Source organism: Pipra filicauda, unplaced genomic scaffold (genome assembly GCF_003945595.2).
Source record: "Pipra filicauda isolate LSUMZ 115617 unplaced genomic scaffold, ASM394559v2 scaffold80_size11013439_pilon, whole genome shotgun sequence".
Lineage (NCBI taxonomy): Eukaryota > Metazoa > Chordata > Aves > Passeriformes > Pipridae > Pipra > Pipra filicauda.
Genome location: NW_024104987.1, coordinates 1,602,364 through 1,666,030, shown reverse-complemented (window position 1 = coordinate 1,666,030; position 63,667 = coordinate 1,602,364). Strand labels below are relative to the sequence as shown.

Sequence of the window (63,667 nt, the reverse complement as noted above, 5' to 3'; positions counted from 1 at the left end):
AAAAGAAAAGAAAAGAAAAGAAAAGAAGAAAAGAAAAGAAAAGAAAAGAAAAGAAAAGAAAAGAAAAGAAAAGAAAAGAAAAGAAAAGAAAAGAAAAGAAAAGAAAAGAAAAGAAAAGAAAAGAAAAGAAAAGAGAAAAAAGGAAAAAGGGGGAAAACTTATCAGGGTCACTCTGCCAGGCAAATCTCTCCGCCCAGAGCAAGCCAAGATTAATTCCTGGCCCAAATTCGTGCCCCAGCACTAAGCAGGGGCTGATGAAGTGATTTTTCCTGACCTCATGGTGCAAGTCACTGTCAGAGGCAGGGCTGCAGCAGGGCTGGGAAGGCTCCAGCTCTGCCAGAGCCAACCCACCGCACACCCGGCAGGGCCGGTACCTGCCCTCGGCTCCCCGCTGGAAAAACATGCAATTTTCCAAAGGTAGGGGAGGCTTGGGTTACTAGGAACACAAATCATTACGAGTAAAACTGCGTTCCCGTTTTATTGTATTTGTTTTATTTATAATTTTATTACTTATTCCACATTTTCCGTATTTTCCATGTGTTTCACGTCATCCTCGTCCGTCCGGGCCCTTACATGGAAACTTGGGCTCCTCTCCACGGCCCAAGGTGTTGAAGGCTTTACAAACAGCCTTGTTTCGGTGTTTGCTTGGCATGTTCCACCCCGAGAGTGTTTGCCTGGTGAAGTCTGAGTGTTCTCTCACCTGGGAGCAGGACGGGGCGAGGAGGGAAGAAAAGCAACCCTCGAAGTGATAAGTTGTTGAAAATAAAAGCCATCAAATTGTTCAGCTGGAGTTTTTAACAAAGAACAGTTTGAGGCTCCTCCGGTCTGGGTTGTGGTTTTGATCCTGTCAGGGGTTTAAGTTGTCAAAGATGGGGATTTTTCCAGGCACTGCAGTCAACGTGTTGCACGTGCACAGCCAGATTTCCCACCGACCCCAGACCAGAGTTTACTGAGTGCAGAGAAAATGCTCCCAGTGCTGCCAGGTTCCTTCCCTGCTCCACACTTGTGCAAGGTAATACCCTGCATCTGAATGCACAGTGAATTCAGCATTTCCCCCCCTCCTGCACGCACAGACATCTCACACACAGGCGTTTTCCTTCTCGCTCACATCTGACCCCAATCTGTGAGCGAGTCGGGCTCAGCTTTTAGGGTTTGTGTCAGCAGGAACATTGGGTCAGCTTGCAAACAGCCTGGGAAAATCTGGTGCAGCATCTCTAATGCTCTTGACAGGGCCTGCCTGGGCTGAGCCTCGCCGGGGTAACAGTTGTCACTCAGCTCCTGAGCACACTGACACCAGCTCGGCTCCTCCCCGGCAGTCTTGCACCCTCCGTGACACCTTCCTTGCTTCATTCTCATTCAGTGCAATCCCACCACCATGAACCTGAACAATCTCTCAGAAAGGATGCTCAATTCCTGCAAAAAAAAAAAAAACAACCAAAAAAAAAAAAAACAAACCACCACAAAACCTCAAGAAGTTCACTCTTGGTTAAAAAAATTAAAAAGCGACTTTTTAATCCCGGGAGCTCAGACAATGCAGCGTTTGCTGGCAGGGGAGGGGCGAGGAGATTGGATTAAAACATCTGGCAGGGTAATTAGATTGGCTAAAAAGTTTACACTCCCAGCTGCCCCCAGGTAATTGATGGGCCCATGGTGATGTGTCACCCCCAGTCACTGGGCCCTGCAGCCGCCCTCGCCTCGCTGTGCCCTGGGCTCACCCTCAGGCCTGACCTGCCACAGCCCCCCATTAAACCTGCAATTATGGGGTGACTCTTAATAGCGAGGTCTTGCCTGAGAGTGGGGAAAAAATGTTTCTGCGGCTCACATGCGACAATTAAAGATAATTTAAAATGTAAGTAATTGCACAGGGTTTCTGGAAACTACTGTAGGGGTCTTGTCCCAGGCAGCTGGCAGGGGTGGAGGGGGGTATTTTGACAAGTTTTGTGCAGGTTTCCATTAAATGCCAACGAGCAGCTCTATTTTCTTTGGAGTCGTTGGTCAGGAAGTGGAGATTGTGAAAGGTCAGGCCGGGAAGATTCGGGCAGGGATGGAGGTGTTATTCCAGTTCTGATCCATGGGGATCCAGTTCCAATATAAATCCTTCAGTTAGCTGATTGATTCTGGCTTTCTGCAGTCTCTGAGCAGGGGAAAGGTAAGGGCTGATCCACAGGGAAGAGCTTCTGTTGAGTTCCTTTCACTGCTGCAGAGATGCCAGGCAAGGTGAGACTCAAAATCTTAGAATCTCAAAATATCCTGAGCTGGAAGGGACCCACAAGAGTCATTGAGCCCAACTGTCCATCTGCTCTCTGGAATCGTCGAGGAACCTGGGGAGTCTGAGTTGAGAGACCTGGAAACCCCCAAAACTGCACAACACACAGAAATATCACTTTTATTTCCTTTTCCATCGCTGGATTTCTAAATGACATTCAAAAGTTAGAGCTTGTACTTCTGTGTTATAGCTGCATTCAGCTTGTGCTGCTGCATCATAAAATTAAATGTACTTATAAGCAGCTGCAGGATCAGGAGATCTGAGAGATTTACCCTCTGTGTAACTTTAGAGAGGGCAAAATGCATACAGGAAATAAAAGCTGGGGCAGACTTGCCCTCTTTGTTGCTTTCAAGTGGCTGCCTTCCTGCCTGCAGTGGTTCAGATGCATTGGTAACACCACGGCAGCTCACCACAAAAACAACATTGTGGGGCTGCATAAAAACCAAAAATGAAATTAAATATCAAAAAAAAAAAAAAAATTGAAAAAGAAAAGAAGTTAAACATGTCTCTGAAGTAAATTCAGTGAAACACAAACCTAAAGTGCACGACCACAAGAAGAATTGTATCAAAGCTTTAAATCATTTTCCTTCCTTTCTAAGATGAAATGATCCCAAATAAGAATATGCTTGAGACTTTGGTCATTATATTTATCCCAAAGTGGTGCTTTTAATGAGGGATTCCAAGAGAAAATACCCTTCAGCTGTAAAGATTGCTGCAGATTTTGTTCTGGCATGACTCCGCAGCCGGACGCTCACGGATGAGCCGGAATGACAGGAACTCCTTTGGGGGGTTGGTTTTCGGAACCCAGAATCGTTTGGTTTGGGTTTTTTGGGGTTTTTTTCCCTGTATGAAAAGCCAGGGATGTGCTCAGACACAAGAGGACACATGTTGTGGTGACCCAGCCCGCGGGCCCAGGGGCCGAGTGGCACCGAGCGGAGCCGGGAGCGGCGGGAAACACTCCGGAGATTTCCTGGTGCCTCTCCAAGCTGCCAGAGGAGGTTTATATTAACATCACATGGCTGTCTCCAGCTGCATTTGTCAGCACAGCCCATTTGGAGACCCTGCCATGTTGGGCTGCACGAGGAGCAGCAGGGGGGGCAATAAAAAGAGCCACAAAAAAAAACCAAAAAAAAACCACCAGACAATAAATATCCAGGTTTTATCACGGGAATCTTCATCGACGACGCTCTCAAAGCCAGGCTTCTCCACCCCTGCCCGTGCAAAACCTTTGTAGAACCCGTGTGGGGCAGCTTTTTAAATGTTTTTTAACACATAGGAAAATAACACACCATAGAAAGCTGGCAGTGAGTTTGGCTCGAGGAGCCAAGTTGGGCATGGAAAAAAAAAAAAAAAAGACAATAAAAGGTCATTTCTAGCCAAGTTTTAAGTGAGTATACAATATATACCTTTTTTTTTCCCTGCTCCTTCCCTTAGTTCTTGGCCAACTTGGCTAGGAGCTTATGGAAAACACTGAAGTGGATTTATTATAATTGGGGGGGTTTTTCTCTTTTTTTGACGAAGCAGAAGTTCTTATAAACAATAATTGTGGCAAAAGAGTAACACAGACACGGTTTCTAAGGATGCACCATCAAAGAGAAAACCCTCTTTTCCACACCATTCCCTAAACAAGGTGAGTTCATGAGCACCAGTGATCTAATACTGCTGCTATTTATGATTCCTCCAATTCTTTATTATAAAGTCTGTCACACAGTGGAAAACTCCTGGTGCCAATCACATTTCCAAGCAGGTTAATTCAGCACCGTAAGTCAATTAGGATAACAAACCTGCTGGGGTGAGGGGGGTGAGGGAAGATTTCTTGGCATGAACATTTTCATCCTGCTCCTGGTGGGAAGGGATCAAACAGGAGACGTTTGGGTGGCTCCAAAGGCGCTCTCCCGACTCCCTGGTTGGGTGGCAGCTCCTCTCCGGGATGGCTCCGCTCTGTTTGTCCCAACACGTTCCCGGAGCCTCCTTCCTTGCCCCCAGGGATTCCAGGTGGATGCCTGACTGGGAGCCAGCTCCTTGCTGACGTGGGTTGCCTGTTTAACACCCTGCTCTGTCTCACACCGACCTGCACCTCGGGTTTGATTTGACTTTTTTTGGGAAGGCGGAGTTTCCAAATTCAATTAAAAGGAAATATGGGGGGTTTTTTTCACCTCTGAGACCTTAACTGGAGGCGTCTTCCTCACCTTCTAAATGCTGTGAGTGTTTTGTCTGTAGGATCAGAGACCTTCCATGACATTTGACCTGGAATCATGGGTAATTCCAGCTTGCAGCAGCCCCTGTGTGACCTGGACCAGATACTGCAGAGAAGGTGCCTGAACAGCAGCCTCCAAAATATCCAAGTGATCCTGGGATATTTTGGTGCAACAACACAGATTCTGGATGCAAGAGGACACAAGTTTTGAAAAGCTGACCACTTACCTGAGACAGAAAAGGAGTTGGGCATGACAAAAAAAGGGGAAAAAAAAATAACCCAAATAGATTTGAAATGAAAAGTGAAAAGGAGCAGGAACCACAAGCCTGAGATTAACAATAAGTTTATGAGCTGCAGGTTTGGGCTGTGTTTAAATAAGAGCAACAGTTTCCCCTCTGCATCTTGTCAATTAGAGGCAATTCCTTTTCAAATGGAGCAGATAATCCATTTTCCCATATTCTCTTGGAAACATCCTGCAAAGTTGAATGATTCTTTTTTTTTTTTAAAGCGAAGATTTTGCCAGATGCATTCAACTCTCTGCAGTTTTCTTTTGTCACTTCACAAAGTAAAAGTCTAAAGTTTCAAGAAAAAAAATAAATCCATTTCTATTTATGCTGCTGAAGGTGCAGCAATGGAAAAAAAGCAAAAGTCAGATGGAAAATAAACACGGTGAGTAACGCTGGAGTCACGCTGGATGAGGCTTGTGGGGACTTGATTTGTGACACACGCAGTGGAGAAGGGGCTGATGCCACCAGCTGCCCTGAGGGATTGTCTCTGGGGATGCACTGATGACGAGTTCACATGGAGAAATATCTACAGGTGAGGCCATGGGAACACAGTCTGAAAATCCAGTTATCCTGGGGCTTTGTCACCCTCATGTCCTAAAAAAACAATCCCAGAGAGTTGTTATGGTGCCCTCAGCATTTCACAGGGCACCACTAAACAGGCTGCCAAAGCTGGCCACGAAACTGCCCCAAAAACCAGAATACTGGGGTCTTGCTCATGCTCTTACCTGGTTGTTGTATGGTATGTTCAGGTTTTAATTGATGTGCATTAGAGGGGTTAAAGGTGAGGTTGCTAAAAATATTTAATGGCTGGGAAAAAAACATTTGACAGCTGGAATTGATGATCTCAAAGGTCTTTTCCAACCTTAACAATTCCACGATTCCATAAGACCACCTTCCACAGTGGATGGACCTTCTTGAAGAGACTCCACCCACCCACTCATCCCTTGGGCTGATGGGACTCAAAGTCTCACCCAAGTGTGAGACCCTCAAAGCATCAGTGGGACATCCCACCTGGCCAAAGAATTTGGAGGTTTCCAGCTTTTATGAGTCATTGTCAGCACAAAAGTAGCATTAGAAGGTTTTAGAGCACTGACATTCCTTCTTGAAGGCACTTGTTGGCAGTGCAGTGACTGTGCCATTTTTATGAACTCAGGCTGGGTTAGATCTGAATGCAAGATCACCAACTTTAGCACTTGTAAATCAGCCAACTGAGCTGAAAACATGAAGATCTGACCAACACCAGGAACTGGCAGCTGCTTGAAACTGCTGCACATCTTTGTGCCCAGTCTCGGCCAGTGACAAGCACAAAAGGATGGACCAAGCTTAGCTGAGGACAAAACATAATGAAACATCTCCATACCAAAGTAGTTACAGAGAGGTGGGTGACTAAATCCCATCCCTGATCTGGAGCTAAACCCGTGAGCAGGCCACAATGGATTGCAAATAGACACACACACCTTTGCCAGCGAGTTACACAACCTTGCTCTCCTCCAGCTCCCCAGAACGGGCACATTGCCAGGGCTGGCTGGTGCTCACGTGCTCTGATGGCATCAGCAGGAAGGTGCTCGTTTGTTCCAGACAGTGAAAGTAGCAGAGGCTGGAAGTTTCCCACGCAGGAATGAGACCGATCCATGTGACATCCCAAAATCCTCCTCCGCGCGCGTCATTGCAAGACGTGCCACTAAATTTAGCCCTTAAAAATGAGCTTGCAAGCAGAGAGCACAGCTTTGACCAAAAATTGGGGGTTCACCGGGAGGGGTGTTCATCGCTGGGACACTTTCCCCCAGCCTTTCCTCCTTGGGGTGAAGTTTCCACCTTCTGCACCCCAGAGATGAGCTTGGATTGGGTGTGAGGAAAGCAAGATGAAGTGAGAAGGGAGGTTTCCTTTCCCTTCCCCTCGATGAATCCCATCATCAGTGACTTACAAGCTTCGTGTCAAGCATTAGATGCCAACATGACCTTCTGCAACAGCTTGTTTGCCCTGGATGCTGAAGTCCTCTGGGATATGTGAAAATGGAGGGTCTGTGGTGCCGAGTGACCGGCACTGGGTCAGCTTTGCACAGGGACAACCACTGTAATCACTTGATGACCCCACATTCCAGCATCCCAGGCACATGGTGGTAAGGTCCATGGAGAGCCTGAAGTCTGGATGGAGGAAAGAGGCAAAGGGACAGACAGACAGACAGACATTGTTACCCTAATGAAAGTCTGCTGGTGAAAGGCAGGGATGGTGGCCTTTTTAGGATCAAGGCATCAAAAGCCAGGACACTTCAGAAGCCATGAGAACATCCCCAGTGCAGGCAGAGGGGAGGTGACAGCACAGGGCTCCCTCCAAGGGTGTTCCCATTCCCTGCCCTGTGACAGCCCCACCATTCCAGGCTCCTGACTCACTGGGACAGCTCAGGATGAGCAACCTCAGCACCCTCTCAGCAGAACCCTATTCCTGCCTCCCAAACATTTTGCCTGGGGAGGCAAAATGGAAACTGCTGCTTGACTTCAATAAAGGGAGCAAAGGCAAGGAGGTGATGGTCCACCCTCTCTCACCAATTTATCCCAAACCTGTTGATTAAATAGTGCTCCAACCAGAGGATAACTCGCTCAGAAAGGCTGGCTGAGATCCCTGTGCAGCTGAAAGCAACTTGAGACCAACCAGCCCAAGCAGAGCATTTTGTTGTTGTTTTCTAAAATAATAAGACCAGGAGATGGGCAAAGTTCCCCTCTTCACCTCAGGCCAACTTGCTCCTCTGCAATTCCTAATACTGGAAAGGAGGTGGGGGAATAAGAAACCTCAGAAAATAAAACTTATTTGGCACTGCTGATTAAAACCAGTTTGTGCTTCCTTGTGAAAATCTGGGTTTGCTCAAGGTTTGGGCAGTTCTGGTCTCTTCCATCCACATAAGGTTTGTTTTAATGACCATGGAGTTATATGAATCTATTAATTTTGTTCCTGAAGGTTTCATAATAACAATGCCTGTTTTTTTCATGCAGCACTTTCCAGCCACGTGTCTGGAAATGCATTGCAAATGGGCAATTAGTGTCAGCCCCGTGCTGGAGATGGAGAGACTCGGGCGGGATCCAGGCAAGATAATTCCTAAATAGTAATGCCAAAATCAGGCAGTTCAGTTTGATCTTCAAACAACTGGAGCTGGAGCCTGAAAAAACTCTCAAAGACAACTCAGCCAGGACAAACACAAAGCATTTCATTGAGTGGAAGGGGAAGGGCTGGCATGGGAATGACCAACACTGGACTCGATCACGGGGTGAGCCTGGCACGGCTCGTCCTGGGGTCACGGAGTCACTGCTCATCTGCCCTCACAGGGATGCCTGGATGGGGCTCCTGAGCCACTGCTGATGGATGGAGCACCCAAAAGGAGCACCCAGGAGCCCCGGAGAAGCCCTGGAGGTGCTGCCAGGCACGTGGGCTGGGTGATGGGAGCCAGGCGGGAGGAGCCGCCGGCAGGTCCGGGACGAGGGAGTGGGGGAAGACCCGAGCCAGCCCCAGAGCCAAGGGGGGATTTCAGGATTTCACTGCTCTGCTGAGCCCCAGAAACCTGCCCAGAGATCATCCTGCAGGAGCAACACGTGGCTCCAATTCTCTGATGCCAGGCCTCGCTGCGCCGGCACCCCCATAAATCCCGGAGCCCTGACACTGAGCTTTTCATCAGAGCTGGAGCGGGGAGGGGAGAGGGAGAGGAGGGAGGCTGGGCTGGGAGGAGATGGGTCTCAGCAGCAGGCACAGCTCCTCTTTCCTGCCCAATAATCCTCCCTGTGTTTCATCCACCAGCTGATAACATGTGGGTCCCATTTCCCCCCACCCTCCCCTCCTCTGAGCGAGATGGCAGATACAGCCACGCTGCCATCTGAGCCGTGTGTGCAACTGCTCCTGATTAAAGAAGAGAAAACCCTCCTGATGGGAGGCTTGAAAGGCTCGGGAGGGCTCCCCACACCAGCCCAGAGTGCCCTGGTGATGCTGGAGTGGGGCTCTGGTGACCATCCCTGAGCTGATCCCCTCCTGCCTTTGAGGTCCCAGAACGGGTTCTCTCCTGGGGTTCACTGGCACAGGGAAATTCCTGCCTTTTTACTGTTCTCCCAGTTCACTTTATCCACTGAAATAAATATTAAATGTATTAAGTCATTTCAGTGGTGTTAGGAACAAATTCATGCATTTTGAGATTTTTGGAGTGGGAGAGAGCATTTCATCCAAAATATCTTCCTGTGTGAAAACCCAGGAGTTTTGTTGGGTTTTTTTGTTTGTTTGTTTGTTTAAAAGAACAGAAACTGAAGCCAGAAAATCTGCAATTTGAAAATCAGAAGGGAGGGATTAATGAAGCAAAAATTCTCCCTCTTCCTTTCGGGGTGGGAATTAATAGGTGTTATTTGGGGCCTGATCAAGTGAAGTAACAGAGAAAGTATCAACTGAACTGGGGGTATTTCCAGCATCAGATATTTCTGCCTGATATTTTTGATACAAAAATGTAAAAAGCCCAAAACAGACCCGTCAGAAGATTTGTATTTCCTGAGAATTTCCATCCTACCTGTGCCAGGGGTGCTGCAGGCAGTGCCATCCCCCAGGCTCACACCAGGGGAAGTGTTGAAATCACATCACTGGAAATCAGCTGGAATTTCGAGGAGTGAGGGCAAAAGCAGGAGAGGCTCTTGGTCCTTGTGAGACTTTGAAGTTTCTCCTTCCTAAACAAAGAGAAAGACAATTAATTCAGGGCAGAGCTCAGGACCAGTTTTGTCCTGAAATCCCCTCCCAGCACCACCAATACCCTTTTCCTTCACACACTCATTTACTTCCAATTCACTGGAGAGGATGACAGGCTCAACTTCCAGCCTTTCTCTCCCGTGCCACCCATCAGGTCCTCCAGAGGTTTTCCCGTGGTTCAAGCTGCTTTTCTGCCCTTCCAGCTGTGGGATCAGCCTAAGGGGAGAGTGTTGCCTCCCATCCTCGTGCCAGGGCTCTGGGGCTCATCCTGGCACCCTACGGTTTGGGATGGTCCTGCACCAAATCTCAGTCAATTCAGTGAGAGAGCAGCTCCTCTGAAGCTGCCACAGACCAAAGCTTATGAGAAGTGAAGAGCAAAGAAAAGTTTAGAAGAGAAATACAAAGCAGAAAAGATATTGAGAAAGAGATGGTGAATGGCAAGAAGGGAGTTAATAAGAGCCAGAAACGCTAGTTGGAGAAATGTTGATTTTATTTAGCACTAATTGCAGGAAAGAGCCTATAAAGTGTGGTAAGAAATTATTAAGTACCACTATGCAATGCCAGCTTTGTGCCAGCCATCCCCACGAAACAGGTGTATTATTCCTAGTTCCCAAGGCATAAATAAATAATGGCTTTTCCACATCTTTTTTTATGATGGCATTTCATTATTTTTTACTGCCACATTGTTACAGCCCCAGTTCCTCCAGAGCAGGTTTGGGGATGGGGATCAGGGGGTGAGGGAACACGTGTGGCTGCGTGGGGATGTGTTTGGGGGCTGGCACGAGGGAGCCAGGGTTGAGGTGTCTCACCTGAAACCAGCTGGTGATCCAAGTCATCTTTCCTGAGGGAGGGATTACCCTGGGGCAGGAGGTTTTGGGGGATATCACCCCAGTCCAAGCACTGGTATCATCTCAGCCCAGTCAGGGACGCAGAGCTGGGGTTTCTATGACTCCTGTTTGCATGTCTTGAGATCAGAAAAGCAAAATAAAACCTGTATTCAGCCCACTTTTTGTTTTCTCCTCATGATCTGCCCATGTGCCCTTCCCAGCATTGTTACATCTGACATTGTCCAAGTTAAGAACGAGGACAGATCCCATTTTTCCCGAGCAATGTTGATACCAGCATTTTTGGGCTTGTTTTTCTCGAGTCTCTCACTACTCAGGAGGAGGCTCAGAGGGGAGATAAGCACTGGACTCATTTTCCAAGCAACCTCTTGCTTCAGCTGAGGCCACCAAAGATGCCGGGGGAAGCAATGATTCCCTGGTAATGCCTCAGTCCAAGCTGTGACCTGGAACCGTGGGCTCTGCAAATATGCATAAATCTTCAGCTCCCATCCAAATCACTGCAAGGTTCAGTGAAAACAGCAGAGCTGCCAGTGAATCCAAGCTAAGCTTTAATCCAGCTCTGGGGTGATTTATGAGCTCAGGTGGAAACCAGGAAACCCGATGGCTTCGGCCCCAAACTGTGCTTGTTGGCTGCCCCAGCCCAGGGGTGGCTGCTGTGGTGCTGAAAAACTGGGACAACCAGGGCACAGATGGAATCAAACAGCACAAAACCACCCCAACAACCACATCTGCAAACCTGGGTCACCTATCGAAATATTAGCACAGACAGTAGGAAACACAAAGGAAAGAGGAAAGAGAACACTTCAGTCCCACAACCCAGTTTTCCAGGGAACAATGGGTGTCATCTCAGCAGGGAAAGATGCTCCTGTTGTTGGCAAAGCTCCCCCCAGCCAGAAGCAGGGAACATTATCTCTACAGAGCATTAACAAGGCCATTCCCTCCCCTTTCTCTGCCCCTCATTATCCATCTATACTTTAGCTTGGAAAAAAATTAACCGCGATAACAATTAGCATAAGATCCCAGGTGACGTGACCAAGGAGACTTTTGACCAGCCTGGGTACCACCTCTGCATGTCCCCAGGAACCTCCAAATAGCCATTCTCATTCCAGCTGGGAATTCTGAGTCTCTTTAATGAGTTTAGCTGAGAAATTGGTGGGCGAGGGAGGGGATTTCTGCACCACGACCCGACCGTGCAGCCACACGGAGCTGCTCAGCTCCGAGCCTGTTCCCAGCCCAGGGCTCACAGCTGCAACATCTGTATCTCATCCCCATGCCAAGTTCCTCCTTTTTCCAACACTCCCGCTCCACGTGCATGTAAATCTCCAAAGGGAAACTCTGCCTCACGGGTTTGCCCACGGAGGTGATGCTGGGCAGTGGTTACAGCAACGCCCATGACTCGGCCAGCCCAGACCCTCCAGGGCACTGGGAACCCACCAGCCCCGGCCCCCAGACTGCCCTGAGCTAATAAACCCCACCACAGACAGTTTACAACACCCCCCAGGTGTTTGGGTGACGAGGCAGTGAGCAATGGGTCCCTTGGTCGGTGATTTTGGGGGACTGGAGAGGGCGATGCCATGTGTGCCCAGGCTGGTTCAGCACAGCCAGGGCTGGAGCAAAGGGCATGTGCTGAGTCAGGACAGAGAGACCCAGAGAAATGGGGGTGCCAGGGGTGGGACAAACTGAATTTCTCCTTCCTGGCTGAACAGCACCAGAGTCACAAACTCTCCTCGCTACTTCCAAGTGTTCCAGTTACAGTTTTCTCCCATTTCTTTGTGCTGAGGGTGCACGACCACTGTCCCAACAGCAAAGCTGGAAAACCAAACCATTTCAGCTGGAAAAACCTTTAAGATCGAGTCCAACCATCGACCCAGCACTGCCAGGGCCACCACTAAACCATATCCCCAAGTGCCACATCTACACATCTCTTAAATCCCTCCAGGGATGTTGATTCCACCACTGCCCTGGGCAGCCTGTCCCAATCCTTGAATCTTGTACCTGGCACGGGGCTACCAAAGCCAATATTGCAGGATTTGACACAGATTTTGAGTGTGTCACCACGTAAGGATCTAGGCAGATATCACCTAGAGCTGAAGGCAGGCTTTTCCTAACTCTCCCATCCCTGCTGGGCACTGTGCCTGCCTTCAGGTGGGTGAGCTGGAGATGCTCAGGAAAACATCTCCAGTGCTGAATGGGTTTAATTCACCACAAAAGTAAAAAACTAACCACTTTAAATGTACCACATCAATTCTGCAGGCAGACAGGACCAAAGGCAGTCTCCTGATTTTTTTATGGCTATTTCTCATCCCTGAAAGGACAAGTGTGACCTGGACAAAGGAGTCACAGAAAAGCCTCCTGACCCCAGATCTCTCTGTTAAAGCCTAACATGTCTGTCCCAGTCCAATCAAGCTTCTTCTTGAGATGAATATTATCAAAAAAATAATCCAGAGGGTTCATTCTTCCCTCTCTATCAGAGCAAACGCTGAGAGATTCCCAGCTCTCCTCACAGGAAAAAGCAAACCTGCACTGAAAGGGTTTCTGCAGGACTTGCCTTGTAAAAGAAACGAGATTAGTAACAAGCTTTTGCCTCTTTTTTTTTTTTTAATTTCAAGTGAAAGAAAGAGTGTGACAAGGAACTAGGAGTCTGTCTGCCATGGAATATTCCTGCACTACTCGGGGCTGTGGTTTATTTTACTAGTGGTGACTAGTTCAAGCCACATTTAGTCAATAAATATGAGATATGAGGTCACCCCGCCATCGAGCTGTTACCCTGTCTACATATTTCACAGCTGGGCAGTAACCTTTTAACTGGCGTCTACCTCGGTGGGGAGTCTCCATAAAAAAAGAGCCAGGATCCATTGGTCGTGGTGGGGGATCAGGGCCATTCCTGAGCAGCCTGAGTGGGAGAAAGGGAGAGCTCAGAGCTTTGCTTTTCCCTTCCTTTCCCTGGTTTCCGGTGGCACAGCATCCAGCCAGAGCTGGAGGCTCCGAGCTGCCCCACAGATAACAGGCAATGAGGCAGCACATCCCACATCCCAAGGTTTTACAGTAAGTTTCCCCATCTTTCCTATAGAATTGGTTCAAAAGACAAATTTCCTCCAGTTTTCAAACCCATCAAGTCAAACATTTATTTCCTAGGGGTAAATTTCTCCTTTTTTACATAAACTTCTTTAAAAGTTTTTTTCCAAGTCTGTATCTTCTCCTTACTGCCTTTGCTTTGCTTTGGGATGAGGAGGACACTTCCCTGGTTTCTGAGCTGGTAACTAAGTCTGGTTAAGGTGGAGCATCCCTGAGTCCAACATCAAACCTTTCACCCCAGCAAACTTCCTGTGATGGTCCCAAGTGTAACTGGGAATAGATGGTGCAGCCCCAGCCCTGCCCCTGCCCTGATTTGAAATCTCCAAGGGTTCAAAGCAAGGAGATCTCAGGGTGTTTTTCCTGCAGCCCGACCTTACAGTCCCTCCAAGGCCTCCAAGATGGGGGCAGCCACCCATGAGCAAGTGCTGAACACAAGAAGGGACCTGGGTCAAATCACCTGGCCTGGCTCCAGAAAGGTGTTCAGGTCCCAAAACAGCACTGGGATGAATGGGTGGATTTGGTGGGAACTGTCAGGGAAGACAAAGCAAACCCAGGAGTGAGAGGCCACGGCAGGGAACCAGCTGTGGGCCAGATTGTGCCCTGTTGCTTTCTGTCAGCTTTGCACCAGCTCTGCCCACCCTGCGGGTGTGCCAGGAGCTCAGCTGGCCTCGGCCTTCCCTGCCAGCCCCTGGACCTGCAGCCCCGGCAGCACAGCCAGGGCAGGGGAGATGGAGGGGAGATGGAGGGGAGATGGAGGGGAGATGATGGAGGGGAGATGATGGAGGGGAGATGACGGAGGGGAGGTGACGGAGGGGAGATGGAGGGTAAGTGAAGGGGAGATGGAGGGGAGGTGAAGGGGAGGTGAAGGGCAGATGGAGGGGAGATGGAGGGGAGATGATGGAGGGGAGATGATGGAGGGGAGATGATGGAGGGGAGGTGATGGAGGGGAGGTGATGGAGGGGAGGTGACGGAGGGGAGATGATGGAGGGGAGATGATGGAGGGGAGGTGATGGAGGGGAGGTGACGGAGGGGAGATGATGGAGGGGAGATGGAGGGGAGATGATGGAGGGGAGATGACGGAGGGGAGATGACGGAGGGGAGATGGAGGGGAGATGAAGCGGAGATGTGCCCTCCCTGCAGAGCGAGGTGCTCACAGTCCCTTCCCCGCCCTGCCCCGTGTCCAAGGGGAGAGCCAGGGAAGCAGCAGCCCAGAGCTGCTGGCAGGGCTGTGGCAGTGGCCGTGGTGAGGGTCTGGCTCCTGCCCTCTGGCACACTGGGAATATCCAGCCTGGCTCTCCCATCCCAACGTCACGGCTCAGCACCGGCAGACGCGGCTCCGGCGCCGGGAAACGGGGCTGACTCCTCCCAGCTCAGCTGGAGCCTCCAAAATCAGAACCTCTGCTGTCAGCTGCCTTTTATAGGGCTATAAAACCCCGAGTTCATGCACGAGCCTGTCAGACCTTGGCCGGCATCGGCCCCTGCCACCTCCATCCCACCTCCCTGGCTCCCACACACGTGTGGTCCCTGCTCCCTCCGTCTCCAGAACCAGCACCTGAGGGCCAGGACCCCTCAGATGGACATGGAAAGATGGAATTGCAGCAATGCCAGCTCAGATGGACAAGCCTGAGCAAAACAGGTACGAGCAAGGGAACGAAACGCCCCTCATTTGGAGCCCCCCATCCCAGTGATGCTCCGTGGCAAAAAAACCACCCCTGCACCATCAGCACGGGGCTGCAGCTGGACACCCACCCACCAAAGCCTCCCCATCACCCACCTCCACCCCCCCCAGCCCCTCGTGGCAGGATGGGAGCAGGGGGTTGTGTCACACGCCACTATCAGACACCACTAATAACGGGGACACTCGTAATGCTGGGCCTGGCGACAAGAACAACATGAACCAACCCTGCACCAACCCTGCACCCACCCACTGAGAGCACGGCGTGTGTCACACTCCTCTGTGTCATGGCTGCAAAAATATCCCTGCTGACGGCCTCCTTTTTTTTTCCCCCCTTTTCTTTTCGTATTTATTTATATTTTCGAAGGCCCGGCCCGGCCAGGTGGGAAAAGTTTGCATCAGAGCCGGAGCTGAGGCCGGTGACGGGTGTCTGCTTGTTTTACGTTAAACGGGAGGAAAAGGGAAAGAAAAAAAAAAAAGGAAAAAAGCAAGTTTGCAATTACATGTTCTCTGCTGAGAGGTGTGGCACTGGCACAGTCTGGGCTCGGCCCAAACCACACAGAGAGATGCTCAGGGAGGAGGGAAAAGCACAAACAGGGGCAGCTGCAGCCGAGATTTTATGGGAGAGAAGGGATTAGAAGCTCATTGACAGGCGCTAAAGAAGAATTTCGTCCTCCTGAGGGCTTCCCCTCCGTGTCAGTCACTGTGCCCAAAGCTGTGGGAGAAGTTGGCAGCCCTGGGTGACAGAGTTTGGTCCCTGTCTGGATCCAGGGGCACCTGCTCTGGGAGCTCAGGGGCTGGCACTGGGGACCACCCTCACCAGCAGGTCCCCATCAGAGCCTAAAACTGCATCAGCCTCATCTGGCCCAAACCAGCACCACATTGAGGTCCATCCCCTGCACAAACACTTCTCCTGCCCCTGCACTGCCTGCAATTCTTTTTTCTTTCAAGAAATAGCAGCGTTGAGGTTATATTTAAATCACCAATACAGAGTTAGCTTCTGAGCTAAGGCATCCCCAAACAGGGCAGCTGGGAGAGAGGCTTATTTGCACAACAGCCAAGAGCAAACAAGTCAAATAATGGGTCAAATCACAGGCATAAGGGGAATTTTGCCACTGGAGAATCAGGGCTGAAGGAATCAGCAGGCTGGGAAAAAATGGAAGTGCGGTGGGGAGAAAAAAACTTCTTGGTAAAATAAAGGATTAATCCCTCTATGTTTGCCATGTTTTACCTTCCAAAAATCACTTCAAATTTACAATTTAAAAGGCCAATTGCATTTGAACAGGACCCTCTTCACTCTGGAGATGAGTTGGAGCACAGCAATGGAGGTGTGTGCAGCTGGGGAGGCTTCATCCCTATTCCCTAAAAATTCCTTGCCCTTCTGGGGAAAATTGTTCCTTCCTAAACCAGCACAGAGTGGCTTTGTGTTTCTAGAATATTGTATATAATTGTCTTTCATAAACCTTCCCAGAATTAGTCACCCATTTTTTCGTCTTTTCCTTCTGCACAAGTTTCTAGATTCCCAGAAAATTTGGACTTCCTCCCTTCCTTCATCTCATTCCTCAGCCATTTGGGCTTCACACCATCACACCATCATTCCCACAAACACGGATGGCCCAGGTACAAGAATGTCCTTTCCTCTGCTGATGTAGAAAACACACTTGAAATTAATGGCTGAAACAGTCCCAGCTCAAATTATCATATTTTGCTGCGTTGGGTTTTGAGGTTTGCTCGGGTTTCTTTAATCAGACAAAGGCAGAGCCACACAACAACCACCCAAAAGCACTTCAGGGATGTTGGAGCACTCGTGTCACCGCGTGGGATGTGCCAAGCCACAGGAGGTGTGATATGGCCACAGCTCCACTCCCTGTGGAAACCCATCCCTGAACCCTCTGGAGCTGTGGCTGGAGCCCAGCCCCACCAGAACACTTCAGTTCTCAAAGTCAACATGACTTTGTCTTGCCCAACGAGGCGTAAAACATCACGAGCTGGACAGTTTTGTCCCTGCCATCACTTCAGTCTAATTTAGTCCTGCAGAAAAGTAGGTTTGGAGCTATTTTTGATTCTTTTTCCAGGATGGGAAAAGGATAATAACAATCCAATGGGAGGCCCTGAGCTTAAAACCTCTCCCTTAATTTTTTCCCCTCCTTGCTTTCCTCCACAACATCAGGCTGAGACACCAAATCCAGTTGCTGGCCCAACGCTCTGCTGCTGCAGGGCAGGAAAAAGCCAATGTGGTGCCTCCAGTTGCCGTGTTGTGGCTTTTGGGAGGCTCAGCAGCAGAGCTAATTTGGTGCTGTTTCCTGTTTTTCTGTAGAGATAGAAGGAGAGAGGGAGATGCAGCTGATCTGAGCTGCCTGAGCCCCTGGAAGGCTCCGTGGAACATGCCCAGAGCCCCAGCTCAAGCTCAGGGTTAATACCAAGCCCAAAGCAGTTTGTCTACTGTTAACAGCTGCACTGGGTGATCTTAGAGGTCTTTTCCAACCCTTAATGATCCTGGGATTCTACTCTGAGGCAACAGATGCACAAACCACCAACTGGAAGCCAAGGGATGGGGTTTGATGTAATTCCTTGGCAGCAATTTGGTTCTGCAGCACCAACCACATGTGATGGGCCAGCTCGGAGCTTCAGGAGCTTCTTCACTGCTCAGGGGTCATCACTGATGTCCCTCAGCTCAGAAATCACTGACCCTGAAAGGCTTGAGCCTGACCCATGAGCATTAACTTCATCATTATCCTCCAAGTACAATGTTGCCACACCTACCTAAATTCCTCAAAGCCAAACACACACAAACTCAGGTGTGTGCATAAATATAAATATGTGTGTACATACACACACTACACACTTACATTCACGTTAAAAATATAGAGAGCATACACATATGCTGAATGCACTGAAAGAAGAGTGATTTCCAGGGCACTGCCATATTTTAAGGAGACAACTAATTGCCAGCACCACTCGCCTGGCCCTGTGCTGAGCCACAGAGCCGTGCCCAGCTCCTCAGGCTGGCACCACAAGACTCATACCAGAGTCAGCCCCCAAGACCCCTGAATCAAGGAAAAGCCACTTATAAACAAGCACCTTTGGGGGATTTTGCCTAAAGGGGCCTCTCTGAAACACCCACCCCCCTCCCCTCACCCAGCGCATCTGTGCAAACAAACCCGAGCCCCTTCTAGCACAGGGGCTGGGCCTGAGCCCGGGCAGGGCAGGCTGGGCACACCCCAGCCCTGCTGAGAACATCTGCTGTCCCCCTCAGGAACAGCCCAGCCCAGCACGTGCCGGTTCCTGACGGGAATGGCGATGGATGGATCCTAAAGACACATTTCATCGTCTGCGCCGGGGAAGGGTTTCACCACCCATCACCAGCACAACATCCACCCTCTCAGATGATGTGATGCTGCAGCCAGGGACTTCAAAAAGGACAGGATTACGGTCTAATTGGATTTCTGGTCTCAATTAGGGCAGAAGGGAAACCAACTGCGAGGCTGACAGGGAAAGCTCCAACCATCTGGAACAACAAGTGGGTCATTTATAATGCACCCACCCAGGAGCGAGCCAGGATAAAAACCTTCCTCTCGAGGGGAGCAGGACTCACCTGCTCCTAACTGAGCCCAGGGACAGCTCAGATCAATAAGGCTGGAATATATCCCAATGTCACCTCGCTTTCCCACAGCATCATGGGATGGGGACGGGGACAATACCTGGAGGAGGGGGTTCAGCAGGTGAGCTCTGTCTCCTTCCTCCTCCTGAGCACGGGCTGGGCTGAGGGACACAGGCAGCGTGGAAGGGGCAGCACCCCTGCAGTCACTGGAGAAACCTTGGGAAACTGGAATGGGTTTCACCTTGAAATCAAACAGAGATTAGGGCCCAACAAGCAGCTAAAGCAGAGTAATGGCCTGGGCCACATGTTGCAGATCAGATGCCATGTGAGGCTAATTAGTGCAGCCCAAAGGTTAGAATGGCTGCTCAAGCTTTTCCACATGGGCTCCAGGAGCTGGCCCTGGAAGCACCAAAAAATAAAGGATTGAGACAGTGCAGAGGCACCAGCAGCTGCTGGGACCTTGTTGTTGGCCAGTGCTGCTGCTGGGCTGTACAGCCTGGGCAGGGGTGAGCCAGGCACCACACTGGTGTGGCCCTGCCATCCCACACCTCCCCAGCACCATCCACCAAAGGATCCCAGAGACACTCAGACCAAAGCCAGGCTCATTCCTTTGTGCTAAGCAAGGCAGTGCTGGCAGCAACCCCAGCTGCTGCATGCTCAGGGCACCAGTCCCCATCCCTCCTCCCTCCCCTCCTGGTGCAGGAGACAGGATGAGATGAGGCTGGGACACGTCCCAGACCACCCAGTTAACTGGCACTGGGCTGTGCCGACCCAAACACTGGTGAGGCATCACCGGCTCTGCACCAAACAGCAACAGGCTCCCCTAGAGCTGCTAAAAAAAACCCAACAGCAACCTACAGCTATCCAAACCCCTGCTCCAGGGGAATAAACCCCAGGAATGGCCACACTGCATGTGCTGAGTGTCCCTGCACTGGCTGCTGGCCCATGGCCAGTGCCCACCCCTGGCTCCCGGGACCCCCACGACGGCCAGGCTGGGGTATCAGCCCCACTCAGACTCTCCAGAATGAGCTCTCCAAACACAAAAGCATCCTCTGCACCCCCTCAGCAACCTTTGGCAGCTCTTTCTTCCCAGCTCTCCCAAGTGTGTTGTGCCTGGAGCCAGGGGACCAGCCCCTTTGTGCTTCCCACAGGAGGACGCTCTGGGAGCCTGGTGCTCCCTGTGCCAGCACTGCCTTCCCCTCTGCCAGGGCAGGAGGTTTGCACAACATTTTCCTTCAGGGTTCCATGTTACATGGTTTAAGTGGATCCTGCCAGCTGATATAAAGTTTGGCACGTTCACACACCCACAGGGCAACCTCCTGCTTTGTGAAGAGGCCACAAACACAGCAACCCCCACAGCTCCACATGATCCCACTCCTACCTTGGCACCACAAAAGGGTCCCAAGGGAGGGAGTAGAAATCCCATTAACCTTTTGGGGTGACAGACTTCTCCAACACCCCACACACTGCATCAATGCAACGGAAAAATGCACGATGCACCTTTTTTCCCCCTAAAAAGAAAGCCTGTTTCTGGCTGAGCCACCCCTCAGCATCCTCAGAGCCCCCGGGCCATGGCCGAGGGGCCACGAGCACACAGGGGTGCCCGGGCCCTGCGTGGCAGCAGCAGGAGCAGCCCGGTCGTGGCACATTGAGCAACCAGCTCTTATTTATGCCACAGGTTGTGAGCAGCGGCCGCAGCCACCGAGGAACTCCCGGCAATTCCCACCCCTGGCAGACACAGGTTTTCAGCACCGGCTATTTTTGCTGCCCACAAGTATTTTCATTCCTCTGGGTCAAGCTCAGGGCTGTAAATGCAGCAGCTGGAGGCTGAGTGGGTGCGAGCAGCTCCTGCTGCATCCCAGTCCAAGGGCCGCTCTCGCTGCCGTGGGATTATTGCCTGGCCCCTTTCCACAGGGGCTTCCAAGCTGGTTTCTCCTTTCTGCTGAGCAATCTGGAATTTGACTTTCCTCTGCTGTGTGTTCCCCTCGGCCACGGACGTGGGGATGAGGGTCCAGCATGTTCTCAGTGCTGCTGCTCGAGAAGGGCTGGAAGGAAGCCTTGGGATTTGGAGTGCACCAGGAGCAGGATTGGGAAATGAACCCTCAGTGGTCACCAGCACTCTCTCCTATGCTGAGGCAAAAAAATTAAAGGAAATCTCAACAGAGATGGCACAAATAGCAAACAGAGTGGAAAGAACAAATGCTTAGGGGAAAAAATAGACCAAACCACAAGAGCTGCAAAGCAAAGCGGTTACAGAAAATGGATGCAGCTTGAGCGTGTGATTCAGAGTCACGTCTGAGTGTCAGAGGTTCAACACTATTGCCTCCAATTTAAATCATTTTTAAAAGAAGTGCAAAAGCGAGGTGATGAAAGGGCCCCAACGCTGTTCCCTGGTCGGAAAAACACAGCCCACTTGTGCACTGTGGTGGAGTTTTGCATTTTGGCGAGACAGCGCGCGCGGGGCCGCGCTGGAGCCACGCTGGTCACAGCCACTGGTGAGCTGAGGAGGGGGAAAAGGCTTCTGCCTTTGAGGAGGATGCTGTGGGAACATCACCCGGAGGAAGGGAGCACAGCTGCTCCTGGGGGAGGCTGAGGGGACCATCACACCCAGGAGTGCCCGCTCTGACAGCGCGCGGGGGAAACCAGACCTGTGTTGGTCACCTCCTCCCGCCATGGGATGGTTGGGGTTGGAAGGAACCATCAAAAAATCATCTAATCCAGCCCACCCTGGGCAGGGACACCTTCCACTAGACCAGGTTGTTCCAAGCCCTGCCCAGCCTGGCCTTGGACACTTCCAGGATGGGGTAGCCACAGCTTCTCTGGGCAACCTGTGCCAGTGTCCGTCACCCTCCTGATAAAACATCTCTTCCCATCCAAATCAAATCATAACCACCCTCCTCTCCCCACTCCCACTTTGGAGAGGTGCTCAAGGACATTGGAAGTGCTCACAAGTGGACAGGTACAGGCAGGGAGTTCCCATTCCAGCATTGAGAGCTGCAGCTGAGGGGCCCAGAGCACACCCAGGCACAGCACCCACACACAATTCCAGGGGCTGGGAACAGCCCCTGCACTGCTGGGAAGGCCTTTGCACTCTCATGTAAACAAAAAAAAAGAGAGGAGAGAAGAAACAAACCTAACTTTTCCTGCATTATTCATGCACCTTGTGCTTCATGCACCAAGCTGGGCTCGATAACCCCACCTGAGCTCAGATCACCCTGTCCCTGACTGAATCTCAGCATGAGCTGTTATTATCATCCATCTCCTCTGCAACCCAGGCCAGAGACTTTCACTGCTGGATCAAAACACAAACTTGTGGTTCAGCCTGCCAAAAACTCCTACAGGGATGTTCTCCCTGTATTTTAAAGGCGAGAAATGCATAATAAACACCCTGTCATTACAGCAGCCTCGTGCATTTGGGGTGTCCGTGTGTGTGTTGGGCTTGCACTGAAAGATAAGTTTAACAATTGTGTGATTTCTTCTTCTTTTTTTTTTTTTGACTCCCCTCCTGCTTATGCAGTGAGTTACTAATATCCTGATTGGAACCAGATTTGCATGAATTAGAAGTCGAAATTGGAGCAGAGACTGCTGTGCAGAGGATGTAAAGGGAATAAAATGAATGGGGTATTAACCTTCAACCACTGAATATTAATCAGTGTTTCACAAAAAAGAAAATACAGAGGCTGCCACACTAAATATTTTTAGCATTTATTGACGGGTTTGATTTCCTCCCTCTTTCAGACCTTTTGCTTCCAATCACGGACCATAAAAAATCAGAGGGAAGATGGGGAGGGCTAAAGAGGGGGAAGGGGCGACAAAAAACCCAAAGATCATCCATTTTCTTGAATATGCTGGATGATATTTGTGAGTTATGCAACACAGAAACCCAGCTAACAAACAGAGCTCCTAATCCCACGAGCGCTCGGTTCAAAGGCTCAGCTCTCCCAGTCCCAAAGCAAACAGAAACCGACCCTGGAGAACAGCAGAGCCCTCGGAAATGAAGGCACCAGAAAGAAATAAACTTCCCAAAAGCCAAACTTCCCGTGCGCTGAAAGGTGAAATGCAGCTGAAAATCAGCCCAATAAAAGAATCGGCTCGTTAAGGGAATATCTGGATTTCTTTCTGCCCACCCTGCTCCGGTGCAGTTCATAAAATAACACCGTGGAAAAGGAACTAGGAAAGCTTGGATGAGCGTCCCTGGAAGTGGTGACATCTCCACCCCACTGGAGACACTTTGCTGTGGGAGAAGCAGCCGGAGGAGGGTTGGTGTTGCATCCCCAACTCCTGGGGGGACTCAGCTCCCCAGTGCCCACAGAACAGTGGTTAAACTGGGGGTTTCATTGGGGTTAGCCATGGACACGGCTCTCCCTGGGATATCAGGGGGTGCTGGGGTGGGGTGGGCCGGGGGAAGGGTGGGCAGGTGGGTGGGATGGCTGTTCAGAGCTCCATGGAAGGTCAGGGTTCATCAGGAGCCCCCCACCCCCAGCACCAACAGCCGGCACTGAAACCACAGGGAACTGTGTTGGCCCAACCGTGGCACCCCAGGGCTTTCTCACAAACAATGTCTAAAGTAACAAAAAAACCACCACACAAGTGGAAAACTACAGAACCTCTTCTTTTGCCATTTCTCCCCTGCAAAATTTGGCACCGGGGGATTTTCAAGGCAGATGTCCTTTGCATCCTCCTTTGGGCAGAGACAATTCCCTCCTTCCCTCCCAAGCACTGCTGCCCTTCTCCCCAGTACACCTTTGCAAAACAGAATTCATTTCTTTTCATTAACTTCTTATCAAGTTACCTGGATTTGTTTCAATGCTTAGAATGTATTGGGGGGGGGGGGAAGAGAAAGAGAGAGAGAGAGAGAGAAAACAGTGGTAGGTTTTCAGGAAATAGCAAGTTCTTTTTCACTGAGATAGAAATCATTTGGCAGGCCACAGTGAAATACTTCTGGGTTCCAGAAGAAAGCAAGGGGGGAAAAAGCAAGCAAGGAAAGGGAAGATGCTAATGAACTGCAGAGGAGAGAAAAATAAAGCTTGAAAGAAAATGAAAACAAACGAATGAAAATGAAACTCGCTGTTGGTCAGACATCCGCACCCAGCTGATCCGAGGAGTCTGAGTCACCAGAGAGGGACCCTCCTTTCCTGGGGAATGGTTAAGGGTAGGTGGCGTTAAAGGCCCAGAAATAACAGCATTTAGACCATTTCTGCAAAAAAGAGAAAGCCCCATAGGTACCAGGTCAGCAAAAGTTTTAGGGACGTGCCTTCGGAAGACAAGAGCCTGGCAGGTCCCTGCGTGGGTGTGAGCAGCAACAAACCTGCCCAGCTCAGGGAATCCTGGAACATCCCAGGCTGGAAGGGACACAGGAGGCTCATGGAAATCCATCTCCTGGCCCTGCACATGCGGAAGTGCTTCCTTTTTCCATGGCAGTGACCCTGGTGAGCTGGGCCAGACTCCTTCCTTCGGTGCCCTAAAACCTCCCCCCAAACCCCAGCGGGTTTGTTGGGCCCCTGTCCCTGTGCTGCTGTGCAGAGCAGCACCACTGGCTCTGACTCCACTGGGGATCAGCTGCCACCAGGCCCACCTGGAACAGGGTAAATCCCAAAGTGTGTTGGTAAATCCCACAGCTGCCTCCCAGTGCTCCCAGTGCAGCCCTCCAGGAGCAGCCCTTGGCTGATGGGCATTTTCCAGCCCTGAGTAGCAAAGCTGAGTTATTCCACACTCTCAGGCCTTTGGGGCTCTTCAGCTTCTTTCCCGGGGAGGAAAGGGGGATTCTTTTTGCTGTTTCTTTCTTTGCATTTTCCTGGACTGGAGGCTGCATTCTAATTACTCTGCATTTACAGGCTGCAGGGTGGAAACCGATCCCTCCTCTAACCTTTATCATCTGTTTCTTATCTTCAGAGCTGCTCAGTCCCCTTAACTCTTAGTGCACAGGGAGACATTTGAAAGCCCCTCTGCTCTGAGCAGAGCCACAGTGAATGGGCAGGAGGGCGAGGCAGCAGCCCCAGCCCATATGGGTGGGAGAACAGTGCCTTGTCCCCGTTCCCTCCCCACAGGGGGGGAACGGGGACAAGGCACTGTTCTCCCACCCCCATTCCTACTCGGACACTGTCCCCAGGAGATGGATAGGAAGACACTGGATGGGGCTCTGAGTGACCTGTTCTAGCTGAAGATGTCCCTGCTCATTGCAGGAGGGTTGGACTGTATGGGCTCTGTGACTCTTCCAACCCAAACTGTTCTGTGATTCCATGACTCCACACTGGCTGCTGTGTCCACCCCCAAAGTTGCAACAGCACCTCAGCCTTAAGGGGAATTGCTTCCCACTGCCAGAGGGCAGGGTTAGATGGGATATTAGGAAGAAATTCTCCCTGTGAGGGTGGGGAGGCCCTGGCACAGGTTACCCAGAGGAGCTGTGGCTGCCCCATCCCTGGAAGTGTCCAAGGCCAGGTTGGACGGGGGTTGGAGCAACCTGGGATAGTGGAAGGTGTCCCTGCCCATGGCAGGGGTGTGGAACTGGGTGATCTTTAGGGTCCCTTCCAAGCCAACCCACTCTCTAATTCTGATTTATCCCCTCTCAGCACCTCAATACCAAGCAGGCAGTGGTGGGACAGTGCCATGTTCCTCAGAAGCCCCAGGAATGTTTCTGGATGGTGGAGTGGTGAACACACAGTGGTTGTTAACACCATCTATCAGACAGGCTGTGAATTAAACTCTGCCCTGCCCAACCTTTGCACCAGAAGCTACAGCAGCACACGAATAACAAGCACAAAGCCTGTGGAGGGGCTTGGCCAGCTCAGCCCGAGCTGCTGACACTGCTCCGGCCACAGCCAGCGGTGGCACTTCCAGGGCAGACTGGCAACTGGTGAGTGCTTCGGCAGAGCTAATATTCTACTCACATGTTTAGACCCTAAATAGGCCCAAAAGACGTGCCTGCAGAGCCCCTGCCTGTGCAGCAAGTGTCCTGGGCAGGCTGTGGTGTGTGCAGCCCCTCGGAGCCGCGGGGTCACCGTGGGTTGCTGTAAAAACGCTTTTTCCCCTTGCACATTTTAAATCTGTCAGGGTTGATTTCCATCACAGGCTCCTAATGCAAAACGTCCTGGGGACTCCCTGGGTGAGGAGCAGGGCTCATCCCGAGCTGCTCCTCCTGCAACGGGAGGGGAGGGACCTCCTTTGAAGTGCTCCCGGTGATTCATGTCCGAGTCCTTCCCGTCCCCTTTCCCTGGGCTGAGTGACCTCTGCTCCTCTGCACTGCCCTGCCAGAGCCAGGGGACATGGAGTGACCTTCCCAAACCCCAGGGTGAGGAGGAAAACTGCCCTGCCCAGCCTGTGGCAGCGAGGGGACCCAGTCCTTCCAGTCTTACACCAGAACTGGATTGGATTTGAACTAATGGGAACACAACCAGCCTCAGCCTTACAAATACTCTGTTTCTTTTTCAGCTGGTGGGATCTATAGGATCTTTTTCATCACTAAGTTCAAGGAGTTTCATCAGTGATTATGATGAAATGATCTCCATGCTGCATCTCTGAGACTAGAAAAGTGCCAGCTGGATATTTTTAAAATTATTTTAGTTTCTCTTTCTTCTTCTTTTTTTTTTTTTTTTTTTTTTGAGCTGCCTGTATTGCTTTTTAACCATTATCCCCGTGCACGTGGTTCAGCCTTCCACAAAAACAAAACAAAACAAAAAATCCCTAGGTGTGAGAAGATTAAAGTTTTCAAGATCTGGACATTTTCAAATCAGAACCACATGTTGGAAATAAATGGGGCTGGCAGACGGCCACCAGTTGGAAAAGCCAAGAGCTGTTGCATTAAAAGGATCCCCCGAAAGCCTGAGGGGAACAAGAACATCAGCAGTTCCCTCCCTCTCTCTCAGGGACAGGACCAGGACAATTCCAAGGGGTTTATCATTCACCTCCACAGCCTGTGCTGTCTCCTTCCCACAGGAATGTCATAACCATTTGTGAGCCAGCCCTTGTGATCTCTGGGTGCACACACTGTCCATCCATCCCCAACATTTCAGTCTCCTCTGAGAAGACCTCAAAGCCCAACCTCTCCTCCTTCCTGCATGGATCAGCTCAGCTCCCACCGGGATCTCCAGGGGAACTGCAAGGACAAAAGCTACACAAGCCCCAGTCTGACCCAAATTCCTCAGAGAAACAAGACACCACCTGGACAGGACAAGGGAATGGCCAGAGCCTTCCCTGCTCCCACCAACAACAAACAGGGACATCAGGAAGAAGAAGCAACCAAAGCCAAAGAGCAGCATCTCCAGATTCAAGCCTCCTGGCTCAGCCAGGGAGCTGCAAACTGTCAGGAGGAGATGGCTACAAGTTGCTGCTGCTCCCCTTTCCAAGCTTCCTTCTGCCTGTGATATCATTATGCTCATGGAATCCTCACGGAATGGTTTGGCTTGGAAGGGACCCCCCAGACCATCTCATTCCCGGGTGTTCACCAGGGCTCAGAGCAGCTCATCTCCCAGCCCAGGCCCAGACCACAAAGCCACACACGTGACCAAACCAAACCTCGAGTCCAGTCCTCAATTTAGGACAAAAATGCATCATCCCAGCAGCACAACTCCTGCACGGCCCGGGGCACCCGGAGCTATCCCAAATTTTGCTGGCTGAGAGCTGAGCAGATCCCAGAAGAAGGGCAATGCCCACCCAAGAGGGTCCATCCCGGCTGGGATGGAGCTGCAGACTGCAAGGACACCCAAACCAACCAAGTTTCCTCCTGCAGGACAAGGCAGATGCATTTCCATCCCAAAAAGAGAACCAAGCACCCCACCACTCCATTTTCTTACCTCTGGCATTGTCCTGGTTATTAGCAGGAGAACCACCTTAGATTTCGGGGTTTGGGGGCCTAATTGGTGAGGAGAAAAAAAGAATCAACATAATTACCTGTCCATGATGGTCAGAACCTGCTTTACATGGAATAATGTTCTTCATCCTACATTTGTTTATGGGGTCTTTAACTCTTCCCTTTTTATGGGGGGGGGGGTCTGAAATCTATTTTATTAGGGGAAAAAGATTTGAGTGTATTAGGCAAAGTGCCAGTAGCCATGGCAACCTCGGATTTTTCCATCTTCATTACAAGTTCAAGTAAAACCTTCATATAAAATCTAAATGAAAGGGTACATTATAAGTCCATTTTGAAATGTTTGCCTGGAAGTAAAACTTTGGACTGCATCCTTTTTTTCTCCGCTGAACATTCTGGTTCTACGCGGAACACATTTTTCAAGTCAGATTTTTGTTTTCTTTCAAATTTTATTCCGTTTGCTCATACAGGGTGGGTCGTCTGGTGGTTAGAGCAAGGCATCAAGGCAACTGGTTTCCAGTCTCAGTCTGTTCCTGATCGCTCAGGGAGCGTTCCCAATTTTATCCAGGTGATTGGGGTAGCTCTAAAAATCATTTGGGGTTTTTTTCCCCCCCCTCCTTACCAATATAACAGTAATGATAATCAATGCCTGAGGTAGCACCAGGATTAGCATTGCACCACTCATTAGCATTGATGAAGAAGCCACTCCCCAGGGGAGCAGCTCATCTCTTCCACTGCCTTTTCTCCTGGATCTGGAAGCCAGGCTGAAGGTTAAGGAGAGGTAGCACTTAGAGAATGGCATGAAATTGTCTGTTTTCTTTCCAAAGACTTGATTAGGAAACCTGAAATTACACTGCCTGCTGTAAATACTGACACAGTGTTGTTCCAGGAGGTACCTCAACGTGCTTAGACAATCCTTCAGTGACACCTGAGTGGATTAATTCTTGCACTGTGTCATCTTAAAGTGCTCTGGTTTCATCCTGTCTTGGGAGGAGGTAAATTCTGCAGCTGCCTTTCATTTCTGGGCACCATCTCACCCGGGGCCAGAAAGCCACGACTGCAGCAATGACTTCCTTCCCAGCCAGTCCCCTCCAGCACATGGAGCTGAGCAGCTCCTCTGAGGCTCAACCAGGAGAAATCCCCTCTCCAGCCTCTGCCCTGTCTGTGCAACCCAGACCTGTGGAGCACCTGGCACTGGGGTTTTCCCTGGGAAACATCCTGGGACTTTGTCCATGGCCTGGTCTCCAGGTTTTACAGGAACACCCAGGCTGATGGGCTGCAGGGCAGGAGAATTTGTACAAAAGCTCTGTCCCAATCCCCTCATATTCCAGCCCATGGCCTGGGGTCTTTAATGGCCAGGGCTGGTGTGGGCTCAACCCCTGTGCTGTGCCTGCAGTAAAGTGTCTGTGCTTGGGCTGAGGGTGAGTCAAACTGGCATTTCAGGGCTTTGTCCTGGCTCTGAGGGCACAACTCCCACCTGCTCCTCCTCTAAACAGCACCCATCTCCTCCAAGGGGGTTTGTCAGAGCAGTTGTGCATCACATGGGGAGCAGCTTCTGCCCGTGGTGGGGCACCTTTCCCATCAGGGAGCTCAGGGGGCTGGAGCAGGGATGCCACAGAGGGGAGCAGGAGACCTTGCTCCCTGAGCTGGCACATCCATCCTGGCTGGGCAGAACAGGGCACAGCCCAGCCTGCAGAGCCCTTCATCCTTCCTAATGATGCTGGAAAAGCCCTTCCACATCTGCCATTAGACTGAAAGGAGACCCTGCTCCTGTTGGATCCGATTTCCCTCCTGCTCTGTTCCAGTTCAAACCCCAACCTGCTGCCTCCTGGCCGGGCACGTCTGGGGAGGGCAGAGGGGGCTCTTTCTTTTTTTTGATCCATCCTTCCTTCCGCTCCTCACAATCAATTAGTGGGCAAAGACTTCCGAAAAGCTCCCTCCTCCCTAACCTTTCGCAGCCTGTTGCGATAATGACTCTGGAGAGCTCGACCCGGGCCCTTGCCAGGGGTTTGTTCCCTTCCCGGGGCAGCGGAAGGTGACCTTCATCCCTCCCTCCTCTTCCTTCCCTACCCCTGCAGCTCGCAGGCTCTCGGGGAGGAGGAGGAGGGCTTGGAGCTGCCTCACTCCCAGCAGATAGAGTTCCTCTCCAGTGTCATTTTCCTAATCAAAAGCCAGAGGGTGGTTCTAGAGATAACAGAGACCCCGGGAGGTGGAGGGGGGCTGCCCTTCCAAGCGGTGATTATGGTTATGCATACCTTGAATCAAGACATCAAGAGTTGGAGGGGGGAAAAGGGCTTTCTGGTTTTAATTTGTAATTTCTTGCTGGCTCTCTCTCAGAAACCAAACTCCAAGCTGCTGCAGCTTCCCCCCAAAAACACAACTTACAACTGAAGCAACTCATTTTGCCAGCAGTAGTGGGGTTTTTGGGTCCCCCTGCGACGCAAACACACGGGTAGGATGGACCAGCAGCAGTTTTCCCTGGCACCTGCAGCTGCTTTCCCACCCCTGGGGATGGTGCATTGTGGGCTTTTCAAGAAACACACAGTGCAAAATCATCCCTGCTCCCCAGGGCAGAGAGAAAGGAGAGGAAGGACCACGGATATGTCCTGGGACAAACACATCCCACTCAGCATTTCCACAAGACCTTCCCCCCAGCCCTACAACTCTCCCCAAACCTGACTCGTGCCTCTCCCTGTGCAACACCTCCAGAAGGCCACAGGTGACACTGCAGTGGTCACTGACTCACACCCCAGTCCCCAGAGAGGAAGTTTTCCAGCCGAATTTTCCCCCCTGTCACCAGCAGGATAACTGAGGGAGCCGCCCCCGCCACCACAGCGCTGCCCACGGGGCACCTGCTCGTGGGGAGAGGCAGCAAAGGCAGACAAAGAGCTGCCAAACCCCATGGGTGGGACCCTGCAGCCCCCAGAACACCCCCCTGCAGCCACAGGGACCTGACACAGCCCAGCTGCAGCCACAGAGTTCCTTCTCCAGGCGTAAAGTGACTCCTGGGGGAACAAAAAAAGGGCATTTTTTTTAAGTTCCTGCCAAACTCAGATGGCACAGGAGAAGTTTTCCTCCCCAGCCACCTGTGTGTCAGCTCCTCCAGGGCTCAGCATCCCCCTGTTTGCCCCCACAGCTCCCCAACCCTGCTCAGTGCCCACCACCACAACTGTGTAACCATGACCAGCTCTCAGCCCCTCACGGCGTAATCAAAACCATCCCGGCCCATCCCGGGAGCAACTGGAACCACTTTGAGGCGAGAAGCCCATTACTGAGTTATAAACCTCTCCCATCCTCCACGGGAGCCTTTCACAGAAAAATAATAACTCCAACCCATGGGGTGAGGAGGGAGAGAATACGGTGTCTCCAGGTAACAAATATTTGCTTCTCTCGCCCTTGTTCCAGCCATAAAATGGATTTATTAAAAAAAAAAAAAATCCAGAATTTGATTTCGTTTGAATTAAACTTGAGGGTGCCCCCCCTGCTCCCCACTGAGCTTTGTTTAATATGTTTGAAGCTGTGAAGTCTCAGCTGAGTGTGCAGGATACAGAAGGCAAGGCTTGAATAGCCCAGCTCCGCTGGCATCAGTGGATTAGCACCGATTTAAATTAAATAAAAACTGGGGATGGGATGGGTAAGTGCAGGCAGAGAGTCAACAGGAGCATGTGGGCAGATGTCCTGATCCCCTGTCCACCAAAACTCAGAGCTCCCAGTGCCCCTCAGTGCATTCCCATCAGCTCTGCCCAGCAAGGGTAAGAGGAATAACTAAACTTTTGAGCCACTACCATGCAACGAAGTAGATTTTTCCTCGTCATCTATAGTCTGGAAAAAAAAAAAAGGACCAATTTTTGTCCTTAGAGTTTTTCTCCCCTTGGTGCAGAGGGGCTGGGGGAAGCTCTCACCTGCCCTCTGGAAGTGGGAGCCGAGCAGAGCCATGCCCAGCCCGGGGTGGCGATGCCACGCTCCAGGTGGAGGCTGCCTGCCCTCCTTGGATTCTCAGAAAACCCCTGCAATTTGCAAAATTCCACATTTTGCTTCCCCATTTACTCTGCTTGAACTGGCCCCCACCAGCCTCTCACCCCTTTTCCTCCTTTGGAGGGACAGGATTCCTTTTGAAGGGACAGGATTCCCTTTGAGGGACGGGATTCCCTTTCACATAACCAAATGGGTTAAAGATCAGAATTTTTAACTACAGCTAGTCATTAACTAACCCATGATGGATCCATGCAGGGTCATGGATGTGCCTGAGACTGAGATAACAGCAACTGCTCAGGAAAACTCCACCAATTAGGACAAAAAAATCCATCACCACATGGTCCTTTAGGACCATCTCTTTTCTGCTGCCTCCGCCGTGAAATCTCATCTCTGGCCACTAGAAGCAGAAGAGAAAGCCAAGAGACAAGCAGAGGACACGGTTCCTCCTGCTCTGCCCCTTCCTTGGCCCAAAATCTAATAAAGATGATTAAATTACATGTCTTTTCCTCCCGGTGCAATCCCCGCACACCGCCCGGGCATTGGAGCTCAGGAAATCAGGCACGACAACTTCCCTCGTGAAACCTAAGAAGGCAGAGCAGGGGTCTGGAGAGACAGGCCCTGCACCACTGGGCTGCTCTAATTAAGAAATCACCCCGCTGAGCAGAACCAAATCTAAATAAAATAGAGAAAGGAACTCGGTTCAGAAACGCTGCCCCGCGCTCGCCCCCCGCCCGCCGGCCCAGCCCAGGCACGGGGAGTTTTCCTTCTCTGCTCCCTCTTGGAGGGTGAGGGAGGCTCACACAGAGCCCTGTGTGTGCTTGGGGTGGCCAACTTCCAAAGGAAAAATACACCAGCCGTGGATGGCAACAGGCTGCTGGGTTTGGGGATTTTTTTTTTTTTTTAATTGGTGATTTGAATTTTTTTTTTTTTTTGGCTTGCTCTTTGCTAAGGAGGGGGGAAACCAAACCCCCCGTGATGGTTAGATTGTTGGGATGGCTGGTCCAAACTGGTCTGGGACAGAAAACTGGAGGTTGGGTTACACTTCCCACTGGCCCAGAAAAGTTTCTGTCTTTCATGGGAAAATGTTGAAAAAAAATGAACATTAAAACTAAAAAAACCCCAAACATTAAAACTAAAAAAAAAAAAAAAATAAAAATTAAATTTTAAAAAATTAGAATTTTAAAAAAAAAATATTTAAGCCCAAAATCTCGGCTGAGTTGCTCATTCACATTTCTTCTTAGAGAATTTCCTTATGTTCCCATTCAGATTCCCCACCAACCACCATCCCCACCTTCCACCACCATCCCACCAGTCTCCCAGTCTGGAGCAGAGATCCAACCATCACCTGCTGCCTGTCCAGGTGTCCTTCAGCCCCACTCTTCTCCCCATCACCCCACTCCCCACGTGCCCACGGTTCTCTCCCCCTTTCCAGGTCAGAGTAGGTGTCCCACCACCCTCTCCAGCTCCTCACAGCCACAGATTTCACCAGCACGGAGTCACCAAGTGAGTGGCTCGTTAAGAGCTCAGGAAGATTTACAGCCACACACAGAGGAGCTCAGACACTCCCGGGTATGTTTTGAAAAAGCACTTACCTGCTTAAAAGGGAAAGTGCTGCTACTTGAAGGTTTCCTGGCCAGACCTGAGGAGCAAATCAAACAAACACTATTTGCATTTATTCCTAATTCCCAGCAGGTTGTTGTTCTAGGAGCTTTTGGCTCCAGGGGAGTTAATCTGACTCGTGCCAGCAGAGGACCAGGCTGGCTGAAGGTGTTCTCCTAAAGACACAGAATCCTGGAATCATCCAGCTTGGAAAAGCCCTCCCAGCCCATGGAGTGCACCCTGTGACTGATCCCACCCTGTCCCCCAGCCCAGAGCACTGAGTGCCATGGCCAGTCCTTCCTTGGACACCTCCAGGGGTGGGGACTCCAAACCTCCCTGGGCAGCCCCTTCCAGTGCCTGACCACCCTTTCCATGGAGAAATTCCTCCTAATGTCCAACCTGAATCTCCCCTGGCACAACTGGAGGCTGGGAGAAGAGGCTGATCCTCAGCTTGCTCCAGTGGAGTGGAATGAGATGAGATTTAAGATCCCTTCCAACCCAAACCATTCTGTGATTCTACAAAATTATTTTCACCACCAGGGCTATCAGACACTGGGACAGGGACCCAGAGGGGATCTGCATCCTTGGAGATACTCAGACCTGCACTGGACATGCCCCAGGCAACCCAGCGTGGGTGTCCCTGCTGTGGCAGGGTGGAACTGGAGCCCTGCAGGGTCTGTTCCAGCTGAAATGATCTGCAGTCCTGTGCCTCTCTACCCACACCCCCAGTGCTCCCATTTCCTTCCAGCCTGCACTTGCTCCCAAGCCTCTGGAGGGGCTCCCAGACCCTCCCAGACATATTATTGCTGCAGTTTCTTTTCCAACAGTAAAACCATTTCTCCATAGCTCAGCTAAAGCCTTAACACTCCCCTTTCAGTTCCTTTTATGACAGCCCCAGGCTACTGCCAGCCAGGCTCCCCTCGCCACCCAACCCTCTGCTCAGCAACTCCCCAGACTCCCTCACAGCCCTGCCTGGTCTGCAACTGGGGGAAAAAAGGCAAATAAATGCACTACAGAAGAAGAACATTGGAGTTGGAAGCCAACAGAGAGTGGCAAGGAGCCAGCAGGAGGGCTCAGGGCTGCACTGAGCCCATCCCACATGCCAGCTGGGGTCCAACCTGCCTCAGGGACAGCAAGGCTGGGCTGAATGAGAGCTCTGGGCTGGTTATCCACAGGGTTTGTGCCCATTCCTCATCCCTCAGGCAATACAGGGGGAAATTGGGGCTGCAGTGCAGTGGGGTTTCTCCCTCCTGTGCTCTCTCCCCTTTTCCACAGGGCATGGGCTGAAGGTGGCCCAGCCAGGCCAGGAGCAGAGGGAGGGCACGTGTGCTGTACTCACACACACACAGCACAGACATACCTGCACATCCCAGGCTCTGGCTGAGCCATTCCATCACTATCCTCGTCATCTCTGGTGGGGATCCCAGGGCTCCTCTGGAGCATGGACATCCAGCCTCCTGGAACAGCACAGTGTCGTGGCATGGCCACATCCCTGGTGGTGCAGGGGGAATTCCCAGCCCGGAGCTGCAGCGAGCTGGACAATCCCACCCAGCAGGCCCCACTCTGACTGCTGGAGATGGATGAGCAGCGAGCCAGCTGATGTCCCAGCAGGGGCTGAGGCTGGAGCAGGCTCTGATCCCACCTTTTATGCCCTTGGTTTCTCCGTTGCTGGCCCGTGTCGGGAGGCAGCGGCAGCGAGCGGCGCACGCAGGGGATGGAGAAGATGCTGGGCTTTAGCAACAGTCCAAGGACAGCCTTTCTGTGGCTCCATTCATAGCACCAGGCATGGTACAACAGCCCAGCAATTGTTCTCCCAAGCATCACCTTCCCGTGGAGGCCACTGGCAGATCCCTCCCCTCCAGGCACACGGGGCAGGCAGGGCTCCATCACTTCCCTGAGCGTTATTCCTTTCATTACCCACCCTGCCCTGCAGATTTCTCCAGAGAAATTCCAGAGAAATTCCACCACGGGCATACAAGGATTATTTTTTTTTTCTCCTTCCTTCTCTCCATCGCTTTTCCTTTCTCTCCTTCTCCCTCTCTCTTCCCTTCTTCTTGCTTTGGCTCTGCTCACCTGCATTCCCATGGGCTGAAAGAAAAGGCACAGACCTAATTAAAGCTACCCAAGCCATATCTGGAGGTATTAGGGATGGTGATGGCCCAGAGGATAAGGGTATTCCTGGGATTGTTAACATCCACCAGCACAAAGGGATAAGTGGGTTGCTCATTTTTTCTAAGCTCTCCAATGTAATTGTTTTTGTTCCCAACGTGAGACACACTGTGATTCGGAGTTTGGGGTTTCCCCAAATACTCCACCTCACCTGGAGTCTGGATTCATTGGCCCCACCATGCAGAGCAGCAGGATGGGGATCCCGGGTGGGAGAAGCACCAGTGGGATCAAGGGGAAAGGGCTCCCCAGGAGCCAAAGGAGTTGTCTCACCAGGGCGGCTCGAAGCCAAACCACCACAACAGGTCAAGGTGAGGAAAGAGTGTCAGGAGTGCCACAAATGGAATTTTCCTGAGAAATTTGCAAAGAGTTTTTTCCTGGACGTTTGCAGAGTTTTTCACCCAGGTCTGTTGCTAGATAGAGCCAAATTCCATCCTATTCCCATTGCATAATATAATTAATAGTAATACAAACTCTGTTGTTATGCAACAAAACTTTCTGTTCCATTTTCATCTCACCTCAATCACCAACCCTTGCAGTGGTGTTAACACTGTTTCCTCACCCTGCACTCGGTGTAACCTCATTAATCCAAAGCCTAAGGTCTACGTTATTTATTTATTCCACATGATAAAACCAGGATATTACTCACTGTGATAACATGGGTTAATTTTCAGTGAAGCCTCTCTTGGCAAACTTTTAATACAATGAATAACACCCCTATCAGATCCCAGATAAAAGCTGTCATATTGTAACCTCAGCTCAGGCTTCGGCCCGGGGACTTCAAGGTGCAGTAATTACGTTCTGCTGGGGTTTTTTTTCCTTAATTGTTACTCATAAAAATCAAGGCATAAAATTAAATTAGTTCAGTGTTATTTAGCACAAGCTTTATTCGAGGCCAGCGCCCATGTCAGGCTGGGAATGGGGTGTTAAATCCCATTGCCAATGCACCTCTCTGGTGGGCCTCGAGTGGGAAATTCGGTGGACAGCAGTTGGGGTAAGTGGGGTAAATATTGTCCCCATCCCCTCCTCCTGCCTGCATGGGAGGGTGCAAACAGAGCAACCTGAGCCCCCAAAACTGCACCCAGAGCAGGTTCCTGCATCCTTCCATGGGTGGGAGAGATGTGGGGGAACAAACCTGACAGTGCTAATTTGAGCAATTTCTATCAAAAGCAAAAGAGGGCGAATTGGGTGAAAAAAACATGAGCTGGCCCTAAAGCAGAGTTCCCATTTGGACCCAACCCCGCGCAGTGTCACCGCACACCAGACCCAAAACTACCTCTGTCCTCCCACATGAGGCTGTTCCAGTCCCAGCAGAGCCCAAGGCTGCTTCTGGGACAAACTGGAGCAACAGGGGAACAGTTCCTGAAGGGCTGGAAGGGCCTGGCTGACCTGAGATCACTCCGGGATTTGTATTCCAGCCGCGTCGGCGAGCGGAGGAACGGCCGCGGGACGGAGGGCAGTGGGGTTAGTTTAAAATTAGAAGAGGTGTCGAATGAGCCTTTTCCGTGAATTTGGTTTGCAGGTTTCCTTTTTTCCCCGAACCCTCGCGAGCCTGCGGGCCGGGCGGGTGTGAGGGATGGCACCGAGCGCGTCATTAGCGCGGGGAAGCCTCCACGAGGTGTCAGAGCCACGATAAGTCCTGTTTAAACTTTACCCAGAGCTAAACACCGAGTGTCAACACGCACCGCTGCCCAGGCTCTCTGATCGGGCCAGGCAAACATCCAATCAGGAGTATAAATCAAAGCCCAGACACATCCAAGCGAGACTGGAGTGTTTAACTCTACAATTCCCATCTGAGCAGGACTTTCCCAGCGGGTTGCCCACAGCCAGGTCTCTCCCCAGACGTTTGTTTATGTAAGAAACCCGTCTGTGTGCATTATTCCTGTATTTATTTCCCCCTGGTAGGCGCAGGCACAGGGAAAGGCTCCGCAGGGTACACGGTGTCCCAGCCCTGCAGCGCTGCTGGGGGATGCTCTGTTTGCTTTTCCTCCCGCCCCATCTCCCCTGGAGACCAACCCTGGACAGCCCAAAATTCCAAATAACGGGAGGGCAAAGCCACGATTCGGAGCTCGCCAAGTGGGAAAGGACAGGGAATGTCACCCACCAGCTTGAGGATCGTCGGGCTCCTCCGTGCCACCCTTCCTGCCCCTAAACCAGGGGTTATATTCCCTGTGGGAAGGGGCACAGCAGGGAGGTCTCTCCTTTCGGGAACTCTTCAAAAAAAAAACCCAAAAAGTCACTTTTTCAAGCCTCCACCAGACAGCCACTGCCAAGGACGACACGACATTTTGGGTGCCTTTGGGAGCTGTTGGCCACAGCAGTTGCCAACCATTTGCTTCCAGCAGTGGGCTCTGCAGTTTTCCCTGCTCGCCCCAGTGCCTGGAGGAGAAGGGGGACCCACCACCCACAGTGTCACCCCACAGCCCCTGTCCCCTCTGCGTGTCCCTGTGCCAGCACCATCCACCTCAACACACGACCACGTTTCAGGTTGGCTGAGCTCAGCAAGCTTTGCATTAGACCTCCAAGTGATGCAACTCATAATTAGAAACCCATGCCAATATTTGGAGAAAAATCACTTTTTTTTTCCCCCAGATTGGGCAAAAGAAAGGTTAAAAAACACCATCTGTCATGGTGATATTTTTTCATATTTCTCTGTCCTTTCCCTCGTTAAGGGGAAGTGGGGAGGGGAGAATGTTCATTTGAAGCTTGCAACATGTTTTATTAATTGCTGGCAAATAATCCTAAGATAAAGTGCACAATAAATTTTTTAATGAGAACATATGGTGGGGGAAAATTGATAGGACTGAGCCTTTGAAGATTTCCTTGTGAGTACAGTCACAAGAGGAGCGGGAAAAGGCTTGGACAGGGAAGCCCAAATATTCCTCAAAGGGAGAACAAGGCAAAGGGCAGGTGGGGGAATTGCTGCTGTCACCAGGTACCAAGGGCTCCAGCTGGACGTGGCCCGTGAAGTGATGCCAAAAAACAGTTCATGGCAGGTCTAAACACAGTGTTAAACTCAAAACTCACCTGTGACACTGACCTGTGCCAGGTTCTGGTGCCACTGGCCCCGGGGATCCTCCCTGGTATCAACTGGTCAGGAAGGGGCTTAAGATGAACTGAAATAAGCTGCTCATAATTCATTTATTTTAGATTTATCAGCAGTGCCACAGACACATTCACAAAACCTGGGGGGGGGGGGAACACACAGTATTTAAAGCAACATCTCTGGCAAAACTAAAGAAATAAAAAATACCTCCCAAGGGCAACCTGATCCCCGAGCAGCCACATCCACATTAATCATGGGATTATTCCAGGGACAACATGACTTAGGAGCACAGCCCTCCACTGATTTTTAGAGGATCTGTGCTCACCTTGGCATCTCCAAATATCCCATTCAAGTACACGTCCATGATCAGCTGCACCCTCCAAACCAAACATACCCTGGCCCTTAATCCAGGAGCAGCCGAGCCCTGCAGGGTCTGATGAGGATCAGCCCCTGTGCCCAAGGGCTCCCCCCACCCACCAGCACATTTCAGTGCCCAAGAACTGCTTCTACCTGCAGCAAGCCCAACCCCTGTCCCAGCAGCACCTGGGGAAACACCTCCACAGCACGTGGGATTCACTGCACGTGGGTTTTGAGAAGGAATTTTGCCTTGGACCCCCCAGCTCTGGGCAATTCAAGGCATTCAGCATCCCCCTGAGCTCCAGCAAGGGGTGTGGATGCACCCCAGGGGTCTGAGCTCATGCAAAGCAGGTGCTACAAGCAAGAAGTGTCCCCAAAAGTCATCAAATAGTCACCTTAAAATACAATTAAAACCCTCACTGACTGAAGTAAAGAAATAAAGACTTGAAAAGGGCATCTGGCTTTCACACCATTGGAGTTCACTCAGAAAAGTGGCTCTACTCCACCAAAATTCAGCTTTCTGGTCAGGAAAATTCAGGATTCAGGCAATTCCAGGAGCTGGAGCTTTAAGGAAAACCTCCTGGGAGAGCAGAGCCTGGTGCTTTTCCAACCTGTCGATATTCCTTGGCCCTGATTGATTCAGTCACGAGACCAGGCCAGGGCACCCCAGGGCAGGAGCTGCAAGTGCCAACTTGCATCAGTAACCCATTAACCACGGGCAGAGACAGATATTGAGAGGACTTTGATTTAAAACCATGTCACCTCAAAACAAGACACCCTCCACCTGCACTGCCCAGCCCTTCCCCTCTCATTTGGGACTCCTGACAAACAGATTTAAGACCCTGATGAGATGGACAAATAGTTCCTGACCAGGAACACGCTGCGGGAGCATAAAATATAAAGTACAGGTATTTTTCAGGTGCTCCCATTTTCAAACAACAAGCCCTGTAGCCCTTCGGGGGAGTGTGAAAACCAGAACATTTGAAGCTATGATCCCAAAATTGTCATCATCCCACACCTGCACTGGGTGTTCCTGCCCTGGGCAGTGCGGAGGGACCCCCAAAATCCCGACCCTTCCCGAGCCAGCAGGATTCCTCTCGTTCTTCTCATGGACTTTCACCACCCAAACCAAACACAGGGGCCGTGGGGCAGCACAGGGGAAGTCAGGCAGGCTCAGCCAACCCTGCCAGCATTCCCACACTGCCCAGGATCCCTTTTTATCAGTGTGGGGACGAGAGATGTCAAGGACTTTGGTCCTTTCACAAGTCAAAACTCACGGCGGTGGCAGGAGGATGGTGAAGGTTTAGGGGGAGGCACTTCTGGGGGGAACAGGGGGATTTCCTTGGAGGGCGATGTGCCCACTGCTGCCCTTCCTCCCTGCCAGCTCCCCCTGTGTGCCCAAAGGCACAGACTGCCTGGCATATGGACAATATTCCCTGTTTTACACAGACAGGATAAGGAGGAGAGAAAGAAAGATTTTTTTCCCTATTGCAACCCACTAAAATTAAGATCTACAGAAAATAAAGGCAAAAGAAAAAAAGGTAAGAAATTGCATGGCAATATTTGCAATACTCATCCTAAAGCACCACTGGAGCAAAAGGCATCGGCAGTGAGCTTGAGGCTCTTGAAAACTGGCCAGTTCCATGTCCATGTATTATTTTTTTACATATAAATATATATATAATTTTTCCCACAGAACCTCAGATTAAGTGGACAGTTGGGCCAGGAATCCTATGAGAAAAGGAAGGGATTTCCCAGGAGATTTCCATCACTTCCTCCCCACACTCAGGCCGGAAAGCTGGTGCTGTGAGAATTGTCCCTCTATGGGGATTTTGGTCCATCCTCTTCCAGTGCTGAACAACCCAGGGGCCAAACTGGCAGGAAACATCCCATTATCTCTGATTTTTTAATTAAAACAAAACTGGTGTAAATATATTGTTGAGGATTTGGATAAAAGTTGAGAGCTGAGGGGGCATTTTCAAGCCGGGAAACAGGACGGGTTTAATTTTTTGCAGACCCACAATAACGAGCCACTTTCTCTTCACAGGCACAGAGAGAAACCTGCAGAAAATGCTTTGCCCATCTGCTCCTTCCCCACAGAGCGATGCAGGAGCTGCAATCCTGTTTTTTCTGCCTAGGAACAAGATGGTAGGTCCTTGGGAATCTCATGGCAACCTTATGTGTGGAGCAGTGCAGGCAACAGCGCTGAAAAATTCCACTCAGGAATTTGGATAAGGGTCAGGAAACACAGAAAAGGAAGCAGCTGAACAGCAAACTGAAAACAAGACACCTGGGTGTCCCTCACCTCCAAACTCCAGCACTGCTACAGCAACAAACCCCATCAAATCATCCAGCTTTGCATCATGGACAAGGTTTCCCCAGATTTGGTGCCCCCACCACTGGTTTTGCTCCGGTTGTCACCAAATGCCAAACTCATTTCTCTGCAGGAGGTGGTTTGGACCTCCCTGTTCCCAACAGGCACCAAATCCAGCCACAGAACCCCTTCAGCACCCAGTGCCCATCAAGGGATTTTCTCTGCACGAGACCTTCCAACTGCGAAAACACAAATCCATGGGGAAAATACAAATCTGTGGGGGAAACACAAATCCGTGGGGGAAAAGCCAAGGAAGGATCTCAAGGACCAGATTGGGGCTTTTTCCAGCTTCCAAACCTGGAGGTCTCCCCTTTGTGAGGAAGGAGCAGAGCCCACCCCCAGCTCAGCACACAGAGCCAGCCCTGGGAGCTCAGCAGCCAGAATTCCCCCCGTTTGGGACAGGAATGAGCCCCGTGTTCCCTCATCAGCCAGAATTCCCCCTGTTTGGGGCAGGAATGAGCCCCACATCCCCTCATCAGCCAGAATTCCCCCTGTTTGGGGCAGGAATGAGCTCCATGTCCCCTCATCAGCCAGAATTCCCCCCGTTTGGGGCAGGAATGAGCCCCGTGTTCCCTCATCAGCCAGAATTCCCCCCGTTTGGGGCAGGAATGAGCCCCACGTCCCCCCATCCCTGCCCACGCTCGAGGAGGTCCCAGGCAGGCGGGGAGGAGGTGGGAAGGGGAAGGAGGGGGGTGCTGAGAGTGGATTTCAGACTTTCACATCCCCTCTCCAGATGTGCCGGGAGTGGAACCCGACCCCGGAGGAAGGGGTCTGAGCCGGGATTTAGCAGTTTACCTCCAACGTTTGCCCGGAATTCTTTACGGCGCGGCTCGAAGTCGAGCTGAGAAGTTTCTCAAGCCCCTCATGCCCCGGTGCCAACCCTCACCCTGCAGCTCCCCACAGATTCTAGGAACTGCCCCGGAGCGAGGGAGGAATTTCTGTGCAGCCTCCCTACCTCGCCCTGTGCTTTTTGGCCGGGGTTGCCTAAAAACCACTTGGCCTGTCCTGGCAGCCAAGTGCCAAGGTATATATGTATGTCCCGACCCAAATGAATGGAGCTGCTGAATTAAGTGCTGCAGCAAAACCCTGCAGGACAATCAAACCCATTGATGGTGCTGCAGAGCCCAGAAGTCTCCGTTGCTCCGAGCCAGAGCTCCCACAGCAGAGCCCTCCTGGTCGGAGCCATCTCCCCTGTGGGATGGTCACCGGCCTCCTGCTTGGGCTCTTCTTGGGGAAAAGCCACTTCTCCCTGGAAACAGAAGTGCTGCCAGCCCAGCCAGGGCTGGAGTCTCCTCTGGGGCACCCACCACGTAGCTTGGAGCCCTCTCAAATGCTGCCCAAATAAATCCACACTCCTTGGAAGAGGGAGCCTGCACACCGACCTGGTCCTGCAGGTCACTCAGTCCACAGAAACCGAGCCCAGGTCTAAGGTGGGCCCAGCCCACGCCCTGGAGCCTGTGGGACTCAAGGCCACAGGGGCTGTGTGTCCCCTTGCTTTCCTTCTGCCACGCCAAGCAATCGGCTTCCAGCTGCCACGCCGAACTGGGGAAGGAGAAACCTTCCCAAAGGAAGGAATTTGGGAAGGAGAAACCTCGCTGCCACTCATCAACTGAGCAAATTCAATAGGGGCAACCATAGACAAGGGATAAATACTAAAAAAAAACTCGAGATGTCAATTTTACAGTTGCTCTCTGGCTCTTTGCTGACCATAACCACACTTTAAACAGTGTTTTATGATGCAAACAGTCAGAAACCTACTGCTGGAAGCTTTTGGAATGAGCTAGCCACTCTGCAGAGATAGGAGCAGCCCAGGTGGACACTCCAAGCCAGCTCACTCGGAGGCTGAGCCAGGGCAGGACGACTTGCTTGGCTCTGGGGCACAAACCACAGCCCCGAGCCATTGATGCTGCCCATCTGCATGTGAAAAAGCAAACACATAAATAAAAATTACCGTGAACGGGCAGAAAACGATGCTGGAGAACATGCTGGAGAACGTTCCCACTGGCTTGGCTTCTCCTCAGCCCTGGAAGCAGAGCTGCACCACAGCCAGTGCTTGGCCAAAGCCACCCGGCCACCACTCGCCCACCCCGGTGCCCAGGGGCACGGGCTGGGCTGCAAACTCTCTCCCACCCACGCCTGTTGGGACAAGGGAGAGGCTGTGCTCCTGCAGCTTTGAAAGATTATTAATAAAATGCCAATGGGTCGGTCAGAGCTTCTGGTTTTTTGGGGTTTTTTTGGTTTGTTTTTTTTTTTTTTAAACTGGTTTTGAGTGACACAAACCCTCCTGTACTGCACAAACTCATCTGCCACCAGCCAGTTGTGCAAACAGCAGAGTTTGCTTTCTGCCAAGGACCCAAAAAAGCCAAGATGAGCCAAGAGTTGTGCTGGGCACCCAACCCGAAACCTGCCACACACACACATGCACAAAAAGCAAACACAGCATTATTTTTTACTTCTTTTCTAGAAGTAGTGCCCTGTTCCCCTGTGTCTCCCTGGATCTGTCATTCTGGCAGCTTCAAAAGTTGTTTAGATGAACTGAGCCTTTGGCCACTTCTAAGCCTGTTTGGGAAAAGATGGAGCTCCTGAAGGATGGAGTTGTGTGACAGAAGATGGACAAGGAGAGGAAGGGAAGTTTATGGATGTGGTGACTGGGAAAGGACAACCTGGATGTAAGAGATTTTACCCAGAGAAAGCTTTGCTGATCACCTCAGAAACGGGAAAAGCTTTCCCCCCCCCTACCCTGCAAAGAGAGGAAGAGTTCCTCTGTCCTTCACCCCACCTTTGGAACAAGGTGGATCAGATGGGAACAATTCCTTTCTAGCACTCTTGAGCCACGTGAGCCAGAGCTGCTCACCAGCCCAGAACAGGGTTTGGTGCCCCACCCAGCACTCAGCTCCTCAAAAAGCCTGGCCATGACCTCTCACACTCCTGGTAACCACATTCCTGCAGCCTGTGCCAGTGCCACTGCAAAGGCTGGGACTCTCCAGCGGGCAAAACCAGCCCCAAAGATCAGCAAGGTCACAGCATGTCATCCAGAGGGATTCACCAGCCCCAAAGGGTTTCTCCACCACAGCAAACCCCAGAGATCACCCTGCACTACCAGCAGACCTCACCGACTCAGCTCACCCTGCTGAAGATCACAACTACAGGGGAAAAAAAGACAAGGAGAGACAGGTGGCACACCCTAAAATAGAGAGGTTTTCATAATGGTTACACACTGGCCTGGGGCCAGCCCACAGCTCTGAAAGCTCAGGGGCAGGAGAAGGGATTTAGGAGCTCAACTCCACATTTCACAACTGGTCCCAGGCCTGCAGAGGGACCAGCCCAAACCCCACATCCAGGAGGCTGAAGTCAGATCTCAATCTGAATTTGGTGGCTTGGGCAAGTTTCAAGAATCACAAATTACCTCTACTTATTATTATTATTAATAATAAAGTGTTATTTCACGCAGGAGCTTTGAGGTTCATTGTGATCTGCAGAGAAGTGGCTCGAGCAGGGGCAGAATGCACAGCTGGCAGGAGCAGGTGGGGTTTGCATCGTCTCCAGCAGCTCCCAGGGCCGAACTCTGCCTGAACTCCACGATGGGAACACACCACGTGCACGTCTCAGCACCCCTGAGCTCCAGAGCAGCCCCCAGGCTGCAGACACTGACCCCCCATTCCCCTCCTGGCTGCACAAGAGCAGCAGCTCAGCCTCCTGATCTTCACCATGAGCACCACCAGGCTTGCCCCCCGTGTGACAACAAGCCCAGGGCTGGCTCCTGGTCTTCTGCCAGGGAAGAAATGTCGCCAGCCAGGAGCAGGGCAAGGTCAGACACCGAGGCAGTCTGGTGCCACCCACACTGCTCCAGTCTGCATCCCGCTGGGCTCTGGGCTAAACCCCTCTGAACATGGTTGTCTAGTTCTTCTGCTTGTACTGCCCTATTTTGGGAGTTTGTTTAGTGAAAGAAGAACCAAAATTGCAAAATAAATATGTTATTTCAGCCTTAAAAAAGGAGGGAGGGCCAGAGCCTGGGGAGGACCCACTGGTGCACCTCTTTGCAGCCCGACTTCCAACAGGTTTCCAAGGGCTCAGCCTGAGCTGCTGAACATCCTCACAATGAGCCAGCCCAAGCCAGCAAACCCCTCAGTGTTCCCTAGAAAAGCACCAGAGAAGCAGATTGTGCTGATGCCAACGGCTCCACCCGCTCCAAACCTGACCCCAACCCCTCCATGGACACTTTTGCTTCTCCTCTGCCTTTCACAGAATCCCAGAATGGTTTGGGTTGGAAGGGACCTTAAAGTTCATCAAGTTCCACCCTCTGCCATGGGCAGGGACACCTTCCATAGACCTGGTTGCTCCAAGCCCCATCCAACCTGGCCTTGGACACTTCCAGGGATGGGGCAGCCACAGCTTCTCTGGGCAACCTGTGCCAGGGCCTCCCCACCCTCACAGGGAAGGATTCCTTCCCAATATTCAATCTAAAGCTACCCTCCTTCAGCTTAAAGCCATTCCCATCATCCCATCCCTGCTTACCTTTGCAAAATGTCCCTCTCCAGCCTTCCTGTATGTCCTCCTTAGGTCCTGGTACTTCCCTGGCACTGCAAAGCCTCCCTGTGCCATCCAACCCGCACAGCCAGGTCGGGGAGATCAGACCCACACCTCCAGGCTGGAACTGCCCATCCTGCTCCTCAGGCCCTTCACAAAGGAGCCCTCATTTCCCACGGCTGGATGAACAATCCTCGTCCTGGCCAAGGACACCAAACCCCGAGCAGCCCCCGCCGCAGACGCTCAACGTCATCACACTCAAGGAGTGGGTAATTAATGCTGAAAGGTGTGATTGCAGCCAAGCAGGCTGGCTAATCACCACCTGATTTTGGCTAATCACCCCCTGATTTTGGCTAATCACCCCCTGATTTTGGCTAATCACCGCCTGATTTGCTCTAATGTCCCGCATCATTTAGAAATACAATCTGAAGGTGGTGGGAGGGACTCGCTGCCGTTCCTATGGAAATGCAGGATCCCTTTCCATGTCTAAACACTGCAACTTCCCTATTCAGCAGGCCAAGGACAAGTTCCCAAGCTGAGGAACGTGGATGTATTTTTTTCCTGCAGCAGGTCAAACGTGGCTCTGCAATTCCGTGATCCTTTCCAGGGACTGCATTAGCAGTTGGATTGGGAAAAAAACACTGGAGTCAGTTTGGTACCTCTGCCTCTCTTAAATCATAAGAAAATACCCATTTCCTATTCCTGCACTGCTGTAACACAGAGCTGTCCCCCCACATGGACACAGCCAGACCAAGGCTGCTCAACTGATGCAGCTCAGAGCACAGGTAAAGAAAAGGAGGATGTGCTATAGCTTGGAGATTTCTTTATCACAGATTATCAGCTCCATGGATCTTGCAAAGCCATTAAAGTGATGGATGACTGTGACTATTTTGTGTCCAGAGATGCCACAACAAAACAGTTTTTTAAAAGCTCAGTACAAACCATGTACAGGGTATTCTGTCAGTGCACTGTCTCGTGGATGGGTCAGATAAACAGCTGGGGTTGTGTGTGATGAGCTGGAGGCCACAGGGAACCATCTGATTTGACCTCAGGGAACTGTCAGTGGCTCATTGAAACTCAGAGCCCCAAGGCCACCAGAGCTGGGACCTCAGTGGAGTAGGTAGTGCTCAAAAATGACACAAGACATGCTGAAACCCCCATCACCCATTCCTGATCCCACCACACCCTTCCATCACCCATTCCTGATCCCCAACAACATCTCCCTCCTGAACAGGCCACCCCCTGGCACAGCAAGGCACAATCACCTGGCAAAGCTCTGCAATGTCCTTGGCTGAGCTCCCTGTTTGCACACCAGGAGCAGGCAGTGGGAAGCTGCCACTGGGCTGACATCCCACCCTCTCCCCTGCAGATCTGGGAGCCCATCACCAGCCACCCCGTGCTGGGACAGCAAACCCTCCCCACACCACAGCCCTGGGGGGTTGTCCCACCCTGTGCCAAGGAGATCAGAAACCAGGATCTCATGGGGCAAACAACGATGCTTTCCTGCCCCTTTGCAGCAGGTCATTGCTCTCCCTCCCCTCTTTAATTAACGGAAACAATCCCTCTGCAAAAGCACTCCTGGTTTTACAAGCCGGGAGGGCTCACACACCTTCCCCCTCGAGGGGAGCCCTGAGGGGTGAGCAGGGTGAGCACAGGCACAGACCTGCCCTCTCCTCACACGGGATCCTCTGGGGTGACCCTGGATCCCACGGGACTGTTTGCTTTGGATGCGACGCCGGCGTTGGGTTCGGTGTTAGTCAAACTGACCTTTCCTGTTTTCTGAGTCAACGGCCCCGGATCAGGCAAGTCAGGCACAAGATGTTGAAAATTAATCACCAGCAGGGGCTGACGGGAAACTGCCTGATTGGAGAAGTGGCATCTGGTGGGAGCACCGGCCTCGTTCCCTCAGCTGAAGCGAACACCCCTCACGCTCTGCTGAAAACCCTCCCTGGGGCCACGGCGAGCAAAGAAACCCCCCAGAAAGCTCCCAGCAGTGACACCCCCAGCAGTGACACCCCCAGCAGTGACACCCCCAGCAGTGACACCCCCAGCTCGGGGGCAGCTGAAAGCACTCAGCATCCTGCAGGGTCAAACCCCGAGGTTAATCCTGAGCACTGGATTCCCCCGGGACAGCCCTGATCGAGGGTGGCAGCACCAGGCAGGGAGTTAATGGGTCAGAGCTTCATCAGCCCAACGCACCAGACTCCCCTAAAATAGCCCAAAAACATCTGATATTTGCCTAAAGAGCCTTCCCCAGACAGAGAGGTCTCCTCTCACTCCACAGTCACCCCGTTGTCCTCCTGGCTTTTTCTTCCACAAATGCTGCCAGACCAGTAGGACTGGATTTGATTCTCTTTGGGAGATTTCTTTTTTTTTTTTTTCCTCTCTATCCCAAAATATCCCTCCTGCCCCAGTAATACAGAAAAAATGTGGGTGTTTCTGTGCAGTTTCAGGTAATTTTGGAGACATCAGATTTGTCACCTCTTCAGGGCCTGTTGTTCAAGCTGTCTCAGAAAAAGAAAGCTCATGGAAATTATTTGGCCTGGCCAGGTCCAAACCTGGACCATTTGACCCCAAATGATAAAGGATCTGATTCTGGACAGTCTTTGAGCCAACTAAGGACAAATGATAAGGTGACAGATAAGCAAAGAACTCAATAAAAAGCCCATGAGGAGCTGAATGTGCAGCAAGAAACAGGATCCTGCCTTGCTATGAATAGTCCTGTGGATTCTCTGGGGTCTAGTACAGAGAAGTGCACATTGCTGTGCTTTTTCTCAACAGTGTTTAACTGTATCTCTACAAATTACAAAAAAAAAAAAATTAAAATAATTTCTTCAACATCCTCTTTGTCAAATTTGGTAGAAATTGGAGTAGGAATTCCAAAGGGGGACACAAGACAGTGATGAGGGAGAAGGAGACACATATCCATACCTGTATCTTGTTTGGTTTGAGTTCAGACACAAAAGGGATGCTCAGAAGCCTCACTAATAGATTGAAGAAAACCAAACCCAGCTGTTTTCTAAAGAGCAAACATTCCCCACTGCCAGGCCCTGGGGCTGGTGCTAGGAGGACAGTCCCATCCCAGGGCTGGCAGAGCAGTGCTGCCCCAGCCAGGACTGATCCCAAAATCCTCCTTTGTTTCTCAACTTTGAGTTTTCTTTGCCTTTTTTTTTTTCCTTTTTCTTTTCTTTTTTTTTTGCAAGGTAACAATACCTCCTTTCAGGCTCTGCCAAAGCCCTGCTCAAGCCCACTCAGATAAGAGCTGGCAGGGAAGGTAACTGCCATCAATATTTTGGTGAATGTTAACTACCTGAGGACAGGCTGGGAGGGGGATCCCAACAGTCGGGCGCGAGCACCTGGGCTACGTTTAAAAACACCACATTAAAAGTCATCTCCCTGCCCAGATCCCCCTGAACTCCCACCAGAGTGTCTCCAGTGGCTGCAAAGCCAGCGCTGAGCGAGTCAGGACTGAGGCTGCAGTCGGGCTCCACACCAAGGTAGGTTCTCACGGCGCTTCTCTTGCAGCCCTTTCCTTGCTCCACTGCAGCATCCCCCCTCAGCCAGAGTTTATTCTGGAGAAGTGTGGCAGGCAGGACTCGCAGCCCCAAATTCTCAAGCGCAGGTTTCAGAATTAAACGCTAAAACCCAAAATAAAACAGGACTGGGGACGTCTTTTTGTCTCCTGGGGCTTCCCCCAGAGCTCCCTCGCCGGCGCTTGGGCTGGTCGGGGGCAGCACCTGATTCCATCCTTTTCTTCAAAGGCAAACCCGGGTTGGTGTGTTGGGAGCAGGAAGCCGGGATCACGATAGAGAGTGGTTTGAGACTGACAGCAAATGAAACTCCACGCCAAGGTACATATACACCCTTCGGAGACATATTTATAATAGGGTTTTTTCCTAAACCCAGAAAATATAACGATATTCTGTCATGCAGTCTGAGACTTTCTGTGTTATTATTAAGACATAGCAAACATTTCTAGGTATAGAAAACTGGGAGCTGGAGGGTGTTATTCTCAGAATAAACTTTTCCCACTTAGCAGCAGGATGAGTTTTTTTCTCTCATGTTCGTGCAAAAAAAAAAAAAAAAGTACGATTTTTGCCAAGCAAAATGGCCAGAGCATATTTCTAACCTGTCACAGGTAGGAGAGGCAGGTAGAGAGACAGACGCAGAAAAAACAGTACTCCCTGCCCTCCCCACTTCTGCTTTTCCATCTCCTTCTCCTTTGCTCCAGTAGTTTTAACACCACGAGTGTTGAGCTATTTTTCTTCTCACCATAAGCTGCTCCTGCGACAGCCCTTCCTGCTTCCTTGCCACTCCAGCAAAGGAAAGCAGGAGGGAAATCGAACAAATTCTCCTCCTCTGCAAATTGTTAAATTAAAAGTAAATAAATAAACTGATCAAAAAGCAGTTCTGTTTGTGGATTATGCAGTGATTGGGAGAGAAATTAAAGCAGCACCCACGGAGCTCCTGGGCTGTCCTGCCTCTTGTCCCTCCAGGTTGGGATGGAGACCTGGATCCCAGTCCAGCCCCTGGGCAGGCATTTAAAATCAGCTGGGATTTCATGTCAGCACCTCCTGAACAAGGCTCATGGTGCTCACCCCAACCCCCCTGGCACCCAACGTGGAAAACTCCTGGAATTATCAGCACTGGGCAAAAAAGGGAGGAAAGGGGGGAAGCACCAGGGACGTGTCAGGGATGCTGGGAACAACCCACCAGCCCTGAGTGCCCGGTGCCAGCAATGCCATCCAGCTGCCACCACCAAAAACAGGCACCTTAAAAATCCCTTGGAAGGTTTTCCCGGGGGAAGAGGAGGTTGGGAACTGCTGGGAGATCCCGGGATGGAGCACCCTCAGCATCCCTGGGGAGCAGGAAAACGGTGTCCCGCATTCAGCAGCGGCTGGGAAAAGGCTCAGTGCTCACTCCTGGGGTTGCATCCCGTCCCTAAGGGATGGAGAGACACGGCCACATCCAACTGCACAGACACCAGGGGAAAATGGGCCCAAGTTTCAGCAGAACGAGCCCAGAGCGTGGTGGGTTCAGCACCCCCGGGGTGGCATCGGGCACAGGATGGGACTCACACACCGAGAAGGGAGGGGGGCCCTGAGCACCCCCTTCCCCACAGCCCCGGGGAAGAAATACAGCACAAACCACCAAAAAATTATCTAAATTCTTAGACACGTCTCAAGATTTATGGCCTATGCAAAATAAAATATTTATAGAGTGCCTGGGCACAAAGTTCTGGACTTGGCATAGAGAGAGGACAGCAAGACCCAGCTCTAGGGCTGCCTGCATACGTGAGTCTGTCTTTAAATATATATATATAACTAAAACAAATCCCTGTTTATTACTCAGTAGAGAAAACTGCAGGTTTTTTTACATAAATAATCCCAGTGTAAATAAACTCCCCACCCTGAGCAAACTCGAAGTGATCCCATAGCAGATTTCTCTATTTTTCAAATAAATCACCCGTTCCACCCCAACATGGACCTGGCAGCTAGAATTTCCAAATCACTCAGGAGCAGGGCTGGGATGGGAGCTGGAAACAACCCAAACAAACAATTTTACAAGTTCCAGAAGCCGGGTCCCCCCCCCCAAACCCCATCCTCTCCCTCCCTCCTCTCCTTTTTTTTTTTTTTAATTTCTTTTTTTAATTTGACGAGCGGGAGGGGTGGGCGCTGCCACTGGCCCATAGGAAATCGGTGACCCGGGGACATCTGCAAGCCATTAGGACACAGACTTCAGGTAGCTCCCAGAAACACGTGCTGTCCACATTACACCCTCCAAGTATATTTCCACAACTTTACTTCTCCAAATAAACAGTCGGGCTCTCCCTGCATTAGCGAGGAGCTGCACAAACAGGTACAGAGAATGGCAGTTTTATTCCCCCTTCCAGTCCTGATGGATTTCTCGTGAGCTGTTGCCGGGCCGTGTAATTTGAACTATCGCTCGGAAAACAGAGTAGGGCCGGTTTAAAGTTACGGCCGTTTATTTGTGGGGACGTGAGCGCGGAGCATCGCGCGGGATCCGCGCGGCGGGTTAATTCCCCCTGCACCCGGCCTGCTGCTCTCCAGAAAGGGGCTGGGGGGGACAAACGGTCAAAATAAAACTGGAAACACACAGAGGTGTAAAAATTAGGATCGATCAGGGGTTATGTTCGGGTTGAGAGATTGGGGTTTTTTAAATTTCTAAAGAAATTCTGCTTCTCTTTAACCTCGCTGAGAGAGGGAGATTTCACAGTGCCCAGAGGGGACGTGTGGCTGATGGCACAGTGACCACAGACTATGACACTGATGCTGTACCATTCATTTACAGGAAAAAAATGGATAAAAATAGGGAGAAGATGACAGTGATCACTTGCTTCCAGCGTTCCCCCCAGGGCTTTTTGCCCTTTCTGGAGAGCTCGTATTGTTACGACTGAAAACCCCGTCTTTTGTCCTCATTACTGGAGCTTTGCTTTTGGCTTTGATCACTTTTCCCCCCCAAGTGATTCGAACCAGATTGATTTATCTTTGCATCTGCTGGGGAAGCACTTCCAGCCCTGGCTGACATCCGGGGGATGCTGTGCCTGGAACACACGGCAAAGCCACCGCCAGCAGCACAACGGGCACGGCTGGGCAGGCCAAAAGTGCTCCCACAAGCTAAAGGTGCACCTTGGGGTGGGGGGAGGAAGAAGAAATTAATAACTCTCCTCTTTTTCTCTTAGGAGGGGAAAAAAAAAAAACAAACCAACCTTTGGGAGGGGGGAGGAAAAGCCACTTTGGGGAGGGGATTTCCATCCCGCTTTAACCGAGACGGATAAATTTTCCATTTAGCCAAGTTCGCAGAGCTCGGAGCCAAAACGCCTGGGAGCAAATAAATAAACAGGCAAATAAACAAACAAACAAACAAACAAACAAATAAATAAATAAATAAATAAACACTTCCCCCCAAAATGTAGCACTTTAATCTCCAGAAGTAAAAAAAAAATAACAAGAGCGTTTGTGAAGTCCAAGGTTGCGCGCGGTGGTTTCCAGCTGTGGGAGAAAGGGAAGGGAACAGCAATGAGGTTCTTTCTCCTTCTCGCTATGGTGGAGGCTGTGCCGGAGCCAGGGAATGTTCAAACTCCTCCGGAGCTCGGAGATCCCGACTCCAAAATGGGAGTGAGGGTAAACCCACCCCTGGGTTTCCCTGCGGGGGAGCAGCTCCGCAAACTGGGGACCTGCCCATCAGTGCTGGTACTTCTTGGTAGAAAAGCAAAAAATCCCCATTTTTCACCTCTTTTTCTCAGATTTTAGCACTCCCAAAGCTTTTTTCCAAGGGAAACCAGCCTTTCTCTGCTCACAACTCCTTTTCCGCCGCCTCCAGGACTCACCCCAACCCTGACTCCCTCCCCAGCAGGATCTGGCCCCCGGCGGCTTCGCCTTCCCAGGATTATTTTTTAAGTGGTAAATAAATCTCCACACGATTTCAAGTGCTGCTGCTGGACCAGCCCCGATGAGTGTGCAGGTATTTAATAGCTAAAACAGACAGACGTGGTCACATTAACGCTGCCACCCAGCCTGGAAATAATCGGGATCATTTCACCACAGCGCCGGGATTATTGCTCCGAAACTCCTCAGCTTCTTTCACTTCACTCCACAGAGCGAGTCCATCAGGGTAGGATTTTTAGGCATGAATTAAAACCAAATATCTTTCAGCCACTTGCCTTGGAGTCTTCAGGCTCCTGGCTACCTCATATACAGAAAAAGGGGGAAAAAATGCCTGTCCACTGGTTTTCTCACCCATTCCCAGGCCAGGATTTGTCAAGCTTAAATCACACACCGTGTTGTCTCCAGCTCAGGGCGCAGCAGCTTTTGAGGGCCGTGTATTAGCACGACGAGGCAGAAAAATAAACTTTAAAAATTAATACAATGACATAAATATCAAATACTATGGAATTCTCAGCTGGATTTACAAAATCAAAGACAATTCTGCCCCTGGTACGTCACCCATTGGCTACTGCCCTTTAATCTCCTTTTTTTTTCACTGTGCAATGACCTTCTGATAAGGACGTGCCAGAATGTGCCTGAGAAACGCTGAGGCTTTTGAAAAATAAATAGATACAGGACAAAAAAGGGCAACCCTGTGCAAACCCCGCTGGGGAGGCCGTGGCAGAGGTGTTCAACACCTCTGGACCAGCTGGAATATGACACGGTGTCAAGGGCCGCCTCAGAAGGGGTTCAACACCAACCCCGTGTCCTGGGAATGGTGCCACAGCTCTCGGGCAGGTGAGCCCAAAAACAGAGCACAGGTTTCATCCCTGCAGCAGGAACTCTTCTGGCACTTAAGGCAGTAACACCTGGATTGGCACGACGTGGGATCCCTGCCCTGGAGGCCCTGCCCTGGAGGCCCGACCACGGCTGGGAAAAGGGGATGGGAGAAAAATGGGCTCAAACACGGAGGGTTTGTGCCGCGCAGGAGAACGTTGAGCAGCGACAGAGGACAGGGCTGAGCCCTCCCGGCTCACAGCCCTCCTGCAGCACAGGGGGAAAAGCCCAAGTGTGGGAGCATTGCTGTGGTGGGTGGGATGCAGCACTGCTCCCACCCCGAGGGAAATGGCCCTGTTTGGGAGGGGGTGACAGAGGGTGATAATTATTGCCCTGCACTCAGCACCTCCCCTGCCGAGAGCCCCGTCCAAAGGCACGGGGGAAAACCATCCCGGATGAATCCAAAGGCACGGCCCCATCTGGAATTTCACGTTTCGTGGCACTGATCAGTGAGTGACAGAGTTTTGGTATCGAAATTGAGAGAGAGGCTGCGGGAATGCTTTTGTTTCAGAGAATTCCCCTCTAAGCCAAACCTTCCCGTTCTGCGCCCGTCGCAAAAAGCCTTTCCCGGGACTGGGAGGCAGCACCAGCTTCTCCCTGGATTTCTCACCCCCTGGAGGATTCGTGGCGGGACACGGAGGCACCGCTGGCCTGTGTGAGGTCAGAGGGACGGGATGACATCACAACATCCCTGGTGAAGCCGCCACCCGTCCAACACCCACCCCACGGCCGGGGGGGCCGGAGGAGAGGCTGGACTTCACCAGGGAGCTGGATCAAACCCCCCAGATGCCACCAAACACCAATAAATCAGATCTTACTCCAGCACAGCTGATCTGAGGCGCATCAACACCATAAGTTCTGAGAGAAAAACCTCCCCCAGAAGCCCCACACGGTGCTGTTCCCTCTGCTGCCCAAACTCCTGTCTCCTCCACTCCACTTGGAAAGATTATTTCCTAAAAAACAGTGATTTGATTTAGCACAAGGCAGGAAAAAAGCCATCAAACGAGGGCTCTAATCCTCGCTAACAATCTTTCCTGATATCTGAGCTCGCCACTTAGGGTAAAACAATGTTAATTCTTTCAAAAGAAAAGAAAACTTCAATCCTGACGGGAAAGCAGCAACAGCTCAGCCGCTCCAAAGGAAACTTCTAACCCTGCAAAACGACTGTGATTAATCAGCTTGTCCACGTTGTCTAAATAGTCCATCGAACAGGAATTAAAAATAATAATCCAGAAATTATAAAATCACACACAATAACTGGAAAGCTCTTTCCCATTTCTCTTTTGTTTATTGTTCAAACTTGTCAAACCACTTTCTTTGGTTAAAACAGGCTGTTCGGGGATGAAAAGGCAGAGTCCCTTTCAGCAGATGGACTTTCAGAATGAAAAATGTTCTAATTATTACACTTTTCATTAAATCAATTATCCTTTCAAATTGTTCTCCTGTTTATCTCTGCCAATCAGCAGCAAAGCCATGGAACAATCTGTTGTCACCATATTTTTCTCCTCCAGGTACATTTGTTCAGATTTTTGCTACAGCAGCTCCAGCTGAGATAAGAACAATCTACTGCCTGCCTTTTCTTTGATGTCCTATAACAAACACATATATTAAACGAGATTTGTTGAGCTAAATTCCATCATGCACTAGCCTAGAGCCAAAATTACCAAGGGAAAACCATTCAGAATTACCTCTTTTGCTCTAAATTTACCCGTTTCACTGCAAATAACGATACAAAACTCAGCGGATCTTCTCCAGGACCACTGAATATTTAGCAAAGTAAAGAAATAAAATGCTGGGAAAAGCGTCCTCCCTGTTTCAGGCACAAGAAACCCCAAATTCTCATGAAGAAAAACCCCACAGTCCCCCTGTTCCTTCAGACAAAGGCTCTGGAAAGAGGACAGACACTTACCTTTAAACTCACCCAAAGAAAAAACTACTTCCCAAAAGTTTGCAAGCAAAAAAAAAAAAATTATAATAATAATAATCATCATAATAATCTCAGGGAAAGCTAAAGACAACCAGGGTCTACCAGGGAGAGGGTTTCTACTGCATTTATTCGGAGCTCCTTCCCTGCTGCCTTTTTCTTTTCTTTTTTTTTTTTTTTTTAATAGACTTTTTTTTTTTTTCACGTGCCGTTTCCAATACCTTCAAACCCCCTCGTTAAGGTGACGGCGACAATCGCGATACGGGATCCCCGCCGGGACACGGCCCCGAGCGGCCGCTGCCCCGAGGTTTGTCCGGCGGGACAAAGGCTGCAAATTAAAGCAGCAAATTAAAGCAGCTTCGATAAAGCCCCAACTTTAACGTTCGAGTTGAAATGAAAAATTATGGGCTGCGCAGTTTGTAAAGGGAGAACCGGTCGAAGGTCTCTCCCCCCCGAACACGCTGCGGAGCCCAGGGCGAAGCGGAGGGAGGCGGGAAGGGGGGGCAGCTTTGGAGCTGCCTTCGCACTCAACAGCTCCCACCAAAGCCCCCTCTCCTGGAACCTTAAAAACGGGATCTGCTTTACTGCCCACCAAGATAATGCCTCAGAGTGACCCCTCCGCCGCCAGCATCCCTCAGGTTTAATCCTTATCCGCGCGGAAGAGCCGTTTGCTAATGAAAATGAGACCGTGTGATCCACAGAAATCCATAAAGATTATTTCTGTTGAAATATTTGCGCTTATCCACAGATAACGCCGGGAAGCTCCCGGCGCTCCTTCGCTTTTGTTGGTTTGTTTCGATGACAAAAAGTTGGTCAACTCGGCAAAACTTTTTTTTTTTTTGGGGGGGGGGGGGAAGAAGAAGAAGGGGGGAGGCCGCTCCTTCCACCGCAGGGTCTCCAGCCTGGGCTGGTGCGGGACCGGGATGCGAGAAAGGGATGCGGGAAAGGGATGCGGGACCGGGATGCGGGTCCCACACCGCACAGCAGCCGAGCCCGGTCCGGCCCCGCGGGGAAGGACGAGACGGGACCACTGGGCTGAGAAATAGATATAGAAGAAAAAATATACAATAATATTATATCAACATATAAATAAATAGAGTTATAAAGAGGAATAATAATAATAATAATAAAGGAGGACGCGGGGGGGGTGTCGCAGCGCGGGAGGGGGCGCGCCGGACGCCCCCCAAAAAAGTTTTAAAAAACAGAAAAATAAAAAAAAAAAAAAAAAAAAAAAAAAAAAAAAAAAAAAAAAAAGAAAAAAAAAAAAAAGAAAAAAGCGATTCGAGGTATTTTCGGGGTAGTTCGGGTTCCCCACCCCCTCTGCCCCAGCGGGGGCGGCACCGGGACGGGACGGACCGACACCCCCGCACCCCCCTCCCCCGCTCCCTTTGCGCCGTTCCTGAGCCTCTGGCGCCCTCTCGGGACGGGCGCGGGTCCCGCCGCCACCGCGGGGGGAATTGGCGGGGACCCCCCCCCGGGAAAGCAGCAGCGGTGGGATGGGATGGGACGGGACGGGACGGGATAGAGGGGGGGGTTCCCCCCCGCTCCGCTCTGCCCACCGCTGCTGCTTTCCCGGGAGCTGCGGCGCTGGGATGGGATGGGATGGGGGGGGTAAAGGGGGGTGTCCCGTGCGCGCTCCCGCGGCCCCTCCCGCGCGTGTGTGCGCGTGTGTCCCCCCCCCCAGCACCGCGGCCCCGCCCCCTCCGCGCGCGCGCGCGGGGGGGCCCGGCCAATGGCGGCGGCCGCGGCCCCCGCGCGCCGCGCTCCCATTGGCCGAGCGCGGCCCCCCCGCCCCCGCGCGCGGCCCCGCGCGGGGCTATTTAAAGGCGCGGCCCCGCGCCGCGGCCGCAGAGCCCGCGCTGGAGACCGGCGGGGCTGCCCCTCCCCTCCCTTCCCCTCCACCCCCTTACACGGGCCCGCGACCGCTCCGCGAAGGCGAGAAAAAGTTTCCTCTTCTACCCCTTCCTCCTCGTTCTGGAGTTTTTTGGGTTTTTTCGCTTTTTTTTTTTTGTCTTTTTGCTTTTAATATTTTTTTTTTTTGACTGAAATGTAATAAAAAGTTTTCGCCGACTTTTTTTTTTTTTTTTTTTTTTTTTTTTTGCCGGCTCTTTCTTTCTCCCGCCGCTGGTTTCGAAGCTGCCGCTTCGTTTCTCCCTGAGTTTTGCCTTTTTTAACTCTTCCCCGCCCACTTAGCGCTCGACTTTTTCGATTTTCTTAAAAAAAGAAAAAAAAAAAAAAGGCAAAACTTTTTTTCGTCCCTTGATCCCCCCCCCGGCCGCTTTCTCGCATGAATCTCCTCGACCCTTTCATGAAAATGACAGAAGAGCAGGACAAATGTATCTCCGACGCCCCCAGCCCCACTATGTCGGATGACTCCGCCGGGTCCCCCTGTCCCTCTGGATCCGGGTCGGACACGGAGAACACCAGACCCCAAGAAAACACCTTCCCCAAGGGGGACCCGGACCTGAAGAAGGAGAACGACGAGGACAAGTTCCCGGTGTGCATCCGGGAGGCGGTGAGCCAGGTGCTGAAGGGCTACGACTGGACCCTGGTGCCGATGCCGGTGCGGGTGAACGGCTCGAGCAAGAACAAGCCGCACGTGAAGAGACCCATGAACGCCTTCATGGTGTGGGCGCAGGCGGCCCGCAGGAAGCTGGCGGACCAGTACCCGCATCTGCACAACGCCGAGCTCAGCAAGACCCTGGGCAAGCTCTGGAGGTGAGCGCGGGGCCGGGATGATGCCGGGGGGGGACCGCGGGATGCTGCGGGGGCTGCGGCTGCAGAGCCCGCTCCAGCCTGGACCGGCGGTCGCGGGAGGCAGAGGATGTTCCCAGCCTGCAAGAGTCGCTGAAAACTTTTGCGTGTGCTGGCGAACTTGTTTGGCGCAGGAGAAGCCAGAATAGTAGGGGAAAAGTAGGGAAAGCGGTTTCCCGTGGCCGCTTTCTGGTCTTGGAAGCGGTTTCTTTTCCCCGAGCGATGCTCGGGGCGGGGGGGACCGTGCGGGGGCTGGCGGAGCCCCCCGGGCCGTGCGAGCGGGGGCTGCCCCGGCCGCTGTTTGTTTGTGCTCCCGGGTCCAGAGGAAATGATGGGTTTGGGGATTGCATCAGCTCGGGCCGGGAGGGGAGGGAGTGCGGGAGGGGGGCGATGCGGGGCGCGGGGAGGGGGCGGCGGTGCCAAGCTCCGGGTGGGTGGCGGCGGCGAGTGGCGCATGGCCGGGTGCCCTCCGACTGCCAAAATAAGGCAGGGAGGGGAGAAAAACAGAAGGCAAGTGAGTCACCTGGCCGCCGCGCACTCTGTGACTGCACAGGGGGGCAGGGGGGGGAGATCCTAAATTTGTGGCAGGAGCAGAAATGAGTGAGCAAACCTGGCCCTGGCAGGCAGCGATGGGGCTGTCCCCAAAGCACCCGGGGACAGGGACATGTGCCCACGGGGTGGGGAGGGCGAGGGCTGGACCCCGGTGCAGCTCCCGCACCTCTTGCCTGGCCACTGAAGCAACCTGGGGGGTGACAAGCAGCGAGTGCCCCATGCAGGGGGCTCGGCATCGTGGGGGGCTCTGCATCGCCAGCGGGGGAATCCAGGGGAGAGACGCGAGCTGGTGTTAACGCGCTAATGCCCCCCCCGAGCCGCAGCTGACCCCTCGCACCCCCCGTGTCCCCCCCCCAGGCTGCTGAACGAGAGCGAGAAGCGTCCCTTCGTGGAGGAGGCCGAGCGGCTGCGGGTGCAGCACAAGAAGGACCATCCCGACTACAAGTACCAGCCGCGGCGGAGAAAGTCGGTGAAGAACGGGCAGTCGGAGCAGGAGGAGGGCTCGGAGCAGACCCACATCTCCCCCAACGCCATCTTCAAGGCGCTGCAGGCCGACTCCCCGCAGTCGTCCTCCAGCATCAGCGAGGTGCACTCCCCCGGGGAGCACTCGGGTAGGTACCCACGCACCCACGAGGCGTTTTGGGGGGGACGGCGCAGCTACAGCTCCCTAAGAAAAGTTGCAGCCCAAACCGGCTGGGATTGGGTAAGGGAGGGAAAAGGAGACCCAGAAATGCAGTGAGAAGGGGGGCAGAGCTGCCCACAAGCTTTGCCCTTGGCACGGGCACGTACCACTGCAGCCACTTGCACCCCCCCCCTCACCCCGTGCACGTGAGAAACGTAAAGTTACGCTTTAAAATAAATAAACAAATAAATAAAAAGCACCCTAAAAACTTGGCCCACGTTACAGCTCACGTCTGAGGGCTCAGTTATTTCAGCCAGTGCAGTAGGCTGGTGCTGACAGGGCTCATGTCTGAGCCCCTCACACCTGGAAGTGTTACCCCACAGGACCGCAGGCGCTGTTCCCCTGCCCCCCCGTGGGGGGGTTAACCATTAACTGAGTTATCACAGCGACACCCCCCTCACCCCTGTCCCCCTTCCTTCCTCCCACAGGGCAGTCACAGGGCCCCCCCACGCCCCCCACCACCCCTAAGACGGACACGCAGCCCGGCAAGCAGGACCTGAAGCGGGAGGGCCGCCCCCTGCAAGAGGGTGGCCGGCAGCCCCCCCACATCGACTTCCGAGACGTGGACATCGGGGAGCTGAGCAGCGACGTCATCTCCAACATCGAGACCTTCGACGTCAACGAGTTCGACCAGTACCTGCCTCCCAACGGGCACCCGGGGGGCCCGGCCGCGCACGGCCAGCCCGGCCAGGTCACCTACACGGGCAGCTACGGCATCAGCAGCACGTCGGGCTCCCCGGGCGGCGCCGGCCACGTGTGGATGTCCAAGCAGCAGGCGCAGCCCCCGGCGCAGCCGCAGCCCCCGGCGCAGCACGGGCTGCCGGCGCTGAGCGGGGAGCAGGGCCCGGCGGCGCAGCAGAGGACGCACATCAAGACGGAGCAGCTGAGCCCCAGCCACTACAGCGAGCAGCAGCAGCACTCCCCGCAGCAGATCAACTACAGCTCCTTCAACCTGCAGCACTACAGCTCGTCCTACCCCACCATCACCCGCTCCCAGTACGACTACACCGACCACCAGAACTCCGGCTCCTACTACAGCCACGCGGCGGGGCAGGGCAGCGGCCTCTACTCCACCTTCACCTACATGAACCCCACGCAGCGCCCCATGTACACCCCCATTGCAGACACTTCGGGGGTCCCCTCCATCCCCCAGACCCACAGCCCGCAGCACTGGGAACAGCCCGTCTACACGCAGCTCACCAGGCCCTGAAGCCGCGGAGGAAAGCGGGAAGAGAAAGAAAAAGAAATTTCGAAAACAAAACAAAACAAACAAACAAAACAAAACAAAACAAAACAACAAATCAGAAAAGCGTGAAAGCAGCGAGAAGAACTTCCTTCAGACATTTTTTTTTTTCCTTCTTTGAATTTAAAATAATAATTAAAAAGAGACGCTCAAGTGAAAGCTGGCGGGGAGGAGAGAGCGCCTCGAGCCTTCTGCACTACAGCATCCTCCAGGACCCGCCTGAGAGCCAGCAAAACTCGGTACACACTTGCCAAGGACTGGACTTGAACTCTGCTTCCAGCATGGAGAGGAGATTCCTACCCAACCCACCCAGCTGTCTTGTTCTCTGGACTTTTGTAATGATTTTTTTTTTTTTTTAGCAGTAAACTAAAGGAAAAAAAAAAAAAAGAAAAAAAAATGGGGGGTAAAAAAGAGAAAACTCAGAGTCCTCTGTGAGGAATATTCTCTATTTTAAATATTTTTAGTATGTACTGTGTATGATTCGTTACCAATTCGAGGGGATTTATACGTATTTTTTAGAGATTTTTTTAAGACGCTCTTATTTTTCCAACAGCTTAAAAAAAAAAAAAAAACGACACTTAGTGGAGCAGCGCTAGGCTTTCTTGCAGTCAGAGGTTTTGTATAGATAAGTGTCTTTTTTTTTTTTTTCCTCTCTAAAAATAAAACTAAACCAGCGTGCTTTGACCTGGGAACCAAGCTCTGTACGTGGGCAGCGTCGGGCACAGCGCTGGGCAGCGCTCAGGCTGTGCAGGGACCAGCATGGGAGAGGCTTTATTTTTCTAACTCGTAGCAAAAACCAGCCAGGAGAAGAGTTTCTCCGCTTTATTTTTTAATAACCTCGAGCCTTAAGGAAGAAAAACAACAAAAAAAAAAAAAAGATTTAAATCAACTGGGCCCCAGCCCGAGGCGCTGGGGAGAGGCCTTAAAGCAGCCCCGGGGGAATCCCCGGGCCCCAGCTCTGCCTGGCCCTGGGCTGGGGGGGCTGAGCTCGACCCCCTCCGGGCACCCCCGGCCACCCCAGGCCTGATGCAAAGCCCGTCCAGGGGCTCCTCTCTGCTTGCAGGACATCACAGATACTTTAAATTATTTATTTTGGGAGAAGAGCAGTTTTTAATCACAATTTTCCTCGGGTTTTTTTTTTTTTTGATCTCCCCTCTATTTTAAGTCCTTTCAAAAGCGATTGCATTAGTCAGAGCATTATTTGGAAGGTAACCGTGCCTGTTAAATTATGGTCTTGAACTGTAACCAGTCCTTTATTTATCTCTTTAATTCTTTTTTTTTTGTTGTCGTTGTTATTATTATTATTATTATTCTTTTTGGAATCTGTGTCCTGGGTTTGTACAAACTTGTGCTCTTCCTTTTTTTTTTTTTTTTTTCTTTTGTCTTAAGGATGAACTGGAAAAAAAAAAATAAGATTTGTACAAACTAAAGATTGCAAATGTAGCGTATCACTGAATCATTTGCCTTGTTTTCTGCCTCAGCTCTCTGGGACACACGAGCTCGTGCGAGGACGAGACCCAAGGCCCCAGCCCTGCCTGGGGGTGGCTCTGTTTTAGCCTTCCATCCCCCCCAAAACTGCCTTCAGAGCTGGGGGGACACTGACTTTGGTGAAGCTGTGGCTGAACAGTTAAGGATTGCTTTTTAAAAAAGACAGCAAACTTTTTTTATTTAAAAAAAAAATGATATATTTGTTAACAATTTTTTTTTTTTTTTTAGGGATTCAGTAGAAGAAAAAAAAATCTTAAAGCACTCTTATAATATGGCATCTTTCTATTTCTGTATAAAAGCAGATCTTTTTAAAGTATTTCTGTAACTTAAAAGACCTGTCATTTAAATCATATTTTGTCTTTAGGTAAGTTTGGTTTGGTTTGTTTGCAAGATCCTTCTCTCTGTGAAACTTACCTTTTTTTTTTTTGTATATTATTGTTTGCAATAAATATACATTGTATTAAAAATTAAACCATGCCCCAGGTGTCTGATTCATTATCAGCCTCCAAGGAGCACTGGGGCCAAGCTGGAGCCCTGGGATGGTTTTGGGTTCATTGATGGGGTTTGGGGTGTCCCTCCTCTTTTATCAGGGCAGGCCCTGAGTGCAGCATCCCAGGGAAAGCAGAGCCAGGGAATAAATGGGAGCTGGAGATGAATAAAGCCAGACTGGACAGTTCAGGGGCTCCAGCTGTCCCCCAGCCCCACTGGCTCTGATCCCTCTCCCTGGGTTGTCTGCTCTGAGCTGCCTGGCTGGGGGGGATGCTGAGCACCAGATGGGGGGAAAGGCTTTCAGGTCATTCTTACAAAACTGCTGCAATCCTCCAATCCTGCCAAACACAACCCCATCAGCCCAGACTGATCAAAAAGCCAAAATCTCCTGAAGAGCCAAGCAGGACATGTGCCATCCTCGAGGATCAGTGTCACTGCTCATCCCCGGGCCATGGTCCCCCAGAAACACAGCACAGACACTCCAGGAAGGAAAGACCCCCCAGCTCAGCCAGACATTGCTTTTCCTATCAAATCCATCCCAAATAAATCACTATCAAATCCATCCCAAAGAATCACTAAATCCTCTGGGGCAGCTCAGGGTGCTCCAGGCAGGCCCCAGCCCATGGCTTTCCCACCTCACCCCACTGCTGGTGTCACTGCAGAGCTCGCTGGTGACACCAGTCTGTGCAAGTCCCCTCCCTGACTGTCCCTCCAAGGCCACAGTTTTCACACGTGAAAACTCCTGCAGA

At 51.5% G+C, this 63,667-nt stretch overlaps 2 protein-coding genes and 1 long non-coding RNA gene across 7 annotated transcripts; 1 reads left to right on the top strand and 2 right to left on the bottom strand.

Moving 5' to 3' along the window:
* Positions 1 to 1,445: 1,445 nt before the first annotated feature.
* On the bottom strand, positions 1,446 to 27,503 carry LOC113996672. 5 transcript variants are annotated; one of them, XR_005566848.1, is made up of 5 exons: positions 27,444 to 27,503; positions 18,755 to 18,895; positions 10,268 to 10,422; positions 9,286 to 9,439; positions 1,446 to 6,895 (listed from the first exon to the last, which is right to left on the bottom strand). It is a non-coding gene; the product is annotated as an uncharacterized LOC113996672 (long non-coding RNA). The 5 variants fall into 5 exon arrangements; XR_005566849.1 differs by lacking the exon at positions 10,268 to 10,422; XR_003543848.2 differs by lacking the exon at positions 18,755 to 18,895.
* Positions 27,504 to 33,023: 5,520 nt separating this feature from the next.
* On the bottom strand, positions 33,024 to 45,828 carry LOC120325037. Its single transcript, XM_039390169.1, has 3 exons — positions 45,490 to 45,828; positions 34,392 to 35,119; positions 33,024 to 33,071 (listed from the first exon to the last, which is right to left on the bottom strand). The coding sequence occupies exons 1-3, from the start codon at positions 45,574 to 45,576 to the stop codon at positions 33,047 to 33,049; spliced, it is 840 nt and encodes a 279-aa protein (XP_039246103.1). The 5' UTR covers positions 45,577 to 45,828; the 3' UTR covers positions 33,024 to 33,046.
* A 12,127-nt stretch (positions 45,829 to 57,955) lies between these two features.
* Positions 57,956 to 62,792, top strand: SOX9 (SRY-box transcription factor 9). Its single transcript, XM_027737875.2, has 3 exons — positions 57,956 to 58,428; positions 59,374 to 59,627; positions 60,127 to 62,792. The coding sequence occupies exons 1-3, from the start codon at positions 57,998 to 58,000 to the stop codon at positions 60,906 to 60,908; spliced, it is 1,467 nt and encodes a 488-aa protein (XP_027593676.1). The 5' UTR covers positions 57,956 to 57,997; the 3' UTR covers positions 60,909 to 62,792.
* Positions 62,793 to 63,667: the final 875 nt, after the last annotated feature.

What these genes read in the sequence shown, in the direction of transcription:
- LOC120325037 (XM_039390169.1), bottom strand. Translation starts at nt 45,576, where the DNA reads ATGGCACAGGGAGGCTTTGCAGTGCCAGGGAAGTACCAGGACCTAAGG. An exon ending in GAGAGGGACATTTTGCAAAG is followed by an intron (nt 35,120 to 45,489) that starts GTAAGCAGGGAT and finishes CTTTTCTTTCAG; the next exon opens with CCCATGGGAATGCAGGTGAG. An exon ending in CCAGAGCCTGGGATGTGCAG is followed by an intron (nt 33,072 to 34,391) that starts GTATGTCTGTGC and finishes TTTGCTCCTCAG; the next exon opens with GTCTGGCCAGGAAACCTTCA.
- SOX9 (XM_027737875.2), top strand. Translation starts at nt 57,998, where the DNA reads ATGAATCTCCTCGACCCTTTCATGAAAATGACAGAAGAGCAGGACAAA. An exon ending in ACCCTGGGCAAGCTCTGGAG is followed by an intron (nt 58,429 to 59,373) that starts GTGAGCGCGGGG and finishes TCCCCCCCCCAG; the next exon opens with GCTGCTGAACGAGAGCGAGA. An exon ending in CTCCCCCGGGGAGCACTCGG is followed by an intron (nt 59,628 to 60,126) that starts GTAGGTACCCAC and finishes TTCCTCCCACAG; the next exon opens with GGCAGTCACAGGGCCCCCCC.